Genomic DNA, 71,050 nt, shown 5'->3' on the forward strand with positions numbered 1-71,050 from the left:
CTTATTAGGCTTAAAATGGGCATATTTCCCCTATTGATGGATTTTTTTTTTCTGTTTATCACAATATTGTTTACATTTAAAATTATTTGAAGTGGAACTGTCAGCGAATCTCACATGACCTAATCTACCGTATTTATAAACAAAACACTAAATAGCCGGGACCATGGTGTAGGCATAAGCGTGGTTGCCTCGCACCCAGTCGGCCTGGGTTCGATCCCAGACGGTTCCGGTGGCTTTTTTCGAGACGAGATTTGTCTGATCACGCCTACCGTCGGACGGGGAAGTAAATGTTGGCCCCGGTCTAACCTTGGAGGTTAGATCGTTAGCTCAGTCCAGGCGTAAGAGTGTCCTGTCTCGGTGTAGTCGCTGGTTGGACTCACAGTCCAAAGGTCGTCAGTTCGAATCCCAGCGTGGATGAAAGCTTAAGTGCAAAAGAGGTTTGCAATTGCCTCAACAATCAAGCCTTCGGATACCTAGTTTCGAGCAGGAATCTCGCAATCGACAACACCAAGGCAATGCTGTAGAGCGAACCATTTATTTATTTTACTTTAAAAAATCCTAATTTAAGCAAAGTTTTGAATACATTTTCGCTGTTTTTTTATTTATTTTTTGTATAATACCGTCATCAGGGATGCCATTGGTTCTACAAATTTAACCATTTTTGTATGAACCAATTTCCCTGATGACGGTACTTAAATTTTCATAAAAAACGGTATGAAACGAAGCGAAATTTTGAAGGCTTTTTAAATTTATTTCAGTGTTTTTGTAAAAGACCGAAGTTTCGATTATCCGAAGGTTTGTACGGGACATCGAATAATCGAATCATGAACAAAATAAATCGTTTTATTTCGTTTAGTGCGACATTGTAGTCACTTAATGGAGCACACACGTGCCAGCACTTGGTATGAGCGATTCAGTCTCAGGGTCATGGTTTCCTGCGATTGGCACGTGTGGCAAAACCATCAACCCGCCACATTCGTCCTTCAACGATGAGCTCGATCGGGGCGAAACTCTGGCTGCTGCTAACTCTCGCAACGAGTCCCTTCGGATCTTCGACGAAAGTCTCGAAAACGGTGGACTACGTCGTGTCGATTGTGCTGGAACTGGCCAAAGCAGAGCGCGGAGTTCCACACTGTGTTTTCTATAAAGATACTAATGTATCGTACCACGATCGATTTTTGGGACACGTTTTGAGGGATTCAAGGCTGGAATTTGTGACCAAGACGGTGTACAGGAGATCGAATTCTTCAATTGAGAACGTTACGTTGCTCGCCGAACCAATGGTGATTATCGTTCAGGATAAATTGCGAAGTGAATTTGCTCGCTCCCTGCTGCGGAAGTATAAGCCGAGTACCAAAGTGATTGTGGCGTACTTCTACGAGAAAGAACTGACAAGCAGTATTAAGTTTTTGAATAATCTTTCGTTCTACAATACGGTTTACATTAGTGGCTTCAATCACTCGGTTACTGTTGGGGACATTGTATCAAGTGAGCTCTTAGACTACCGGCCACATCCAAAGGAGCTGTTTAAAACAACACCAAGACGTAACTTGGTTGGACGTCCAATCACTTTTATCACAAAAGACAACTCAGTAGAAAACCTCAATACAATGCTTGAATGGCTTAGGAAAACGGCACTCTTCATGAACACCACAGTTCTGCAATTCTACCATTCTTGTGAAGAGGACAGTGAATATGAGAAAATACTATGCTTTTACCACAATTTTCTGGTTGAAAAAGTGGATATCAATCTATACTCGATACGTGTTTTGCCAATTATTTCCCAAAGATTCAAGTACTTGTACACCAACTTACAACTTGACATAGGACTACTCGTGCCGAGGGTTCCATTAAATTATTTTCAAATGTTCACGATGCCGTTCAGCAGGGAAATTTGGATGCTTTTGCTTGTTCTTTTCACATTGGTTGAAGCGTTGCATTTGACTTGGCCTACAATTTTCCAAAATGAACCAATTTTGATGGTAATCTGTGGGTACGAAAAGTTCGACCTTCACAAAGCTGGACGCTGGGAAAAAATGGTTCTAATTTCCATGATCGTCCTGACATTTTTCGCAATCAACGCCTATGAAACCATACTGATTTCGATGATGACCAGCAAACCTGCCTCGAAGCAGATTGAAACGTTAGCAGATTTTAACAACTCTGGCATCAAAATTAAAACCGATCGTCAGACAAACCTATTCATCAATAACGTCGCCGTTGCAAGATCGCATGACAACGACTCTGAGCAAGGATTGGGCATGGCTTACAAAATGGACCTGAAACATGCCTACATTTATAGGAGAGACTTTGGGTGGAACATTCTGCCGAAGTACTACGATCCAGCTAACCGAATGTTCCGGTACAAGAGTCTGAACCAAGCGCTTGGACGATATCCCCTGATTTTACTAGCCAAGAAACGAACCCCACTGATGGATGCATTCGCTTACACGCTAAACTGCTTTATCGAGAGTGGAATCTACAACTTGTGGGATAACACGCTGGCACAATTTTGGTGGAATCTCAGACATGGAACAGAAGGTATATATCTCGGTGAACTTAACCTGGACGTGCTGCACTTTTCGGATCTTGCCCCAGCTTTGCTGGCGTGGTTGGTAGGAAACGTTGCAGGTGGTGCCATCTTTTTAATTGAAATGTTGCATTATATAATTCTCCCGAAATTGTCCGCACTCAAGCGGAGGTTAGTGAAAGTCATAATCAAAAGAAGACAAATCAAAGCAAGACAAAATACACGGAAAAAATAATTCCTTTTTTGTGTATTTTACAAATAAAACTCTAATAAAGAAAATGCATTCAAAGTTTAACTTCACTCATATCGCAAATTATTAAAATTTGAGTACTTTCGAAAAAATACTGTATTTTGGGGAACATTGTTTTTTACAAAAACACTTTAATAAAATCAAAATGCATACAAAACATATCATCGCTTGATACCAACACTGCAAATTATGAAAATTTAAAAAAAAAACCTGCTTTGAATTACACTTTGAAACATTAATCAATTTAGGAATATATTTAAAAAAAATGAGTTCGTTTTCGTGCATAAGATTATTACCGATAGAATTATCGTCTGTTGTTGTCGTTATCGAACCTCGATAACTTTATTGTTAACAACATTGAATTAAATTTTAATTGTTGTGTCTCATTTAGATATTATTACTTTTTATAGACTGTTTAAAAATTTACCAGAAAATAATAAATTGGAAATTTGTACATAAATATACAAAAATACTGTATGAAAAATGATCATTGATGATTTTAAGTTCCCTTTTTTGACAAATCAACATTTTATTGCTTTACAGATCTTTTTTTATTATTTTAATATAATATGAGAATATTAACTACAGTTATAATAACACAAATTTGTATTTAAAAAATAAATCTGCATTATAAATCATTTGCTGAATAAAAAAAATACAGAACTGTCTCCAGGTTTATCATACCTCCACCAACCCTACTTTCATCAGGCCAAGGTGAGATGTTCGTATGATGAGTGCGTACGTGTACGAGCGTGTGTGTTATGTTTTATGTTAACTTGCTCGCTTTCGCCCAACGTTCTTGTCATATCTGGCTGGACCGCTCGAACCGTTGCGACTCGCTGCGTACCACGACACAGACCATGACGAAAACATCTGAGCCCATCAAATTCAAGCCACCGTTCGTCTTGTGGAGTTATTCTTTCCTCATGTTTCAGCCCAAATAAAGTAGCTCCCGTTCAATGGTCTTCTCTGCCTTCGAAAAAAAGGACACCCACCGGCAAGTAATGAGCACTTTTTGTTTTGCCTACCCAGCGGAATGAATCTTCTTCGCTTTCTTCTTTTTCATGAGGTTGGCCAAAATTCGGGTTGACAGTCACGATGACGTTGATGATTGAAGATAATGGGATCGATTTTCATCTCGTCGTCATCATCTTTCGTCGTCCATGTTGGGTCCCACAGCATATCAACGCATCGAGTTATGCTGCTCACTGAGAGGGAAAGAAGACGCAGTTCGGTCAGTAGGGTACTGGAACATGGTACGGTGGTGGTGGTGTGTGTCAGTCTCAGATGTTCATTTATGTACAAGGTGGCAGATGTTTGATTACTCGGTAATGTGCATGAGCTGGGACTGGGTCGGGATGGGTTTTGGGAGTGTGCTATTTTCGGGCGAAAGTAGGGTATGATATGTTCTATCTACGCGAATCAATCACTATTATTATACAGCAATTCCCCACGAAAACAGCATGGAAAAAAACAAAAGTGCTCAGATCGGGCTCCAAATTTTTCTGGGGGTTCCCTGGCCGAAATAATTAGACCCGTATTTTTTTGTTTGGCCATTAGGGTGACCTACGCCGTGTTAGGGTGGTCTGAAAAATTGCCATTTTCGTCGATTTTCAAAAACCACTTTTTCAAAAATCATATCTCGCGTCATTTCATCCGATTTTAGCTGTCTTAGACGCAAAGAAAGGTGATAAGTTGGTCTTTCAGAAAAAATAAAAAGTTTCAAAATCTAGCCTAACATATGAAAGGGCGTATGAAACATTAAAATGCCGTTTTGACGGTGTCTGGACCAAAGAGCCTATGTCTGGAAATATTTTATCGGATTCCCGACATTTTTACATAACATACTAAAAATGGGAGGAGTTCATTAACAGGATTCGAGATATGATTTTTGAAAATAAAATCCGTGCGACGCGCCGCGCAAAAACCGGAAAATGACGAAATCGGCAAAAAATCAACTTTTTTCATTAAAACTGCGATAACTTTAAAATTTCAGCGATGACCTATAGATGTTATGGTACCAAAAGTTGCGTCTTTAAATAACGAAAATTTTGGTACCCAAACATCTTTAGGTCATCGCTGAAATTTTAAAGTTATCGCAGTTTTAATGAAAAAAGTTGATTTTTTGCCGATTTCGTCATTTTCCGGTTTTTGCGCGCGGCGCGTCGAAAAACACGGATTTTATTTTCAAAAAATCATATCTCGGAATCCTGTTAATGAACTCCTCCCATTTTTTAGTATGTTATGTAAAAATGTCCGGGGAATCCGATAAAAATATTTCCAGACATAGGCTCTTTGGTCCAGACACCGTCAAAACGGCATTTTAATGTTTCATACGCCCTTTTCATATGTTAGGCTAGATTTTTGAAACTTTTTATTATTTTTCTTTGAAAGACCAACTTATCACCTTTCTTTTGCGTCTAAGACAGCTAAAATCGGATGAAATGACGCGGAGATATGATTTTTTGAAAAAAGTGGTTTTTGCGAAAATCGACGAAAATGACCATTTTTCAGACCACCCTAACACGGCGTAGGTCACCCTAATGGCCAAACAAAAAAATACGGGTCTAATTATTTCGGCCAGGGAACGCCCAGAAAAATTTGGAGCCCGATCCGAGCACTTTTGTTTTTTTCCATGCTGTTTTCGTGGGGAATTGCTGTATAGATAAACAGCGACTGATGTTCGATTGAATTTGACAGTTTGAACATAGCTTTGAAGCGAATTATATTCATATCGCATTAGAGGAATAAATAAGAGGGTGCAAGTGAAGAAAAAAGCAGGGAAGTGGCCATTTATCAAATAAAAACATAACATTGATTAAAGTGGCTATTCATTACTGAGAACACATGTTACATCAAATATTCATTGCATTTTTTTCTGGCAATTTTGATTTCATACTCAGTAAAAAAAATCATGGTAATATTACATCTGGAAAGGGGTACATCTTTCATGTAAGAATTTTTTTTTGTAATTTTACCACTTTTCTAGTGTAATAACACTTTTTTAGTTTAAAATGAGGTAAAATTACATCACAAAAAAGGTAATATTCAACCTTTCAAAATCACACCTTCCAAATTTACACCATTTTTTACTGTGTAATTCAATAAATAATATTTCTTTGCAATCAAGCACATAATACCGTAAACCGGGGTTACTTTGATAGTGACATTGAAGATTTTTTTTGAAGGATAAAAGCTACGAATTAAACACGAATGGAATGCAACGGAAACATACTGAACTTGGTAGAGATGTGTTCAAAGGACCGCAATGTAGTTTTCAACTTATGTGGAATAGTTTTGAAAAGAGATTAACTATATTTTTGAAAACATTGTTAAATATTATTTGAATACTCTTAAAACGCCATGTTTTTTTCAATAATATAAATTAGTTTTTTAGTTCCATACATAATAAAAAAAATATGGTAAAATTACATGTGGCTCTAAGTAAACCTTTTATACCAGAAAAAAATGTGTAATTTTCCCTCTGAAAATGTGTAAATTCACCACTTTTCCGTTTTAATACAACATTTTCAAAAGATGTAATATTAACCCTTTCAAGTTTAAATCTTTCTAATCAGTTAAAATATTTGTATGTATTTTTTTCAATTGAAACATTAAAAGTAATCGTACCGTAAACTGGGGTCAATCGGGACACATGGGGCGAATTGGGACAGCAGTTTTAACCATGTTGGAGCACAGTATTTTGATTTTTCTGGTTGGTTTCGGTTAGAACAGACTCAGGCCAACAAACAGAGTAAAAAACAGAGTAATGTCAAAAACAATTTCTGATTTAGAAGGCAGAGCACCCCAGGAGTTTCTGAAATATCGTGATTTAATGACACTGAGAAAAACTCAATTTTCACACAATTAAAATTAAAGTGGGTTTATCTCAATAACCATCTGTCCGATCAAAAATGTAATGAAGACAAAATTATAGGCAATTTTCATAGCTCGTAATATTTTCTGCAGTGTTTTTTTTTTTCTTCGTAAAGTACTTTTAAATAGCAAACAAACGTAATTTAATTTAAAAAAAATATTTTTATCAAAAAATGTACCAAGCGATTTTCGATTGTAATTTGAATTTGCATCTGGAAATGAATTTTCAATAAATTAATATATAAAAATATAATATAATATATTTTTTTCTTGGGCCATATTTTCCATTTTTGTTTCTTCAAGAAAAACAAAAATGAAAAGCAAACTCATATAAAAAAATCGCAAATAAAAAATATATTTTAGGAGTTCAACTTTTAGTAATACAAAAAGCTAAAAAAAATGGTATATTGTTTGACGTGTACCTATTTTTTATGAAAAGTCTCATTCAAAACCTACAACTTTGTTGAAATTTGAAAACAATAAAAAAATGCGAAATTAGAGAATTACTCAGCAAACGAAAATAAGCTACTTTGCCGAACATTGCAAAATTAAAATTAAATTTTCTATTATGTTCATTCTTTAGCTAAAATTATGGCTCTTATGGATTACCAAATAAAATAAAATTTAATTTCAGTTTACTGCAATCAAATTTTGATTAACTACATCACTTGAAATGAGAGTAATTCAAAACTTTAGGTTTAAATTTTGCTTACCGAATGAAGCAATTATAGAAAAATGTGCATTAGTAAAAAAAAACCTAAATGCAAAAATATGTTTCAATTTAGTGATATAAAAATATTTTTCTAAATAAAGATTAAAAAAAGAAATTTTTAAAAACGAATACAAAAGAATGACGACATTTAGTCCATGAATTTACAAAACTAACGAATTTATTGGAAATTTAGCAATTTTTCCTATAATGTCAAAATTATCAATACATTTCTAACCCTGATTTGAACATTTTTTTTTTTGAACTGGTCATGAACTGAGACTTTTATTTCATGGAAAACATATAATCAGCTTAACTTGTAAAAACGAAATTTAATTAACTTAAAGTGCAGTAGAACACAAAAAAATAAAGTAGTGATTATAGTTTCAAATACAGAATACAATTTTGTTCAATTTACCTCACCTTTTCATCCTCATCCGCTACAACTGACCTGAAAGAGATTGTCATCATATTCGTTCGTAAAATCAAAACAACCAAAAGCAGTTTAATTTTTCGAAAAATTATTATTTTTCTCCTCTTATAAAACGCTAATTTTGTCATAAAATAAAGATAATATTTCAAATGCCTATCGTTATTACATACTTTGCGTTCATGCTTGACTTTGTACAACTATACAGTATATATTCACATTTACAAATATTTAAAGTGGGTTTTTGCTTGCCATTTTCTCTTTTCGATCTGCTTTCGCTTGTGTGTGGTGATTAAAATTTGTGATTTTTTTTAATGCAATGATTTTCAATAAAACTTCTCTCTCTTGCTTGCCGCTAAAATCTCCTGTTCGCTTAAAATGAGTGCGCGTTCACTATTCATAACAATTGAACTTTTCTGGTTTGTGTGTGTATGTGTTTTTCTGTGTGCACTTTTAGAAACAATCATCAATGCATTGCCCCTCTTTCGTCTGCGTGAAACCAACTAAACGCTATTCATCAACTTGGTGTGAGTTTGTTCTTTTTTCGTGGTTTGGTTATGATAAGTTTATCCTATTTTTCTATCGATCAAAAAAGGCTTTCTTCTTCTACTTTTTTTTCTTCTTGTGTGTGTGGTTTCCGTGGTTTGTGCTATTGATTTAAATTGCTACAATTTGATTCTAGTTTCGGTTACTTCTTTTCTATGTGGTTGTGAATGTGCCTTCCAGTTTTTTTTGTCTGATACGTTCTTCTCATTTGGCTTTAATAAGTGATAATGACGGTTTTCTTTTTTTAGAACTTTTATTATAGCAACTCGAGGTTGCCTCCTGCGTCGATAGAGTAACTTTTCCGGGAAAGCATACAGCGGGGTCAGATTAAAGTGCGCTCGCCACCACCAATTGAAGTGAAGTGGGGAAAATTTAACTGATTTTTTACGGTCTGGCAGTTAATTCCTGCGTCAGTCGATAAGATGGGCTGGCGCGTGTGAGTTCAATTGGTTTCAAGTGACTTCCGAAAAAGAATGAACCAGTCACTAGCCTTCGTAGTGCTCCGCAATAAAGTGCAATAAGTCGAACGCTGAATGCAGCAGGCTGTGTGTTTTGTTGGTTTAAAGAGCAGTCTCACTGGTTAATCGGTGGCGATAAAATTGTGTTGATTGGTTTTAATTGAGTTTTATAGCGAGCTTCGTTGACGACACGGTTTTTCTCTAAATTGAAATTGACCGCCGAGTTGGCACCCGGCGGTATGTTGAGGAGTTATTGAGCGTGAATAATTTCGTTGAGGTTGAGACTTCTGGGATTTTTATGGAACTCGGGCCTGAATGGATTCAATCAGGAGTGGTTCCAAGAAGTGCAATGAGCGTTTGTTGGTGATCCGATTTGATGTGGTCAATTTGGGGTAAACTTTGTTTGAAATTGTTTTGCTCTGATTTTAAATCAGTAAAACAAGTTTGTTGGACCATAAACATTTTTTTAAATAAGCCGGTTTCGAATAGAGGCCAACTGGCATCACTGCAACTGAAACATCAAAATTTATTCAGTGTTGCCAACTTTGCATTCAAACAATCTGGTTTCACCTTTGTGACCCCCCTGCAATGCACCCGTGCCCAAGTTCAATTCCCGCGGTCAGATGGCTTCCGCTAGATTTGGCTAAACACGAGCCACTAAATTCTAGCCCCAAGTCAATAAACAATGTCCACTCCATTAAACCGCCTCCATCACCCTGCTGCACATCGATGGGGACATTCACGGGGTCACTTCTGCGGAAGCCGCCAACCGTTCGGCACACGCACCACACGGACCCCAAGATATAAAAAAGGTAACAATTTTTACGGGGTTTACGTGACGATGACACTTACCTCCACCCGTTCGAACCCCGATTCTTAAGAGGGTAGTGTAGTGCAAGAAACCCCCGCGCAAAATTTAGTCACGTTGTGGGTGGTGGCGGTCTACGGATGCCCTGGGAAATGTCCATCAAGTCCCCCCCTCACAACGGTTATGTTCGCGTGGCCGCGGCCTGAAACAAAGCGCACACTTTTTTTTCCAACTCCAGGTGATAGCTCTTTGAAGAAGGGAAAAAAAGATTAATGGTTTGATTACCGGCTAAAAGCAGAAATCATTTTGCTGGGGCTTTTTTTCCGTGACGACACCAAGGGGGTGAAGTGTGGCGGGGGTGGAAAAGTAGGACAGTTACGACAGGCACCTGGTAATGGATCTCCGGGGAAAACGGGCACGCGGTCGCTTGAAATTGAAACCCTGGTCCGAGGATTTGTTGAACTTGAAGTTGTGCGGGATTTGCTAATGGATTCGGGGAGCGATTGCTGGAATACTTGATTTTGTGATGAATTGAATCAAATAAGTCTCAGGTCAAAGTCATTTGTGAAAAATTTCATCTCAATTTTATAACTCAAAATTGTTAGATAGAACAACATATTCTTGGCAGTGCTCCCAGTTCATCAAATCTGAAGATCTCAACTACAAATCCAACAAATACCAAAAAAAGAAAGTCGATTGCGAATTTTTTAGACAGGGTTGCCAGATCTTCAATATTTGAACCTCATTTGAAAATAATGATTTTATGCCATCGTTCGCTGATATGATTTTGAGAGCCTTTGGCTCTGCTAATCATAGGAAGTCCGTTGTTCAAAATCAAGGGTCATTTAGTATTTCTAACTATATTTTTACATTAATTCTACTCAAACAAAACTCCACTCAACCAATCAACTCCTGCATTCAAACACATTTTCCGCAGCATTACGCACTCACAAACAACAATTACCAATTCAACCTCAACGTTTTGCCAATTGGCCTCCAGGCCCGGCCGCGGGTCACCCCTCGTTCCGTACCCAACCTTTTGCGGTAATTTTTTCGCGCGGAAACGCACAATTCGCGGGAGGCGTGCAACAGTAATTAATAAAATAAATACTGAATCATCAATCAGCTGCACCGCGCCGCGCCAGAATGCGCAAACACAGGTAGCGACAAGCCCGAAAGGGCCCCCAGGGCTGCCCCCCCCCCCCCCTTCCCCTTCCGAACGGCGTTCTGACGGAGCACATGTGGAGTTCGACTTTGAGGCCGAAAAGAGGTGTGTGAGTAGGGTAGGGGGACCTTTGTTGGACTAAACTAATCTTCTGCTCACTCTCCTGATTTCGACGATTGAATTCTACTCTTTTTGAGCACTCAAAAAAAACTTCGAACATGAGCGCTCTCGAAACCATTTCCAGAGTTGCAAAACCAACGGGATGAGCTCTCTTAACGCTCTTGCTCATGGCGAGCGAACGAGTGCTCGTTGTGATAATCTCCTAACTAAGTTCGCAACTACTCAACACTAGATCCAGAGTTGAAAATTGAGCCAAATGTGGTCATTTTGGATCTTGCTCGTAACGAGCGCCCACGAACGATTTGATACCATGAGAGCTAATAAGAACTCTTAGAGAGCTTAAAAGAGCACCGTCCTGCTCACTCTTCTTAAAACACAAATGAAAATCAATAAGAACTCTCATAGAGCTCAAAAGAGCATCATGCTGCTCTCAAAAGAGCATCAGAGCTCTCTCTCTGTCAGAATAATTTGACAGTTTAAGGGTCTCTAAAGAGCTTATGTTGAGCTTCCCGTTAGCTCACAATCACAACACTGCTTATCAAAACAAAAATGAAAGCTAAACTCTCAGAGAGCTCAAAAGAGCATCATGATGCTGCTCACGTGAGTAAAACGAGAGCTCTCTCAGTCACAACTGTTTGACAGCTCAAAGGTCTCGAAAGAGTTATTTTTAATCCTCTCATGAGCTTTTTGAGATTCACAACACTGCGCTCATCAACTCCAACTGACTCTTTTTGACAAATTGCCACGCAGGTCAAGAGAAAGGTTGAAAAAAAAACGAGAACTCTCTCAGTCACAACTGTTTGACAGCTCAAAGGTCTCGAATGAGTTCTTTTTGAGCTTCTCGTGAGCTCTTTGAGATTCATAACACTGCGCTCATCAACCAACTGACTCTTTTTGACAAATTGTCAACGCAGGTCAAGAGAAAGGTTGAGAAAAAAACAAGAGCTCTGTCAGAATAATTTGACAGTTTAAGGGTCACTAAGCTTCCCGCTAGCTCTTTGCAAATCACAACACTGCTTATCAAAACAAAAATGAAAGCTCAAAAGAACTCTTAGAGAGCTCAAAAGAGCATCATGAGCAAAACGAGAGCTCTCTCAGTCAGATTTGTTTGACAGCTCAAAAGTCTCAAAATGGTTCATTTTGAGCATACCGTGAGCTCTTTGAGATTCACAACACTGCTCAACTACTCCAACTGCCTCTTCTTGGAAAATTGCCACGGAGGTCAAGAGTGACGCCACCTTACCCTGCTCCCTCGGAGCCACTTCCCGGCTTATCGATGGAATCTTTACCCAGTAATGGCGGTGCATATTTCAAGTCAACACCTAGCGAGAAACGCGCCGCCAAGAATGCAACTGCCGTGGGCGCGTCATCCGGAGGCATTCCGACGGCACCGGGATTGCATTGTTCACAGGTCACGCCGTTTAATGGAGCTTAAAATTGCTTTGAAGTTTCGCCGGAAGGCGCGGAAGTAATTTCGCCAAATGTTCCGGAAACCGGCAGTGTACTCCACCGGAGAGTGTCAACTTCAATTAGGCGAAATTTGTGTCACTCTGCGCTATTAAAACGAACTCTTGAGCAATCGCTGCCTCTCTACTTTCAAGCTCCGTATGACAAACGATAAACCCTCTATCACAGCCATTTCATCTAACAGTCGGTATAGCCAACACAAAGGCCTCGTTCCAACAAGCGACGGCGGGACAGAGGAGTTCCATCATTTTTCTTCTCCAAGCTTTCTCCCAACCCGAACCTCCCGGGAACCCGGCCGTCCATTTAAAATAATCAATGACTAATTGTAAAAATAAATAAATCTTAAACGGTTTTAATAAATGAAGCAGCCATTTATATGCCGTCGCGACCACAACAAAAGAAGAGACGAGACTGACTTGCGAGAGTCACGCCAAGTGGCGGAACCATAACCGAGTCGAAGGCTCGTCCCAACAACAACAACACGCAGCATCATCATCATCCGACTTCATCCGCCAGCAGGCATCGAGAAATCGTTCTCTTCCCGCCCGTTTTGTTGTGTGTACTTTGGGTCGATCTTGATCTCTCCGGGCTAACCACTAGATCACCAAGCACGAGCTTGCCGGCAGACAAAGCAGGCCCTTTGTTTGCAAACATTTTTGCGGAATTGGGGCGCGCGCGCACGCCATTATGGCGTAGCTGTCAAACGCGGACGACGCCATTATGGCAAATCGGGAAAATCGCTCAAAATCGGCGTTTCTTGCTTGGGTTAAGCCGGAGTTGGACGGGGTGGCCAAGGGTTAGGGGTCCCACGTGGAAACGGACAGGGAACGGGAAGATAATAGTTTTCGGGCCGTCGCCAACGAAAACAGGGCGAGAATTCCTACACGTTGCGCGGCGTCAAACAGGTTATGGATTCTTAGCCATGCTGGTTGGTGGCCTCATTTCAAGTTTCGAGCCCTGATCATCTCCCTAGACATTGTTGCTTTATGGTACTAAGCCGTGGATTACACTGCGCGATTGGAGGATTCACAGAATTAATTGACGTCACACCGGAAAGTTACCGCTCAATGTTTTGGTCAGTTCTGCAAACCAATCATATTAGCTGCCAAATCGCGCCGGAACAATGGTCAATTCATCAAACGCGTGCGTTACACCATCCAATTACTTGGGCTAGGCTTGTCAATCGCCAATCGGCCCTTATCTACACACATTCCGTCGTTTTAACATGACTCGCTCTTAACGCACCAAGGCCTCGCGACATCAAATTGAATTGATTCCGAGCCCCAATTTCATCTGGCGTGCATCACCGACGACGACAGACATGGCACGCAACATTGTAACCTGTCAAAAAGAAATCGTCGTACGAGCCGGTTGATTACGACGTTAGCGGTTGTCCCACAAATGAGGGGGACGCGCTGTGGACGCAATCTCCCAAGGGACAAGTTTTGATTAGTTTTTCTTGCTTTCGAGGTCGATGACGGAACCGCAAAAATGTGTTCGTCATAGAGTAGGGATAGAGACACAATGTGTTGAAATTGCAGAACAATGGAATTTCATTATGTTTCTTAAGATGAACTCAACTCAATTAGATCACAAGCCAATTGATCAATTTAAGAGTTTTTCTCATTTTTAGGAGATCAAAAATTTAAAGTGCATATTTTTTGACGTTTTCAGTGTTCCGTCCTTATTTTGGGCGAATCTTGCATCATCTTAAATCTCCGTCTATGTCCCAACCCGCGATCCCCAAAACACTGCAAGATAATGTCCGTCATTGTTGTTCCGTCGGATCCCGTCCCCGTCCCTGAAACCACTATCGCGCCGTGTAATTGAAGCGTCAAGAAAAGGGTTCACTGAAGACGTTGCCGCACAACGAACGCCTCACAGACCGAGATGCGGTCACTTTCAATTAAAACAAATCAACAAACCGTTTCATTATAATTTAGTGTGGTCTAGCGGAGGGACCACAACAGTGCTGCTGCTTTATCACACATGGGCTAGTTGGCGCTCTTGAAGATGTTGAAATGGTGTGGTTTGTCCACGGAAAAAAATAATCAATTTTCTTAAAACGCGAAATTTAGTTTGATTATGGCACATTCGTTTGAAGAACCTCATTTCTCGATCATTTTCGGTTACAAATCAATTGAAATGTTTTTCTCAATTTCTTATCAGTAAAATTAGACTAACAGCTTCATTGGGATGTAACCGAAGATGTCACCATCTTAAAAATACTTTTACACAACTTAGTGCGGAACGAACTTTCAAACGAATGCGCCAACGATACGCACCAAACGAAGCCATAGCTCAGCTGCGCGCGAGAGAGAGTGATTAAGTTTCTAATCAAATAAGTCTTTTCTCGTTTTCTGTTTGACCCTAACCTACCTAGTACAAGTGAAGGAGTAATAAACAATTTTATACACATTTCGGCTCTTTACACAACTTTTCTTGAAATTTGCAAAATCGCGCGCGCTCCCTATTTAAAAAGCGAGTATACGATTGAACGATAAAGTGAGGATGAAAAGTGGCGTATTCCTGGATGACTTTACTCTAAAGTTATGAGTGCTGTTTTATGAGTCAGACAGTCAGACACGGCGAGAGAGAGAGCGAGCGATAATGAAAGAAGTGTAATAGATTTGAAAAACGGCCCTAAAAAGTAGAGTAAATATTACACAAAGTACGGTCGATTGCTATCGCCGGCGCCTCCACCGCCGCCGCCGCCCCTCAGGGAGTGATGCGTGTTGTACTGCGACTCCGGGATGGTCGAGTACACGTGGCCCAGCGTGTTGGCAGCACTGCCACCGTTGGACTTGCCGGACCGGTAGTAACCCTGCTGTTGCTGCTGGTGGTGGTGTGGGTGGTGCTGGGGTTGAGCCATGTGGTGGGGGAAGGTGTGCTGCAGGTGTGGCGAATGGTTGACCTGCTGTCCATGGTGGAACTGCTGCTGCTGCTGCTGTTGCTGCAGTGGAATGTGGTTCTGGTGATGGTAGGGAGGACCCATTGCGTGATGAAGCGACGGGGCCTCGTACTGCGGTGAGGACGCGGTTGAAAGTTCGTCCTCGGTGTTGTAAGTACTGTGGTTGGGCGAGTGGGGTGGGGCCTGCGGGTACTGGACGCACACCTCCGAGTTGAGCCGCTTGGGCCAGGTGGCGGTGGGGGGAGGCGGCGCGGAGGGGTTGGTCGGGGCCGGGGTGTACCGGATGTTGATGGCTTTGCGATGGGGCGCCTTATTTACAGGGGAGTTTTTGCCGATGTCCGGCATGGCGAAGCGGAGCTTGTCCCAGAAGCGCCGATCGTCCCACGCGATTACGGTGCAGGTTCGCGTGAGGATGTCCATGATGGGGTCCATCGAGAGCATCGACTGGGGCACGGAGGTGATCAGGATGAGCTTTTGCCTCCGCCGGGACGGTCGGATTAGCTCCAGCACGCTTTGCAGCCCCGCCCGGAATTCCGCCTGAGACCACTCAAACTGCAAGAACTTGACGCTGATGAAGAGGATTAGCTTGCGGGAAGCGTCCGCCGCCCCCTGCAGCGAATCGGCCAAAAAGGCCGCCGAGTGGATGTCTCGGTAGTGCAGACACATCGCGTACCCACTGTGCTCCAGATCCTGGGCAATTTGACTAGTTACCATATCGGCGTCGGCCGAGCTGTAGATAAGATAGCCGTCGTACAGTTTCTCGTTGTCCTCGCAGCGTTCCATCGCGCTCAGCGGGTCCTTGCAGATTCGTACGCCGTACCGCGAGTGAGCCCACAGGCAAAAATCGTTCCGGAAGATGAACACCAACGTCACCAGCAGAATCGTTAGCACTAGCCCGGCCAGCACGGCAATCAACAGTGGCAAATAGTCTATAAAATCATTATCGATAATCGTCCGCTGCACGGTCGGGGTCGCTATCGGGGCACTCTTGTGACTCTCACATTCCTTAATCGCGTCCTTCACTAATTTATTGTTCGTACACTGAAATTCACTTAGCCCATTCGTTTCGTTAAACTGCCGCTCGGCCCAGTCCACCAGCTTCCCAATCGATTCACAGCCACAGCTCAGTTTATTGCCACTTAGCGAGATTAGCCGGAACGTACCGCCCGGTGGCATCAGCTCCCAAGGCTTCAGCTCGGCCAGCCGATTGTCTGCCATCGTAAGCACCTCCAGCGACTTTTGATAGTAAAACGACTTGTTTCCGATGGCCTCGATGGCGTTGTGGTCCAGGTACAGCTCCTTCAGCTCCCTCAGCTGCTCAAACTCCGCCCCGCTGATCCGTTCCAGCCCGTTGCCCTCCAGATGCAGCACCGTGAGGGCCGGAATTCCGCCAAACGTTTTATTATTCAACTCGTCAATGTGGCTATTATTCAGATACAGTGATTTGAGCTTTTTCTTCCCGATGAAGACGTGACTTTCCAGCTGACCGAAATTATTCCCGTCCAAATAGATATCCGTGGCATCCATCGGGATTTTGCTCGGAATCGTGGTCAACCCGGCGCTGCCACAGTCCACAATGTTCGACTCCCAGGCCGTATCGTGATAGCAACTGCACCGGTCCGGGCACGTCATCTTGCAGTCACAAGCGTCAAAATCACAGCAGTGGCACGTCGCGAAACAATGGCTCTCGTATTTGCATAGAAACTCACTTGCCTTCATCTCCGTCAGGGGCCGCACCAGTTCGCCCCGTTCGTGCTCCATCGTGCACATGACCGAGTCCAGGTCCTTCACTTGCGGGTACTGCCGCAGATAGCTCAGCTCGTTAATCCGCTGTAGCCATTCCATGCTGCAGTCGCAGTGAATTAAATTATCACCAATGTAAAACTCCGGCATGGTTCGGGTGTCCGGGACGAGCGTGAGAGCCAGCGAGGGCATTTCCAGCCGGCGCAAGTGGTTGCCGTAAAGCACCACCTTCACCAGGTTCTCCTTGCCGGCGAAGGTCTCCGGGGCAATCTCCTCAATCTGGTTGTTGTTCAGCAGCAGTGTTTCGATATTTTTCGGAAACGAGCTCGTGTTGATGTGCTTGATTCGGTTGTGGGACACGTCCAGCATTTTGAGCTGGAACCAATTTCCCACGTCGTAACGATTGCCCAGCTCGGAAATGTTGTTCTTGTGGATGTCCAACCACTCCAGCGACTGCGGATAGTGCGAGTAGTCGAACCAGCCAATGTTGTTGTCCGAGATATTCAAATACACCAGCGACGAGAGCGACGTAAACACCCCGGCCACATCTTCCAGCTCGTTATTATCGAGCCGAATCGCCCGCAGCGTCGGATTAGAGCTGAACGCCGACTGGTCCACGTGCCGGATCCGGTTGCTGGCCAGGTTCAGCACGTGTATGGTCGACAGCGCGAAGAACGTATCTCTGGAAATCTCCGTTATCTGATTGTCCACCAGCCGCAGTCCCATCAGCTCTTCCAGCCCCTCGAACGAGGAATTATTTATTTCCGTTATCTGATTTTTGCCCAGGTCCAGTGATTGCAAAAACTTCAAACTCTTCATCCCACTCGGAATTTCCTCCAGCCGGTTGTCGTTCAAGCTCAAATCGTGCAAGTGCGTTAAATTCTCAAAGGCACGCTCGTGGATGTACACAATCTGATTGGATTCCAAAATGAGCTGGTTCAGAACGTACAGCTCACTGAAGTGGTACGGCTCAATCTGCCGTAGCCGGTTGTGCGACAGAAACAGGGCATGCAAATTCTTCAAATCACTAAACGCACCATCAGCCACCAACTCAATCGCGTTGTGCTCCAAGTTGAGAATCTGTAAACTGTACAGCCCCTTGAACACATGCTGGTCCACCTTCGAGAGGTGATTGTAGCCGAGATTGAGCACTACCAGTCGCACCTGGCCGGCGAACGTGTCCCGTTTAATCCACGTCGAGGTCAGCTGATTCCGGGAAAGGTCCAACGTTTCCAGCCGATCCAGACCTTCGAAAACGCCCGGCGCCAGCACCGAGAGGGAGTTATTCTGAAGGTAAACCTGACGAATCTTGCGGGACGATTGAAACAGTTCGGGGGTGAGCGCGGTAAGCTTGTTGTTGGAGAGGTTTAGAATTTCAAGCGTTCCGAGACCGACAAACGCCCGGTCGGCGATTTCCTTCACGAGGTTGTTCTGGAGATAGAGCGCGTTTAGCGACCTTAGCGCCGAGAGGCCATTATCGGGCATTAGGGTGACGTCGTTTCCCGACAGATCCAACACTTCGAGCCCGGTGTTGCACGCCTTGCCGGGTGCTATCGGGCCCTTGCCCCAGTCGGACAGCCCCAGCTGGGACATGTCACTCAGTCGATTTCCGGTCAGGTTCAACACTTTCAGTGTGTACAGCGGACAGAACACTTCATTCGGTAGACTCCAGATGTTGTTGTCCGCCAGGTGCATCTCTTTAAGCTCGGTTAGCCCCCGGAAGCTATCCGGATGCAGCTCCAAATTCATCACAGACCAGTCAATGTTGTGCGTGCTCAGGGTGAGGCTCTTTAGCACCTTCATGTTGGAAAAGGCCATCGCCGGGATGTACTTAATCTTGCAGTACTCGATCGACAGCCGCAGCAAGCTGTTCAGATTGCCGAGAAAGTTGCCCGGCGTCGTCGTCGATTCTAAGGAACTTTCGAAGAACATAATGTCGTTGCATTCTAGCTTCAGCGACTTTATCCTATCAATTTGATAACTACTTATATTAGCTAGCAGACTCTCGGTCTTGGTTATGGTTTTGATTTTGCACTGCAGCTCGTCCGATCTTTTCTCCTGCGAAACTTCCAGTACGGCACCGGTCCAGGTGCAGCCCTTCGGCAGGGCGTCATCGTGGCGCAGGAAGTTGTTGCGGGCTGCGGTCGCTAGCGTACAGCTGACAACCAGCAGCAGCAGTAGCGTGTAGATTGCACCGCTTCCCCGTGCCGGAGCCAGGTTGCCGAGAGTTTTTGTCTTCGTCCACCCGCCAAGTGCGCGCGAATTTGAATCGCAAATCAACACCCGGTGTCTACTTCAAACAAAAATTTGCACACACTTCGTCGCCGCAGTGCCAAATTGACATTTTTCTCTCGCTCTGCGGACAATCTTCGCGGACACCTTGACTGTCGTCGTTCTAGTTTCAAGCTTCGGTCACTTGTCACAAAAAATCACTGCGTTTCTTCTTTTAACAATCACGGGGATCCCGCTGGGAGTCCGGAGAAATCTTCACCGAGCCGTACAAAACTGTGCTGTTCGAATTCTTCGCTGGGTATTTTTTTTCTCCTCCTTTACGGCTTTCCACGGATCAACCAAGACTCAATCTTCTTCTCCTGGGGCCTCGGATCACAGCCGCCTTTCCCCCCTCTCGTGATATCCGTTTATAAATAAGCGAGCGCACACACCGCATCAACAAAAACACAAACGCGAAGAGCTGGGCTAAGCCGATGGAGAACACATTAACACACAAGATTGTTTTATATAGCTATTTTTTTCCTTTATTTCATGCTCTCTTCCCCGCGTCAGGATGGTCTCTTCTGCGTGGACCGCCCTGCCTGCAGCGCTCTTCTCTTCACTTCTTTTCTTCAGACTAATTTTATAATGCTTTTATTCTTCGCCTTCTATCTATCTTCAATCGTGTGCTTCACCAACACTGCACACAACAACACAACTCGCGCGGCGGCCGTTAATTCTGACTTCGATCTATCACACGAAACTTGGAAGCTTCGACACAGAGCACAGGAAATGAGCGTCCTCTCACGACCGCGGTTCGGCAGCGACTGACTGGTTTTGTTGCGAAACGCAACCCTCAACGAACGAGTCTGCTGTGCATGAATGAACGTGAGCCGAAGTTTGTGTTCATTTGGAGAGCATGACGGAGAGAGCGGATCGCGCTCTCTGTTTATGTTTGCCGAAGTGGAGCCCACGGGCTGGATTAGACTTATTTGACGCGTTGTTTCTTGGAGAGATCACTCGTTATCCATGATGAACGTTAAATTTCCCCAACTTCATTCGCTCGTGCTCCCCAGTGAGTTCATCCGATTCTCTCGGAATTTCTCGCGCGTGCAGTCGGCGAGCTTTTATCTCGATGAACTCACGCTCTCCTGAGTGAACTCTCCTTGTTGATTCACGCGTTTTTGCATGTTTCTTCCTCGTCCAGCTGCTTCACCGTCGCGACTAGACCTAAATTATGCCGTTGCGAAGTTGATTCTCATAAGTACACTTCCGGAACGGGCCCGGCTTCTCGACTGCCGTGCTTCCTCCTCCGTCTGTTCCACCGGCTTGTGTGGAGGCCACAAGTGCCGGATTCGCGGCTATCGTGTTACCCCCCAGTTCTGCTCTTCTTCCAGAGGTTTAGGAGAAACAGAAGGGTACGTATTATTCCATTATGGCGCACTCGAAAAAATTGCCCCAGCATATCAAGTTTGGGGAATCAAGATCGTTTTAAAGCAATTAGCAATACCGGTATTGTGTTTTTTTCGGATGAGGATGGTTGTGGTGTGGTAGTTATGCATACATCTACCGACACTGTCTTTGCTTGGCCGATGTTGATGGTTCAGCAGCTCATTGGCAACGTTTTCCGTGGGATGATGCGGGGCTTCCTAGACAGCTTCGATGCCCAGCTTGAACCGTTTCGGCCAATCTTTCTTGAGGGTGTTCTTTCCTGTGCCGTCCACCGACTAGCGCTTGTTTGCCTACAGAAGGGAAGTTTTCCCCCTTCTTCATTTCGGAAGTGCTTCATTCTCAAAGGTGTAATTTTTCAGCAGGTTATTAGATGCTGGTGTTGTTGTTGCTGCTTGATGAGTTTGTTGCTTTTTTCTGTTGTTTTGAAACAATTCGCGGATTAAGTTTTTGATTAAGATGGGGAATGTGTGTGTGTGTTGTGGGCCATGGGAACGGAGAACGGAGATCTGGTAGGTATGTGACTCAGACCCATGCATGCAACGTTGATTGCTTTTCGTGGGGCTCACTCTTCGCTCAGCTGATTGTGTGACAACGGTTTTTGCGGCGCGGTGTCGTGTGGAGAAAGAATGTGACTTTGTCGGATATTGTGATTTAGTGTGGATAGTGTTTATATCTTGATTAAAGATGGAAACGGTTGTCGTAATTAGTCTTGCTGCCGCTAACGTTTTGTCTTGGGGTACAAGAAATTGAGTACACAGTAAACAATAATGTAAATTCGGAAGTTGTAATTTTGGAAGGTTGAATATTACACCCAAAATTCAGAGTCGAGATAATCGTTCTCTCAAAATTTATTGAGGGCTCAGTGCCAAAATCGATAGAATAATGGTACCAACTCACATCATCATAACAATTGAGTTCATTCGTTAGTTTAATCAATAAATCTCCAACAAGTGTCATACATCGACTTCTGACTTCTCCTTGGTCATCAAACTGTGGTGGCCGAGGCAGCTAAGTCATTGGATTGGTTTGTCAAAGGTCTCTGGTTCGATTCCCGTTGTCGACACTTTTGGTTTTTTGTTTGACGGATGAATTTTTTTTGCAAATGAACCTCGAGAGAATAGTTCTATCGCCCATCTCGAGCTGTGTTCTCTGCGTCCGTGAATGGTACCACTATTCTCTCGACTCGAGACCATCATTCTCTCGGACTAGCGCTGCCAGTTTTGGGTGTACCACTTTTATTATGTAATTTTACCTCAATTTAGACTGAAAAAGTGACATTACACCAGAAAAGTGGTAAAAATACACATTTCCATAAGTAAAATTACACCTTTTTTCTGACATAAAAGATGTACCCCTTCCCAGATGTACACCCAAAACTGGAAGCGCTAGTCCGAGAGAATGATGGTCTCGAGTCGAGAGAATAGTGGTACCATTCACGGACGCAGAGAACACAGCTCGAGATGGGCGATAGAACTATTCTCTCGAGGTTCATTTGCAAAAAAAGTTCATCCGTCAAACAAAAAACCAAAAGTGTCGACAACGGGAATCGAACCAGAGACCTTTGACAAACCAATCCAATGACTTAGCTGCCTCGGCCACCACAGCTTGATGACCAAGGAGAAGTCAGAAGTCGATGTATGACACTTGTTGGAGATTTATTGATTCAACTAACGAATGACTCAATTCAGTAACAACATTTCAAAAGGGCGAAACCTGCGATCCTGCCATTTCGGGAAAATCAACATTCAAAATTTTGCAATTCCGATCAATTCCTATTTCCACAAAAAAGCATGAAAACCGTCAAATTTGTCAAAACGTAATAGAAAATAGCAATAATTTCATCATAGAGAGCAAATTGAAATTAATTAAGTTGTTTTTGCTATTAAAAATTGAGAAAAACAAATTACGCCTTTTTGAAGAGCGTGCCTCCATTTTCGCCCCACCGTATTCGCCACCCACTCAATCAAAACAACGGTTTAGCCCGTCAGGTTACGCCGCAAAGCAAAAGTAAACAACAGATTCGCCCTTTTGTTTTTTGTTCATTTTTCGGGTTTTTAAAGAAAAAAGTGGTGAAACAACTATTTTATCATTGTGAAACGTTACAGTCATTGATAATACAGTGATATTTGCAACCTCAGTGATAAAAAAATTGGTCTAGAAAGCCTTCAGAAGGAGTCCGATTCAGGCCAAGAATCGTTGAGCCAGGATACACCGTAAGTAGCAAGTTGGTTTGACGATGTGGTCTATATTGAAGTGACGTTCCTTGGGGTGTCCCCGCCGGAAGTGGGATACTCGGCACCTGACGACTAGGCCACCCCGCGACACCATCCTGCCTTCTCTATCTTTGCATAGCTTCAATGGTTACGGAGGCGATGATTTTGTACGGCATTCCTCCTAAACCTCCCTACACTAACTTTTTGTCCTGCAACTGCTAGACCCAGAATCCCCGGATGTTCCAAGAACCGGTAAATTATGGACCTTCATATCTAGATTGTGAATCCAGACCAGATCCGATACTACAATAATTGAAATTAAAAAGTTATGTATTTAGGATCATACAAATCTGTGTTTGTTGTGGAATTGTGGTCAGAGACATCAGAAACATACATTTTGATCCATTTTGAGGATTGTCAGGTTAAAATTCACTAAATTATAACGAAAATTTGGTGTTTCTAAATATACGTCGGAACTTGCAGAAAACACTACATTCGCCCCTCGTGATTGGATGAAAACACAAGGGCGGAAACTCAATTTGGTTTGTTTTGATTGATGTTGTTGATTAGCCCTTTTGTTTTTTGCTTGTAAAACTACGTATTTTCGGAATTTTGTGATGATGGAGGGTGTTTTAGGATCAGTTTTGTTCGCTTTATATGATTCTGACAAAAACTCAGTTTGTTTACATCTGAGGGTTTCGCCCTATTGAAAAGTTGTTACTGAATTGTTATGATGGTGTGAGTTGGTACCATTATTCTATCGATTTTGGCACTGAGCCCTCAATAAATTTTGAGAGAACGATTATCTCGACTCTGAATTTTGGGTGTAATATTACCATGATTTTTTTTCTGTGTAGCATCTCTATTATTATTATTTTATTTGAAAATCTCACCAAAATATTTATGAATTATTGAATTTGAAAATTCAAAAGAAGATTTCGAAAAAAATTGAACCTTTTCCTTTACCTTTTTTCTAAATTTATTTTATTTCTTGAATAATTGTATGCTCCTCCAACAATGCCTCAAATTCGGGTTAAGTTATTTTTCGCAACATTATTACATTTTACAGTGCTTGATTTTTTTGAAAATAAGAAAATCAAAAGATAGTATTTTTTCAAATTCAAGCCTCATTTTGTAGATTAAGATGCACAAAGCATCAGAGATTTATGTCCTTCGACTCTAGCCGAGGCCATTTAACTTTAAAAATCGAGTCAATAGTTTCCAAGATATTGTCGAATGGAAATTGAGTCGTACTTAGATAAACTCAATGTTTCGTAAATTCAACTTTTTGAAGAAGTTGAAGCAACCAAAGCTTTGGTGCAAAGATGCAAAGTTTGGATCAACAATGTCCAAAAAAGAAAATTGTTGAAAACATTCTCATTTTTTCAAATATTAGTGTTTTTTTTTCAGGGATGGAAGAGAATGGGAAAGGATAGATACTAATTAAAAAAATATATATTTAGAAAATTTCATAATAAAAATGGCTTTAATTCAAAAACAAGGCATTTTATCAAAATTTAACATAAGGACTTTTTGATTACAAATTCAATTTTACATCTAAAACTTTTTTGGAAGCTAAATGTTTGATACATAACAAAAATCACTGTTTCTTTTAAATCATAAATGCTTAACGAAAAACAAAACGTACGTTGAATCGGTTACTTTAGGCTAAAGTTGTTTCATCGAATGAAAATTTCAATGGTGTTGATGGATGGAAAAAAACGATAAAACGAGAAAAAATCTTATGCTTCAGAAAAACACATTATAAATAAAAATATAAGATCATTTATTATCTTGAGCTTTAACTCTCTTTCAAACATGAGCAGCTCTTTTTTTTTTTTTGTATTTATTTAGGACCTTTTAACTATGAGTCTTTCGGGTCCTGTGAGCAGCTCTTTGAATCATTTATGAAGATTTTTTTTATTCTTTTCTGTGAGTTTTTGCCTTTCTGTGACCGTAGCAATTCTTTTAAAATGAATTGGTTCACAAAATATATTTCTCTTTTTTTAATTCTTTTTAACATTAACAGTTGAGGAGGTTTTTAACGTTTTTCATATGTTTTTGCATTCTTTTGAGCAATATAAGTTCCTCAAAAAAAAAAAGAGTAGAACTTTATTTTTTCCGAGTTTTTGTATGTTACATGAGCATTTTAAGAAATAAATAATTCAACAAATGTTGTTCTACCATTTTTTAACCTGGCAGTTTTTTCGTGGATGGATATTTTTCGTTCATTTAAAAAAAATCAAACGTGAGCAGTTCTTGAAATAAAAATCAAAAAGTTTTTAGAGAAAAAAAGATTTTTGTAATTTGCTAAAACATTGGCAGTTTTGATAAATAACTGGAATCTCATAATTAAACTGCTGAGTTTTTGCGTCCTTTCCTACAATAAAAGTTGTATGAATTATTTTGATGTTTAAAAGACCAAATTAGCATTAATTTTTAAAGTAACATCAGAATCAGGAAAAAATGCTTTCTGAAAAAAGGTTTTTGGTTTTTGGCTTACTTTTAAAGGTCAAACATTTATTTTTACTTTCAGGGAAAAAGTTGATGAAAATCTCGTAAAATAGTAGTTTATGCAAAAAGTTGCAAAAAGAGGATTTTTTCAGCACGAGTCGTACATTTATCCAACGAGGTTCACCGAGTTGGATAAATACGAAGATTGCTGAAAAAATCAAGTTTTGCAACGAGTTCCATACAACATTTTTTGCAATTTTGAAAAACACCCATTGAGTGAAATTTTAAGTCAAATTGTTATGTATTGTCAATATATCGTTTAAATCAAAAAATTTTGAAAAGTGTTGCTTTTCGAAACAAGTGCTGAAAAGTAGAACTTTTTAGCATTTATTTTGAAAAGTGTTGCTATTCGATTCTGTTATTTTTGGTACATAATAGTAGGCTATTTCGTCGTTCAATAATGACAGGAAAAGTAAGTATTTTCACGTGCTGAAAAAAATCATCTTTTTGCAACTTGTTGCATAAATTACTATTTTGACATGGTTCTGGTAAACATATACGTTGAAGATGGACCATAACGTTGTTCCATTCCATATTTGAAAACAAAAAAAAAATGCTTCTTGAAACATCCAAAAGTGAGGTTTTATCAAGTTTTTACAGTTTTCCTAAGACATAATGTGGTAAAATTTAATGAAATTTCTTGCAATAAATTTGAGTATCCAAAAAGAATATTTATTTTATAAAATAAACAGGAATGAAAAGAAAAACACTTTTTGACATTTTCAAATAATTCTGTATTGAATCTGAAACTAACCCGCATCGGAAACGTAGCTCGAGACGGGCTGTCGAAGGTCAAAGCCCACCTTCCCACTATCCAATTGTAGCGGATTTTTTTCCTACCCAACCAGACGATTCAAATAACTACCCTCGGTTTCTATTCCCGTTTGATTTACGCGCCTTGACCCCACGATAGATTACGGTTCCCGATGTTACCCTCATGCCGCAGACAATTCCAGCGATGACCACCATGGCCACTCCACCTAACGAGAATCACTTTCCAATAACAAAAGCCATTTCTTATTACCAACCGGCCCAGCAGCAGAAGCAGCACTTCTTCGGGGGAAGTGAACTTGAAGTTGGACAACATCATTGCGCGTTGGTGCTGCTAGCTCAGTCAATGTTTATGCAAAAATCGCTGGCTGCGGGAAACAATGATGTTGTGTGTCCGGCGATTAAGTTGCGACGGGGGAAGAAGTCAAGTTCAACGGATAGTGAAATTCGACCCCTTACATTGTTGCGGAGTTCGGCGGTGCTGGTAGTTGCATTGTGGGTGTAATGTTCTAAAAAATTTGATTAAAATTAACATTTTAAACTTTGACAAAATTAGGTACTTTAGAGTTTAAATTTAGAGAGTTGGATCCATGGATTTACAATTTATGTAAAAAAGTGGCCAAATAATCCGCATTGCTTCCCATGTGCAACGTTGATGTTATTTTTACTGTTGGTACACCATAATTGCTGAGCAACCCTCATTTAGCCCTAACCAAACAAACCTGTGTACTAAAAATAACCAACAATTCCATCGCAAGTTTAATGAACGTTAAACTTTAGCACCACCAACTCCATTGTTTTTGGCCCTGGTCGCGGTTTGTTTCTTCTCTTGGTTCCACCGTCGACCTCTAACTTTTTTCGGCAATTCCGTTGGGGCTTCTAATCTTCTTCTAAGGGACATGATGGCCATCATGAGCGCTCCAACGTCATTCCTTTCCCAGAGATTTTTGCCGATGTTGGATAATAATATTGTTTTCTTTAGTGCGGCTTTTCCCCCAAGGAACCCCCCTTCCTCCACACGTGTGTACTCTTGAGTTGATCCCGTGGGACCTGCTGGTGTGCTGGTGCCGGGGTTTGTTGTTTTTTCTCAACTCACTCGACGAGCGCGCACAAAAATAAATATGATGAAGTGATCTTCTCGTTTTTGAACAGCACAGTTTGCGCGCGCGTCCAACCGGCCGCAGGTCTCCGCGAGAGACGCTCCATCCATCCGTCCGTCCGGCATTGGTACACACCTTTGGTGGTCCGCTTCCTGTGTAGTCTTGTAGTTGGTAGTGGTTCTTGAAAAATGTGACCAGTGTTGCCGGGTGGAATGGCAAATAAGTTATTAAAAACGGGTGTTCAAATAAGTATGACGGAATCTACAAATTAATGCATTAAAACAAAATGTTAGCAACATGAATTTTAAATTGTTCAAAATATTCTAGATACAAAACCAATGTAGGTCCATGCTAATTTTTTCTTTCCGAATACAGTCCAGACTTGATTATCCGAAGGCCTCGGGAAAATTTCACTTCGGATAATGATAATCGAAACTTCGGATCACGATTTTTTTTTCTTGGCCTAAATTTTGATTGTATAAGTGATTTAAACAACGTAAATCCAAGATGGCGGCCAATATGGCGGTGACGAAATAATGAAAAAATGCATCATATCATTTAATAGGCTATCAACTATTCAAATTTGAAAAGTCTTAAAGATACAGCGGTAATCAACAAATAAAGAATATAGGTTGAAACATGTTACAACATATTTGAAATCACTATTGCTAAAAAAACTTACTTTTCCTGTTATATCATTATATCACTCATCCCGAACAGGTAAAAATAACTGGAAAATAATAACAAAGATTTGTTTAAAAAAAACTCATTCTGCTATAACAATAAAATATTTGAGGAGAATTCGATAACAGAGAAAAAAAATGTTCCCGATAGCTCAATTTATATATATTGTTAAGATATGTCTTTTGCACTAGTAAAAAACAGATTTTGAAATGGATTCCCTATTATTAGGTTTACATTACATGAATATTAATTAAAATTATTACTTTATTTTTACATTTTTGCTAATCATAAAATTTTAATATAATTGCTTAGTTCCAATCAAATATTACATATTTTCAAATGCTGAATAAAATCAGTAAACATTGCCTGACGGCTTAAAAATATTGTTCGACATTTGAAAAAAAAATGTAAAATTAAACAGAAACCTGGTAAAATATCCAATTGAGCAAATAACGAAAAAGTTTAAAAATTCTAGCGATAAAAAAAATTCGTTATGCACAAAATTTTCGACCGAACTGTTGGATTTTATTAAATATTGATATACCAATAATTAGAAGAATATTCCAATATCAATAATTTAAAGAATCAACTTTGAAATGTTTCACTTTATAAAAAAGTTTTGATACAAAGACCACATTTTATGGCCTTGACCAAATTGGTCAAAATTTTCGCATTGTTCCGGCCATATTTACCCAAATCAAAATTAATACCAAAATGCAGACCGGCCCGTGGCTTAATGGCTACGGCTCCCGCCTCATACGCGGAAGGTTCAGGGTTCGATTCCCGACCGGTCTCCTTGAAATTTTTCGACTGTAAATGAACTTTGAATATGAACAAAAAAACTCATAGAATCAGGTGAGATTCGAACTCACATCTTTGGATTGGAAGTCGGAAGCTCTAGCCATTCGGCCACCTAAGGATTATTTCTCCTTGAGTGAATTAATCCGTAGTGGTGAAATAATGTCACAAGGTCATTTACTATATACAGTCGACTCTCTGGTTGTCAATATCCAAGGGACCGTCGAGGAAGAGAAGCATCAGTTTACAGAACGATGCAAAATGATGACTCGATTGAAATTAATTTTTTCTTGATAACCAGCTATGGAAGAGAATCATGGCAACGTCCAGCAAACAAAAACAAACAAATGTCAAACACCCTTCAAAGCTTCGTTTCTCTACGAAAAATGTCTATGCATGCCATGAGAAAGTGAAATTATTGACAACCGAAATGGTTTTCTAAAGCAAAAAGAATCCAAAGGACCGTCGAGGAAGAGATCCTTCAAGCAAGAGAAAATATTGAGGAATGAAGAGAATCAAAGTATGCAGTTTGAAGGGACTGAAGAATTCATCGGTACATGGAGCAATATTGATATCGAGAAGATCGACAGCCAGAGAGTCGACAATCAACAATCCCTTCCCCAACGATTCCCCTACACACCACACACCATTATAATCTATAAATAACTCGAACCGGTTGGTACGGTATGTACCCGGCTTCTTCTTCTTCCCCTGATGGTTCTATGAAATGTGGGATCCGTTCATAGAATCGGTCTCATGCGCTTAATGCAACGCAGTAGGCCGGGCCGCTTTAAAGAGTGTAATACACTTCGGGGGGTTCTCGAAAGTACTGCAATCATTAATAATGACAAGAAGGAACTTGAGGCGTAATCTAACCATAAGTTCTTCCCGGATGCTATCTTCGGACTGGCTGCGCTTGTGTTCGATTAGATTAGATTAGAGATAAAAATTAATACCAAAATGCGTAATGGTCACTTTAAAGTCAATAATTTAAAAAATCCACCTTAATGATTTTTTTTTTATTTTAAAAAATAGATTTGGTATTTCATGTCCAAAATAATGTCCTTGGCTAAATTGATCAAAATTTTCCCAAAGTTTGCGGCCATAAAAAATAATTTTCCGATAGTTAAAATGAAATTCAAAAGAGTTAAAATTTGTCGTATTTGTAAATTAATGTACGACTCGAGCTGAAAAAAACATCATTCTGCAACTTGTTGTATAAACTTCTATTTTAAACAACAACAATAGTTTTCATTCAAATCTCAAATTCTTCAGGATGATTATTCAAAATGGAAATATAAATATTTGAAATCTATATCTAGAGAAATAAAAAACATTAATTCACAACCCATGAAATTTCGGCAACTATTTGTCTCAAATTAATTGTCAAGAAATGTTTATTTTTATTTTCCAATTGTTTCTATATTTTTAAAATGAATTTATTTTGTACAAAAATCTAGTCTTGCATTAAAAAAGTTCAAGTGATTGTGTTCAACCCTCTTCCACTGCAAAATTGAAAAAAAATGTTTTTATAATATCTTAAAGTTAACAACACTCCAAATCTGAATTAATAATTAATATGTTAGATCCATTCCAAAGGTCAAAATAAACCATTTTGCGTCAATGGTTACTCCATACAAGTTTCAATACTAATTTGAAGGCTGTCCATAGGATAATGCTATGGAAATATTTGAAAGTCTTTATCTTCACAGCAAAAAATCCGATGGTAAAATCGCATGCAAAAGCATGCACATCACCTTCGTCAAAATAAACAATTAATATTACACACTGCATCTACAATTTTTGCAAACACAAAAAAAAGTTGCAACCGATGGGATTCAAACCCAGCACCAACAGTAAGGACTGGCGCCTTAGCCCACTCGGCCATTAGACCGATGAAGAATGGAAAGGATAAACACATATATGCGCTTGACATTTCGGTCAAGTAGGTTTCACAGACTGATGGGCTACATATTTCAGAGTGTAAAATCACATAAAATTGCATAAAATAATGCAATTTTTATTTTATACCCAGGCCTTTTACACGCAGCTGGATTAGGTACTACTTTATTTGCTGTGTTGAGAAGGGATTTTCTGACAGATTTGATGTCTCATAATTCATTGTCAGTAGAAGGCTTTGTATAATGAATCTGCTCTGCTCACTGATTTATATTTAAATAGTGATTTTTTTAACAGTATCGAAAAAAAACCCTGAAAAACATCCAAACGTTTCATTTTTGAATGTAAAATTGAATATGGAATCACCATTTTTTTTTCGATAATGCATTGTTTTTTAGTTAAAGCCATTTATGGGCTTAATTTTTCTGCAATATTCTCTTTTTTCAAATGCTGTTCATTCTCGTTCATCTCTAAAACATATATTTAAAGAGCTTAGAAAATTCTCTTCTTTTTTTGGCATTATTGTTCCTACCGTTTGTTGCTGATATATGAATAGTCCTAATAATAAAAAATACAAAATTCAAAATATTTCTAAACGTGTTTAAAATGCTAAATATGATCATCGCAGGAATATGCATTTGAATTTTCAGTTGATTAGACTTTTATTTCCATTAACATATTAGAGTTTTTTTAATCAAAAGTTTATTGACTTCTGGTTTTTCGGCTTGATTTGAAAACTGACCTTTGAAAAATATTTACAACGGCCTAATAATTAAAAACAAACAAAAATTCTATGAATAATCAATAAGAAACTTCTCTCAAATCTGCCACCACTACCACTAATCGTCCGGCGGCGGCGGCGTGTGGGGCGGTTTCTAATGAGCAAGTGCATGTTTTCGGGCCAAAAAGCTCGTCGGTGAAAAATACCTCGTTGACCACATTGCTGCCAGCTCTACTAACTGGTAGGTATTCCACCGTCTGCCCTCTTGTTCGCGGTTGTTATGGCAGCTGGAACTGGCAAAGACACACACACACACACACCTCGCCTTGACTCTGCGAATTTCGCGAATTTATGCTGGCAAGAACCTGAACAGCAACAACAGCAGGACTAAGCATAATGGGGATGCCCCGGCGACCGCTGAGAGTTGCATTAGGGGAGGTCTTAACAAGAGCTTGATGTGGAGTTCGCGCGTTGGAGGAGGACTGCAGCAAAGTTGCATGATCTTGAGTTTTTTGTGCTATGGCAACAAAGGCGAATGATGGATGCTGAAAATTACAAATTCGATAGAAATTGATGGTAATCATATCTCATGTGAAACTACACCAGGTAAAAAGCCCAAGAAGTTCGAATTGCGGGTGGTAAAGAGTACAAAGAATGTTCAAGTAAAGAGAACTGTGAAAAAAGTATTTTAATCTATTTCATAAGAAACAAGTTGATTTATTAAACAAATAATCAGTTTAAAAACAACATGTAAATAAAAAAATACACGAAAACCACGTAACTTTCTCACAGTGCACGCTTCAACCAAAGTGGTAGGTTGATGCTCTCCGATGTTCCTTGCACTGCCGGAATGTTTGTTCAACAATTGAGATAGACAACGGAAAGATCTTGACCTGTTGTGCTCGCGCGAATACGATGCTGTAGGCATACCAAATGATTTGAACTCAAACTGGCGTTCGTTGTTTGCATAGCAGATTGCTTACAATCTGGGGCATCCCTCCATCATCATCTTCAGCATTATTATTGCAGTTTTGTTTGAATGTGCAAAAATCGTGAGAACTGAACGAGTGCGATCCCATTGCAGCTTCTCGTTATCTGTGAAAGACTCGCGATGATGCATTTTTAGACCGGATGTGATTGTTATGAGAAGAAGCTGATCAGCGGCTTCTAGGAAGGTACGGCCTGGGAGAGTGATGATGAATGGTAACATTATGAAGAATTCATTTGATGTGATTTTTTGTTTTCATCTTAGAATGGAAAACAAAATTACTTTAAAAGTTCATGACAGCAATTCGCCCCAATTTCTGGAAATTGGCTTTATTTGAATATTTAAACTGTTTTTTACAATTTATTAAAAGTCAAATACGATAGCTTGAGTTCAATGAATATCTTCAAATAGTTTTAACAATATCACGAATTTGCTGATTTAAATTGTTCTATTAATGCGTCAGTTTTTTTTTATTTACTAGCCAGCATTGTAGTACTGTTGTATGCAACAACATTTCTGCTAACCGATGGAATCTCGGCACGCCTGCCCGGCCGGGCCCTCCAAAACGGTCCAAAATTTAACAAAGTTGCCGACATTGCATTTGCCGGGTTGATTGCTCATTCCAGTGGCAATAACAAACACCGTTAATGAATAAATATAGAAGCGCGCGTGGCCCATCATTCCAAATACCTTCTCTAGTTGACTGTGTCTAACATTGGTCGTAATTCGGTCGTCCCTCTTCTTTTCCTCTGTACACCGTGTTTTAGTAGCTCGTGTAGCAAATCATTGACCTTTAGCGACGACGGCAGCAGCTGACACGGTTGTAACTTACGATCAGCGTTTCGGCGGCGGCTTCCAAAAACATCCGCCTCTAATTTTGAAACATCAATCAGTGGTTGACTGTCGCGCACTCCTCAGTCGGTCTGTCAGTTAGAAGGGCGGCCTTTTTGGACGTGTGTGTGATATGGAAAATTGGAGACAGCGTGCAGGTATGGTGTTTGCGCCAGCCAAATCACCGACTAACTTCACGGGTAACTTCTTGTTCCCGGAATGCGTTGGCTCTTCTGAATGCAGCCCAGCCCACCTCATTCCACAGCAAATTAAAAAATAAACGCTCTCGATGGTTGCATTTTCAAGTTGATTTGACCCGAGCGAGGGAAAGTAACTTTCATTCAAATGAAGTCTTACTCTTTTTAGATAAATTGAAATTTCGAAAATAAAACGTTTTTAGCTATTTATTTTCAGTTATTTTAATACTAACAGCGGCACAGAATGAAAATTTGCTAAACGTTGCCTGAAAGTAATCTCCACGAAAACCGGTATTTGAAAATACTTGCAGTTTTATAATTCGAAGAAATTTGTTGAAGGGCTTCGCTACGACCAAAGAAGGCATACATACTATTTTGGCAGATGTCCATTCAGAAATGGTATATAAATATTAGAAAATCTGAAACTCGGAAAGCGTTTATTTGACAGAATTTTTTTTATCGGTTTTGTGTTATCAACAAAATTGTATGTTATGTTGACAATTCACACGGAGAAAAAAGAGTTCCCAAAATCGTGAACAAGCGTTCATGAAAATGGGAACCACGAACAAAGTGTTCAAATTTCATGGTACGTTTTTCAAAATCGTACCATGGAATTTGAACACTTTGTTCGAGGTTCCCATTTTCATGAACGCTCGTTCACGATTTTGGGAACTCTTTTTTCTCCGTGCAGATAATAAACTATATTCTATAAAATACTAATTATTCAAGCTAAATTGAATTTAAATGTTTTTTCAACCAAAAGTAAATGTTCCAAAAACCTTTTTTCCCAAAAAGTAAAATATATATAATAAAATGCTCAGTAAAAAAAAATAAGTTCGCATTCGAAAAGAAACCTATTTTTTCGATAAAATATAGCGTTAAAAGTTGAAATCCATGCAGATTTTTTGTTAATTTAAAGGTTTATGAAAATATTTTTTTCGAACAGCTTAAAAAGTTCTTTGCCGTTTTTCCTTCCTCACTGAGGTAAGGCTATAATCCTGCTCGAAAATTGAACTTTTGAAAAACAGCTCGTAGACCTATATTCATGTATACCTATCGACTCAGAATCGAAAACTGAACAAATGTATGTGTGTGTGTATGTGTGTGTGTGTGTATGTATGTATGTGTTAAAAATTCTTGTTTTCTCAGCACTGGCTGGACCGATTTTGATCAAACAGGTTGCATTCGACTTGGTTAAGGGTCCCATACATCGCTATTGAATTGTTTGAAGTTTCGATAAGTAGTTCAAAAGTTATATACACGGAGAGACCGGCCAGGGCAAATCTAAGAAATTCTTGGTTAATTTAACTAAAAGTATGGGTTAATTTTTTACACAGCTTTTTTTCAACAATCGATTGTTGATTTTGTTAACTCGAAATTGCTGACCACCAGTAGGTAAAAGTAACTAAAAAATAGTTAGAATTGCCATTTTTGTTGGTTAAATGACCGAAAAAAAATTCTAGCAGTCGACTGCTAGAATATTTTTTTTCAGAAAATTAACTATTTTTTTTTTGTTTTCAGCTGAAATATTGTTAAATATTCTATAAAAAACAGGCTGGACAATATTTTTCAACTATTTTTTAACTTTTTTTTCGTTGTATCAACTGAAATATGTTTGCATGCAGCAAATTATTAGTGGTTTGTAACAAAACATTTCTTATTGAAACATAATTTATGTCAGTGTCTATATATATTTTCTTTAATTATTTAACGATACAGGCTGGGCCGAATTTCTAGCTATATTTTTAACAAATGTCTTACTTGAATACAGAAAAATATTCGTACATGTAGTCAGTAATTAGCTGTTGTTAGCAATATTTTTATTGAATTTGCAGTTAATTTTGTAATAATGCCTCACAAATTAATTTGTTGTACTTGTATTATTTGTATTTTTTTAATTGTTATTATAAAACATGTTAAGTTTGATTAATGTTTAAAAAATATATAATAAAAAAAAGTATTTTACAATTTTTGTTAAAAATGTTCAAAAAAGATGTTTAATTTCTCGCAAATTCCTTAAAAGTAGAAACCGAGTAAAATTTTCACCAAGTTTTAAGCTTATTTTTTTTATTATGTTGTATACAATTAAGTGTTGTATTCACTTACCATCACTGTGAAATCATCCGATAAGTCGTCATCATCTACAACGGTCTCATGTTTAGTTATTTTTCTTGTGGTTGGACACACAATTTACACCAAGGCGAACCTTTTACTGCAAATAGACATATGAAATTTATTATTAATCTAATAAAAAAAAAATTTGGCTCTAAACTGATAAAAGGAACGTAAATAAATGTTATTATTAACAAGAAATATCAATAATGCTACTTACCAAGTTTGCACTAATTAAACAACTTCTTTTGGCAACACACTTTCATTGCATTTGATTCAATTTATTCAACGTACTCCGATTCCTGAGAACAATACTTTGAGTTTTACTCACCAGTTTATTGAGCAGTCTTTTTCAACAGCATTTTTAAAATATTAATATCTTCTTTTGAATATCTTTTATAAATTTTATTTTTTTTAGACATTTCCCACCATCGAATTTTTATTTTGATATAATGTGTACGCATTTCCATGTATGTTATGGTTGATGATTCTGAAAAAATAATGGTTCATTTAAATTGTATCCATCGTAAGCACGAAGGTTCCTGATGATCCAGTTTTCTAATTAAAATCACAATAGATGAATTGTTGTGTAAAATTAAACCCATACTTACTTAGATTAACCAACATTTTGTTAAATTTGCCCGTGCAAGTATTGTCGTGCAAGAGTTGGTCCGCCTCTTCCTTCCACTGCCCCTCTCTTTCCTCCAAACATTATCATAAAGTCCCCTCGCATTAGAGGTCCTCATGGCGAAGGTCGCCCTTATGCTTTTCATAGTTTATCACCTGCAAAGAAATCATCAACAAATCTACTCACCAATTCCACCTCCCCAGTTGCAACACTTTGATTTGCCACTTCAACATTAATCAAATAGTGTAATTTTCACCTTTCACATCCTCTCACTTCATAATTAACAACACAAACTCAACAAATCGACTGCTCTCGTTCGAATCCTGACTTCAAATGACAGACGTAAACAAACCTAAGTTCATCTTTTAAATATTCAACCAATTGTTAATTATATTCAACCAACAAAATTTTTGATTTTCCTAAAACCAAAGCTAACAGTCGAGCACGTTCATTCGAGTTCGGGAAATCTGTTAGCTTTTTGCCTCTAGCATTTTCAACAAACAGGTTATTAAATTATTACTGAATTTTAGTTATTTTAACGGAATATTGGCAGTAACAAGTACGTTTTTGTTAAAATTTACGAAAGTAAAATCAACAATTTTAATTGTTAAAATTTCTGGGCACAGTCTCTCCGTGTATAAAAATGTGTTTTCACATTTATCCGGATCTCACTTATATGCATGAAAACTATGTCCGGATCCATCATCCAACCCATCGTTGGTTAGGTAATCAAAAGACCTTTCCAACGAGTTCAAAACATTGAAGATCTGGCAACCCTGTCTCGAGATATAGCCACTTAAGTAATATTTATGTAGTTTTTGGAAGCCGGATCCCACTTAAATGTATGTAAACTATGTCCGGATCCACCATCCGACCCATCGTTGGTTAGGTTATCAAAAAACCTTTCCAACGAGTCCAAAACATTGAAGATCTGGCAACCCTGTCTCGAGATATGGCCACATAAGTGATATTGATGCACTTTTTTGAAGCCGGATCCCACTTAAATGTATGTAAACTATGTCCGGATCCACCATCCAACCCATCGTTGATTAGGTATCAAAAAACCTTTCCAACGAGTCTAAAACATTGAAGATCTGACAACCCTGTCTCGAGATATGGCCACATAAGTGATATTGATGCACTTTTTTGAAGCCGGATCCCACTTAAATGTATGTAAACTATGTCCGGATCCACCATCCGACCCATCGTTGGTTAGGTTATCAAAAAACCTTTCCAACGAGTCCAAAACATTGAAGATCTGGCAACCCTGTCTCGAGATATGGCCTTTTAAGTAATATTTATTTACTTTTTGGAAGCCGGATCTCACTTAAATGTATGTAAACTATGTCCGGATCAACCATTCAACCCATCGTTGGTTAGGTAATCGAAAACGCTTTCCAACGAGTCCAAAACATTGAATATCTGGCAACCCTGTCTCGAGATATGGCCACATAAGTAATATTTATGTACTTTTTGGAAGCCGGATCTCACTTAAATGTATGTAAACTATGTCCGGATCCACCATCCGACCCATCGTTGGTTAGGTTATCAAAAAACCTTTCCAACGAGTCCAAAACATTGAAGATCTGGCAACCCTGTCTCGAGATATGGCCACATAAGTGATATTGATGCACTTTTTTGAAGCCGGATCCCACTTAAATGTATGTAAACTATGTCCGGATCAACCATTCAACCCATCGTTGGTTAGGTAATCGAAAACGCTTTCCAACGAGTCCAAAACATTGAATATCTGGCAACCCTGTCTCGAGATATGGCCACATAAGTAATATTTATGTACTTTTTTGTAGCCGGATCTCACTTAAATGTATGTAAACTATGTCCGGATCCATCATCCAACCCATCGTTGGTTAGGTTATCAAAAAACCTTTCTAACGAGCTCACAACATTGTTGATCTGGCAACCTTGTCTCGAGTTATGATTACTGAAGTTATATGTGTGTACATATTTTTCTGGATCTAAAAAAAAAATAGCTGAATAATGTGTCCAAACCACTCATATTACCCATTGTTGGTAAAAAGTGAGGCAGGCATCAACCACGTAGGTGGATTAAGTTAGTTTTTCTTTAAGGCACTGAATATCAAATAAAAAGCTGCTGGAAAGACAAAGAAAATCGGCAAAGAATTCGGTTCGGTTTAGAATTGAAATTATTGTTAAATTTATCAAACTTCAAAATAATAAATCTTTATTCCAAACTTTTAAAATCAAGCCAAAAAATTATAAAATAAATAAAAGTTATCTTTTAAAACTTCAGTTAAAAAATGAATTTGTTGAGAAAGTTTTAAATTTTTAGAATAAAAATATATTCACAATTTTAAAGTTTTATAATCAAGCCCTATTTTACAAAATTGCAAAAAAATATCTTTTACAATTTTAAGTAAATTTTTTTTTTCATAAGATATTGCAATTGTATAAAAGTGTAATAATTTCAGTTCCAGATTTTTATTCATAATGTTCATTATCTTAAATGTACAGAAAATTAATAATTATGTAATGGCTTAAATTGATTCAAAATTATTTGTCAAACTGCAGTTTTTTATCACTTTAGGAAAACAATATTTACTCATTTGAACGAAAACTAGCTAAATTTTGATGTCTTAATAAAAGAAAACATTTCATTCAGGCTAAAAGAAAATCACAAATTTACTGTAACATTTTATTTCAAAACATTAAAACTTTAACAATGGTTAAATATAATATCCCTATTAACGATTCCGAAGTCAGTTTTTTAAATGTTGCGACGGTAGGCCCACTTTTCAGGTTTTTTTCAGTTTCCTAATTTTCTTAAAAATCCAAAGCTAATGATTTTGTAAAAAAACAAAAAAAAATCATGGTACAACTGATCGTAAATTGAAGTATTACCCGAACATAAATTTAATCATTTCAATTTTGGCAATAATAAACGCAATTTTATAAAATAAAGAGCAAATTTCTCCAAAATCCTAGATTTAAGTGTGAGTACCATTTAATTATTCAAACGTTTAGTTTTGAGTAAAAATCTTGAAAAAAGACCAGAAATTTGGTTGGTTCTCATGCGCATTTTCTAGTTTTTAGTTTTTTTTTTTTTTCAAATTATTTGAACAAATCCCATAATGAAAAAAAACTTAAAAATCACATCATTCTTGAAAATAGCCTATTTAACAAAATTTTGAAAAAGAGTGAAAGAGCCGATCTTTTTTTATAAACCTCTAATTTCGTGTGAACCAGAAATTTTTGGAATGTACAAAATGAAATTGTAATTATTTTCAAAATGTGAATTAAATACTGATTCTTTAAATTTAATAAATATGTGATTGAAAATAATAAAATAAAATTGTTAAATTCTTTCGACAACATTTCGTTGATTGAATGTTAGAAATGGTTGGAGTTTTGAAGGGAGAGAAAGAATCTGTTTGTATTCTTTGGCAGAGTAGCTCTCTCGAACACAAACTATGAGCTCGTAAGTTTTTGGCAAAGTCCATAAATCGTTAAGGTACATAAAAAAGCATAATAGCTGGATCAGATTTTACAGGGTTTAAATCCTATTTAAACTTCAAAGATGGATCGCCAGGTCCAGGTTAAGTTCAGAAAAGTAGCATCAAACAAAAACATAAAATGCTTTATAGCATTGATTTCAGCTCTGGTACATAGTTTATTTATTTTAAATAACAGAAATTATTTCTACTTTTACTCAAATTGTACAATCCCCACTAGCTCAGGAGCTGCACGGTAGCCAACATTTCAAGCGCAAAGCATACATCGAGGTTTCCGTATGGCAGCCAGCCGAAAATAAAACCGGTAAGTGGCAGCTGAAAAAACGCATTTGTACGTGCTCCAGATGTCCCGGTAAATTCTTGCGCGTCCCTCTCTACTCAACGCGCCCCGTCCACACCCAGACGTAGCGTAGCGCTCTGGAGTTGAAAAGACTTTGCCAGCTCATTGCCGCGATACCTGCGAGTCGTTTGTGATTATGCATCATGTGGAAAGGTATCGCACTCCTCGTCGAGCTGGTCGCGATGCTGCCTGGTACAAAAGTTCTGCGTACGGCGCGGCGGTTTGAAGAGCCACTTGAAAAATTACGATCCGTGCGTCCATAAAGTGTTGAAATGCGGTCTCTCGCGCGCGCGGGATTGCTCAAATCCCGGAGTACTGGCCAGGCGCTGAGGGTCCGGTAAGCACACCTGCCCGGTGGACGAGGGCTTAGTTGCGGGTTCGCTGGTCGAGCTCAAAAGGGGGTTCTTTTAAGTATCGTCAATTAAAACTCACTCGAAGCGCCTCGGTTGGTTGGAGTGTTGGCTTTCGCGGGTTGGCAACACAGGGTTGAAGCATTGTTTGCAATCTGCTCTTATGATGAGCCGCTTATGACAATCAGCTGTAACTACAAACCTGTCCTAATTTTAGTACCATGGTGGGCATTTGTCTGAATCTTGTATAATTTCGTGTCACTCAGCGGTCAACCTTACTAAACGCTTGGCTAGACTTCGAAAAACATAAACCGCGACCACATCATTGTCGTCGTCCAGCATTTTGAGGGCCCTCTTCCATGAATCAGCCACAATTAATAGTGATAAAAAATAACGTGCTGTTTAAGGTTTAACGCTAGAATGACGACGATCACGGTGTGTAAGCGATGCCGCGCTAGTGATCGCCAGTGGAAGCGATCCAATGTTTGGCTTCGTTTTATTTTCTACTAAAAATCAAATTTGTAATTTAATCATTTTATTTTAATTATTTCGCAATTATGTTTATTATGTTTTGTTCAATAAAAAATATGTATTTTTTGCGTGGGGACCATCCATAAACAACGTGGACACCTTAGGGGGAGGGGCAGGGGGTTGTGGTTGGGTGATTGTCCACGCTCCATACAAAAACTTTTTTTTGTATGGACAATTGTCCACGAAGGGGGGGGGGGGTGTTATGGTTCTCCTTTTTTTCTTACACGAGAATTAAGTAAATGAAATCTATCTATATATATATCTATATATATAAAAAAAATTCGACGGTTTTGTTCGAACGCGAATCAGTTCAATACGGAGCGTCGGATCGAGGTGTTCTTTGTTGCGTTGGGTTCGTATAAGCCCAAGGAAGGATCTTACGCTAACTAATTGACACTTTGGCCACTCTGGAACCGATTCCGGAGCATTGACAAATTGTATGGAGAAAGTTACGTAAAATCATATTTTGATCACAGGAGGCTGAATAAGCAAAAAAAATCAAAAAAGTCAACAAACGAAAAAAGGCAAAACTAAGTTTGTCGGGTAAGGCTTGTATAATATAAAAATGATAAATTTTCTTTAAACAAATAACCAATAAATAAATAACCAATTTTCAAAATTTTAACTACATAGAGCAATTCCAGCTCAAATCAGGAATTTTTCTGGTACTTTTGTACCCGACCCTCTCCGATTTCAATGAAACTTTTTGGACATGTTATCCTAGGCCTATATAAGCCATTTTTGTGTATATGGAGCCAGTTGCACTCGATAATGACATTTGAGAAGGGCGTAAGTTATTTAAATATTTTCGTATTTCGTAATTTAAAAATTGCTGTATCTCGAAGCCGTTGCATCGTATCAAAAAGTGGTCAAAAACAAACTTGTAGGAAATTTGACGGGCTTTCCGAAAAAAATACAATGGAAGAAAAATACACGCCATTTCTATGAGATTTTTCTATTTTTAAGTTTAAAAGTGAAATTTTAAGGTGATGTCACGATTTTTTTTCGTTCAAAATTTTGAGGAGCCTCACGAAAAATGCAGGATGGTATGTCTCTCCTGAAAAAAAATAATTATTTGCTAAACCTGTTTTTTTAAGTGGTCTAAACGTCAAAATTTTCAAAAACCGATAGTAGGAATTGATTCCCCAGACAAAGTTTGGCTTTGAACACTTTTTGATACGTTGCAACGGCTTCGAGATTCGAGATATACACAAAAATGGCTTATATAGGCCTAGGATAACATGTCTACAAAGTTTTATTTAAATCGGAGAGGGTCGGGTACAAAAGTACCAGAAAAATTCACGATTTGAGTTGGAATTGCTCCATATAAAGATGTCCATCATGTTGCTAAAATTAGGAAAGGTTTGTAGTTTGCCCAACGTTTCTTTTAATCACCTTGAGATTTTCTTGGCCGTAAAGAATAAATAAATTGGTTGATAAGATGCACCGTTTACGTTTTCGATGTCTATTAAATGGATTATTCAAGTAGAATAAAGTTTATTTTTTGATTAGTTTTATAGATTTTAGAACATTTTAGAACAGAACACAAGAATTTTACAAATGAAATTGAGAAAAAATATTATTTTTAGGTGTTTTACCATTAGATCGCAGTTCTCAATTGACGACATTTTTGCAAGTATCGGTACAATGTAAAATAAATAATCTATTTTAAAAACAAATCACAAATTTAAAAATCAACTCTAACATTTGAAAACGTCTTTTTACATAATACATAGTCATTTTCAGAAGCTAATAACTTTTCAGAAAAAATCCTAAAAATATGGTGTCTTCGGGAAAGTTGTTCTATATTTAATGAAGGTCCTACATCTAAGAATAGATCTCGGATTAGTTTTCAAAAAGCCGTAAGAGCCAATGGTAAACATAGCCTTTTTGCCTCGGTATTCGACCTACTTACGAAAACCCAATTTCAAAAATGCTTAAGATTGTTCATCTACACGTCTTTCAAGTGCCCCAAACTAAAAATAAAAGATTAAGTGAAATTTTGTAACAATTTAGAGGAAAACGAATATTAGTGTCGGAGGTCACGGTGGTTCTTACGGCTTTTTGAAAACTCACCCGAGAGATAAAGTTTGGACGACTATTGCGCCCTTCACAGGTAAAAAACTATTTTTCCCATACAAACTTCAACGACTTAGAGGGAGGGGGAATTTAGCCTAGTGATGGATCAATCTTTGATTTCAAGGTGTAACCCCGAAAAAGCCCGGATTTGGACCACCCTAGTATACACTCAAACCCCGATGGTTTGATACACGGAGTGCACACACACTACCAAACGTTTGTTTTGATAGTGTGCGTGAGCGCCGTGTAAAAAGTGGCAGATCGTCACTTTTTAGTTTGACTTTGACCAACCAACGGGTACAAACTAAAAAAGTGTCAAACGAAAAAGTGACCAACCACCGGGGGTTGAGTGTATCATAGTCACTTCCCTGCTGAGATTCACAATCAATTTGGCTGAAAAGTATGTAGTTTGCTTTAATTAATTTTTATTTAACTACTTGCACATTTTTACATCCAATGAAATTCATTTTTTTTTTTAAATAATTGTTAACTAGGTCCATGTTCGGGCCAAACACTCCAACTCAACACAGTCTAAACCTCCACAAAAACTAGGGAACCGCAGAGGACGGCGACAGAGGGCAACCGAATGGAAATAATTTCGGTACAAATTGTTATTTGTGTTTAATTTTTTGTACCCACTTTCGGGCGTTTTGTTTTGTTGTGCTCGCTGGAAAATGTTGTTGAAACCCATACCGTACACACATCGCCGCCGTAGAAGCCACTCGACCGGTGAGGACCGGAGTTCTTTGCTACAATTTCGGCTCGCTCACGGTCCGCAATGGGCTGACAGCTATGACGAGATATGCGCTTTTGGCTGAACTCAATGCGTTTGGACGTAACGAACACGATCAACGAGGGGAGAAAGTCGGGAATGCAGTGGATGACAAGACAAGCTCACACAAAAACGAGGGGACACAGAGGAAAAGAAAGAAAATAACTAATTATTATAATATTAGGGTGCATTACCGGACCGCTTGAGCATAGTTAAGGGATAAGTATCGCAGACGGCTTTCTTCGGGGAGAGAGGTGATCGACTCATAACAACTTTGGAACTTTTACGTGCGTGCGTTTTGTGTCCCTATGGATGATGATGGTCCCTAATGATGAACAACCGGGAAGTAAGCTGAAGTGGCCACAATCGGGCGCGCGCATCGTTTATCGTCATTAGAGGTCAGAACTGGTATTTTGGAAGTACGCTTTGAAATATTGTGGTTTTGATACTTTAACGACTCGGCGGTTGTAGCTACTTTTGTTGTTGGGCAGAAATTGAGGGTAAATTTGAGAAAATTAAGCTTTATGATGACTTGGCTGGTGGTAATTTTTCCGGTCTAATTGAAGGTATGGAACCAAGAAGTTATGAGAAAATTGATCCTGCAATCTAAAACTGAAATGGATTTCACCACAAACAATTTATCAATTTTAAAACCTCTGCTTCGGCTCGCAACGCTGACAACAACGTCAAAATCCAGAGCTTTTAAAAATTTGTCTGTCATAACGTTTTTTATACTTCTATCGAAGCAAAAAAAACAAAAAACCAACTCAATGAGTTAAATGGCTTTCATCTAAAGAAATCTGACGTTAATTCCATATCCAACAATTTCTTATTTATTTTGCCAATTGTTTTGATTTACAGTTTCAGTTTCAAACATGAATTCCTTTGATTGTGTTTTGACATTTTAATACCAGAGTTTCACCGAGCAGCAGGGAACGCGGAGTATGGGTATGCATTCCGAAATCTAATTGTATTATACTGGAATGTAGGAAAATTCCACTGATTTTCGATTCCATCTTGCAGAAAATCTTGTCAAATTGTTTCAGCCCGCCACCGCTAGAGGCAGCACCGCACGATTCTTCCTTTTTTAGGGGACTACAAAAAGCAGAATTCGAGATGAAAGGATTTTTGAACAAAAAATAGATTTTCATATGAATCTAACATATTTTGAAATATTTTTTTTAAATAATTGTTAAATGTCAAAACTAATTTTTAATCGAACAATGTTTGAAGATAACTTTTTGAAGAAATGTTCAATTTTTGCAAATTATAAATACTGTATGAGGAAAAAGCATTCCTACAAAAATGATTATCGAAAAGCTTAGCAAACTTTCAACAATTTTGTCTTTTTGACTTTGCTGATCTGGTTGTTGAGAAATAGCCTCTTAAAGTTTATATTCTGTGGAAAATAAGTTTTTCTTAGCGTCAATTAATTAACCCTAATATTTCAACTCTTGACACCACATTTTATTCTCTGTTTAGGCCGATGCAAATATGTTTCAAATTTTATAATACAAAATGATCTGTTCTTGCAAAAGGAATATACACAATTCTCCACGAAAACAGCATGATTCGAAAAAAAAGTTCTCCGATCTGGCTTAAAATTTTTCTGGGGGTTCCTTGGCTAAAATAATTCGACCCGTATTTTTTTGATTGGCCATTAGGGTGATCTACGCCGTGTTAGGGTGGTCCGAAAAATGACAATTTTCGTCGATTTTTGCAAAAACCACATTTTTCCAAAAATCATGACTCCGCACCATTTCAACCGATTTTAACTGTCTTGAGCGCAAACGAAAGGGTATTAGATAGACTATTAAGGAAAAATAGTCAAAAATTTCAAATATCTAGCCTAACATTTGAAAAGGTCAAATGAAAACTTATTTTTATAAGATTCGTCGGAATTTTACATAACATATCAAAAAAATGGTGAAGTTATGTTTTCAATATTCCTTGAAACGATTTTTTGAAAATAAAAACAGAGGTTTTCAACGAGCCGCGCGCAAAAACTGGAAAATGTCGAAAACGGCAAAAAATCTTTTTTCACTGAAACTGCGATAACTTAAATTTTTCAGCAATGACCGATACATGTTAGGGTACCAAAGGTTGCGTATTTCAATTACCCTAACATGTATAGGCCATCGCTAAAATTTTTAAGTTATCGCAATTTATGTGAAAATGTTGATTTTTTGCCATTTTTGACATTTTCCAGTTTTTGCGTGCGTTGCGTCGAAAAATCCAGTTTTTATTTTCAAAAAAACGTATCTCGGAATATAAAAAAAAAAAATGAATCGTGCTGTTTTCGTGGGGAATTGCTGTATATCTAGAGTTTTTTTTTGAAAAGGTCCTGTAAGCTATTGTCTTTCATATGTTTATAGGACCTATTAAAACAAACTCTAGATGTAGTCTAAAAATGCAAAGAATAGTCAAAACGTACAAAAAAAATCAGTCGATAACCTCGATATTTTGAAAACTCATGATTGGAAAGCAACAAGGCGCGTGTAAAATGCATTTTAAAACACTTTTTTCATCCAAATGTTGAAACCTAGGCTTGTAATTTTAATTTTAATATTTTTATATTTTTGCCCCTGTGTATATACGAATTTATGATGCAATATGGGCATAGAAAAAAGTACACACCAAGTTTATTGCGAATCCAAAAATACAAAAAATAAATTTCCCAAAAAAATGCTTCTTGTGTAAATTGCTTACTGGTCTAAGTAACATAAAAAAAATAATCATTTAATTTCTGTATCAAATCTCACCAAAATTCTTAAAAATCTTGGTTTTGTTATAAATTGAAAAAAAAAAATATTCAAGCCATAACTAAAGTGTCCAATTTTCAAGGGCAACTCTGCTGAAACGACCATCCCTCCCTAAACGCGAAAAAGACCACCATCCTTGCTTCCGCGGAAAGTGTCCAAACATGCACTTTCTTGCAGCATTCTTGTGTCGAGGCGCGCGCGCTGAAGACTGGCTGAAACGCTTCGCTGGAGGAAATAATTGCCAGGCGCGAGCATTACAAACGAACAGAGAGTTCTGAACCGTTTTGATCTCACATTGCATAGCACCAGGGGGGAAATCAAGAGCAAAAGAATTTTTAGTTCAGAAGGGGGCGATAAATATATATTTAGCAGTTCATGCCATTTTTTGTTGAGGCGCAGGCAGGGAAATGAAGACGAATTGCACCGTGTTCGGGCTAACTGTTTTTAATCGGGAAGAGAGGGGAGAAAGGGCCCCGAGACTTGATGGAAATGATTTGTTTTGTCAGAAGAAACGGGATATGCTCGTCTGGGAGGTTTGGAGGAGGAAAGTGTTTTGCGTTTGAAGGTGCCCTTTTTTTTACTCTCGATCTAATCAGATGCATCATGCCCAGACAGTTAGTGTGGGGTGAAATTGGATACGATTAAAAAGGGATCATTTTTTGTGTTGAACACTTTTCGCATAATCTTTGGATTGAATCTCTAAGTATGATTATGGGCACGTGTTGAGGTTGTACATTTTATGATAAATTGTAGATTGTAGAGAGCAATTAAATTTATTGCAAATTTGTTGTACATCAATATCGATAAAGAGGAAAAATATCGCGACGAAGGGGCTGTACGACCCCTTTCATTTGTGAACCTTCGAAAAAGACGTGTTTTTCAATAATTTGCAGTCTTTAGTTATGATGACGCATTTCATCGATTCAAACAAAAATATCTTGTAAAAAAAACGTAACCGGCTAAAACTTATTCAAACACAAATAATAAACAAATATTATATTTTATTCCTAAGCCATTTATATTCAAGGACTAAATATAAATTGATCACCATCCTTTCCGAGCACAATTTCTTCAATCCATGCCACGTGGGGAGCTACTCGCGTTCCAACCAAGACCTTGTCACATCCCTTATTGAGTGAGGATACTACACCGTGCAGAAACACCAAATCCATATCAAAGTTGTGCTGAACAAGCCTTGAAATAGGTCCACCGTAATCCACCTGGAAATTTCAAATTGTGTAACATAATTTTTGAAAAAATATGATTGTTCAACCTTGCAAATCGATGGAATAAATTTCAATGGATTGTTTCCACAAAAGAGGTTCCTCTCTTGTAAGAATTGCTGTGAACATTTCCCATCATGTTTAACAGCTGTGCTAAGAATAAATCCTCTAGAAATAGCTTCAAAATTGCTGTGTACCGAAAAACTCAAATCTTCGAAGGTATCGTTCTCATTCTCATTCCTCCATAAACAAGCTGGTAGCAGATAACTGTCACTTTTTAAATATTTCGTCAGTTCCAGTAGCGCTAAATCATTCTCCGGCTTGTCCAAAGCATACATGGGATGGATGTGCATTTTTACGATTGGAATGATCTCTTTAGTACAGTCATCCCTCATATTCGGAACAGTTTACAGAACGGCCAATGTTCAAAAAATCATAGAAAATCGATAATTGAACTTAATGATTCGCTTTTACCTTCATTTGAAAGCTTTTCTTGCGATCTTTCGAATGCTGTATCGAAAAACTGCAAATTTTTACTTTTATATCAAGTTTTTGAAGAAAAACTTTGACCCTTGAAATCCACAAATTCGGAACACTTTTTTCTTACGGATGTAAACAAACTTTGATTCTCTCCAGGAGTACATATTTTCTACAAAATAATGACTTCACACACTGGAACCAATGAAACTCATGCTTAGTGATGTTTTATCCATGGTCTGATAACTTTTTTTGTGAAAATATCTGTTAAATTCAGGTGTTCCACAATTGTGGGAGGCACAATAACATCCCACAATCATGAAACAGGCAATTTGGAGGCAGTGTTTTGCAGCTCTGAACAAAACAGTCTCGAAATGCAGTTTTTTAATCAAAAATAACTCCTTTTGCTAGTGAAATAGCAAGAGAATGTCCAAATAAAGGTCCCAAAAATAGTAGGGTCGCCAGAAAAGGTTCATTTGGCATGCTATTGACAAATTATCACAAAAGTGTTCCGAATTTGTGGGTGTTCCGAATATGTGGGATGACTGTACTCTCCGATATGATGAATTTAGGAAATCCTTGACTTGAGCTCACACAGAACGCTGAAGTTAATGCGAATTTGTAATCTACTAGTGTTGCTCCGCAACGGTAGTAGTTTGAGTCGGTGGCATTCCAAAGTAATCCAACTCGGTTGATTGGGAAAAATGGTGGACTTTCAATATTACTTTGGACACGCTTTCTGCTTGAGCATTCCGATGATCTTGCACAGGCTTGAAAAACGTATGCAATTTAGCTAAGCTCAGATTATTTCAAAAACACTTACTTGAATAGTCAAACAACCGCCCAGTCTCGTGCTCAATCCACTCCTTGTAGGAAGCAACTCTTGTATAGACTCCAGTAGATCCATTTGTACAAGGAGTCCCAAACGACACCACTCCGACAATCAACGGAATCACCATCTTGGTAACATCTACCCGCTCGACTTGCAGTGGACCTCCGGAATCGCCCTCACAGGCGTCCTGATGGTCACTTGCCGCACAAAGCTGCTCCTCAACGAGTCCATCCCGGAGTGAACGCAAATTCTTAGGCAATCGCTTCAAACACTCATCCTTGCTTATCTCAGATAGCTTTGCCTTCAGCAAATTTGGACTAAGATCTTCACCGTAGCCGGTTGTTCCGAATCCAATGGCTTCCATCGGTTCCAACGGGGCGTGCTTCTCCAACCACAAACAGGCAGAACAAACGGCCCCGTTGAAGTGGACCTCCCGTTCAAGCTCAACCAACGCAATATCAAAGTACTTTCTACTGAATCGATGCTGTGGGTGCTTCTTGAATGATTTGATTTTGATTTGCTGACCAAACTGTGATAATTCGGCCAAGCTTATGTCGATGTCTCCAAGCCGAACTGTGTCTGGTGAAATTCTTTAAAAAATAAAACATTGAAGTAATTTTCTCAACTTAAATTTTGCTGTTTCATACCCCTCTCCATTAGCAGAACAGTGCGCTGCTGTCAGTACGTAATTAGCGCTTATCAACGAACCTCCACATAAATACCTGATGCCTTCGGAAGTTGTCCAGCCGATTGCAGCCTTAAATTTTGATGTTTTGAAATGCTGGTGTCTTTTTCAAATCAAGAGCAACAAACCATGTGTGGGAATTCGCCTCTTCTAGCTCGTACACCGCCATGGATACTCGGTAGGTTGTATTTGTTTGGATCCGTGTAGAATCGTTTTGGGCAATCTTGTTAGAAGCAAAGTATTGAGTAATCGACATAATTAAGCCTGATTACAATCTTTACCTGCTAAATTGTTACGCAGATAATAATGCGCTGGAGGATTGTCAGTGAAATACTCCAGCTTTCCAAACACAATATTAGCACAAGAATAAATAAGCAAGAGAAAATAAATCCTACTTTTCATTTTTAAGTCGATAATTGCAACACTGCATGGACTGTACTGTTCACGGGTTCGTTTTAAACTAATCAAGCTAATTTTTGTGGAAGTATATAGCTAAAGTACAGTGTTCCCAGATAAAGTAAAGTTTTGCCAAAAAACAGTTTAAATATCTAAAACCATAAAATTATCATGAATTTGATCAAAATTCAAAGATCAAATCTATATTAATTTGCAGTCTTTATTTTAAAATTGCTTCACGCTCGACAAAAATAGTTTTTTAACATAACTAATAAAGTGTATGATCCGTAAAAATCTGTAAAAATCAACTCTATTTTTTATTTTTATTTTTATTTCATAGCCAAATGGTTTACATACGATTCCATATTTAACATTCATGTTCCATAGCTCATCACAATTTTTTAAATGACCAGCAACTATGCAAATGATTCTCACAGAAGAGATGAGCTCTCAGAGAGCAGCTCGTCTCAAAAACCTGTATTTTCATCTCCAACGTTGACCACATTATCAATTCGCTCTTTTCAGTTTTGACGCCCAACTTTAAACTTCTACTCAGCAAAGAGTAATCTACAACTCCCGGCGACCTCCGCCAGTCAAAACAAGTTCTACAAACAACATCATTCGGATCGCTCATTCTCTCCAGTCAGCTCAGCAAATCGCGTAGATTCGCTCAGCAGTTCGCGGCTAGTAGTCACTCGGCAATGCAGTTCCACGTAATCTTGCTTGTGGCGGCCGTCGTTCTGGGGAATTCCGCTGTAGGGGAGCAGCAAAGTTTAGGTACGTTAGAGTGATCCGAGATGAGTCTACGTTTACAACGCATCTAATAAGACTGTACAAATCGTTTTATATCGTTCTTGACAACTTTCAGCACAGATTCTTGTGCCATTCGGGTGAAGCGATCAGTTCAGCACGAATTCCAACATGTGGTATGTAAAACAATCATAACCATTTTCAAAGCTCATCAATCGATCGCTTCAAGGTTGCCATCGGGTGGAACACCTCCAAGGGAATCGAGTACGGCTGCGGTGGATCGTTGATAACGTCAAAGTTCGTGCTGACCGTGGCTCACTGTGCCGCGGACGGAGATGCGTAAGTTACTCTGCCGAGAATCGCCTTGAGCTACTCCCCATTGAACTCCCAACTTCATTGTAGGAAAGTTCCAACTGTGGTTAAACTTGGCCTGAAAGAGCAGGGAAGGGCGGATGATTCTTCGTTGAGTCAAATAATCAACATAAAAGAGTTTCGAACGCATCCCCAGTTTCGCTTCAGCAAAAAGTACTACGATATCGCGTTAATTGAGTTGGAGAGGGAGGTCGAGCTCAACGATGCGATCTGCACGGCCTGTCTGTGGTTGGAGGACACCACGCCGGAGGAAGCTATGAGTGCGATTGGCTTTGTGTCACCTGGATTTAGTCCCAACTTTGATCCAATCTTGCGGAACGTCACTCTGAAGGAAATCAGCGGGAAGGAGTGCGGTGAAATTCTGCCGCTGTCGGGTCGGACACTGCCGGACGGACTGGTTAAGGAACAGTTTTGCGCCGGAAGTGACGATCAAGACACGTGTGAGGTAAGGGAGAATGTTGGAAAGTGTAACATTTGGAGTAATGCTGTGGATTGCAGGGCGATTCAGGAAGTCCACTTCAGGTGGAACGTGCTGAGATCAACGGTGATATGATCCCATTAATCGTGGGACTTGTATCGTTCGGAACACCTTGTATCGAGGGATCAGTCGGAGTGTATACCAGGGTGTCTCCTTATAAGGATTGGATCGAAGAGGTTACTGGCCAATCGTTTGATTACGGAGGTAATGTTTTATCAAATTATGTTTGCAATAACACTAAAAAAAATCGACTTTCAGCTTGTTCTAGAGCTTCACAGTGCAAACAGAGAAAACGGACCGAAACTAAAATTGAATCTCCACCAAACATACCAACACATCGAGTCGGACTTCTTTGGAATGAATCCAACCCTAACCCGTATCAATGTGGTGCAACCATACTATTACCAAACCAAGGCACACAATACGCCATCACATCGGCATACTGTGCCAAAACTAAGCAAGGTCCGCCCAAATTTGTAATAACCGGACCACATCGAACGATCGTAGCGATCGAAGCTGTTCACGTCCATCCCGAGTACAAACCTGGTGAGCCGGAAAACGACATTGCAGTACTTAGATTGCCACGAAGCTTACACGAAAGTGATGGTATGCTACCAGCCAAATTGTGCCGCAGAGATGGCTTTTTGTTAGACGAAACGGATTACTCTGCGTATCGAAGTCCGAGTCATTCTACTGAATCCATTCAAGATATGATATTTGAACGATACGTAATTAGAATCAACAATGTTGACGTCGGAGAATGTACATCCCCAGAATACCGAGAATCAGATCTGCTGTGTGGAAAGAGCAAAGCACTTTTGATTCCAAAGATTTGTGAGGTAAGTCGTATTTTATGTTGATAAACACCTTTATTATGAGTTATTTGTATCATATAGGTAGATTATGGTGGACCGGTTAATCACGTCGGAGACTTCATGAACATACCATACCTGTACGGAGTTGTATCCACGTTGAGCAAAGGCTGCACAGATGAACTTGTCGCAACCAGGATATATCGCCATATCGATTGGATTATAAGTATAACCCATTAAATCATCCAAATAAAACAACAACAAAATCAATATTCAATTCATAGTGGTGAAAGAAATCCTAGCTGAATTAAACTTATATTGACTTGAAAATTTGAAAATATTTTTTTGGCATGAATTAGCATTAAGTAAGTTTATTTTATTGCAAGTTTTACCAACTCTACGAAACAAATATCAGCTGATCGTTGTTGTGATTCAAAATGGTATCCTCGATCCACTGCAGATGAGGTGCGATTCTCGTTCCAACCAGTTCGTTTTCGCAGCTCTCACTTAGTGTCGAAACCACTCCGTAAACGTACGGAGTCCACTGGAAATTGGCTTTGTTCGACACTGGACCTCCGTAGTCAATCTGAAAGTGAGATCTTTATAAATTATGTTACAATGAAAAGTTTGGTTTGTACCTTGCACACCGTTGGAATGACCTTGACATTGTTCTGTCCACAGAGAAGATTCTTGCTTCTGAACCTTGTATTCGTACACTTTCCGTTTTCTTCAATTTTCGTTCCAATGACATACCGATTATAGACATCTTCATGAAAGTATTTCAGAGAATCAAATCTACTACTATACGTGGAATAGTGCATTTGTCCGTATTCATCCTTAACTTCGTCTTCTCGCCACAAGCAAGCTGGCAGCATGTCTCCCCGAGGGTTCAAATATTTCGTCAATTTGAGCAGTGCCAAATCGTTTTCCGGTTTGTCCGGCGTGTACATGGGATGGATGTGAACACTTTCGATCGAAACGATTTGCTTGGAATCACCCACTACGATCAGCTTTGGGAAACCTTGCTTGAAACGTGCACAGTGTGCCGACGTGAGGACGAATTTGTAGTCCACTAAGGTACCGCCACACTGGAACTCATTCAAGTCGGTATGGTTCCACAGCAGTCCAACTCGATGAAACGGTGCAGAAGGTGGACTATCGATATTACTTCGGACATGTTTTCTTGTGTGACATCCCGAGGTTCTGGCGCATGCTGGGGAGGGAAAGTGAGTTATGCTTAATGTTTCAATTGTGTTGAGTTGTAAAAATACTTGAATAACTAAAAGATCGTCCAGTTTCCTTCTCAATCCAATCTCTGTAAGCAGCAACCCGTGTGTACACCCCGGTTGATCCCTCGGTACATGGAGTTCCAAAGGACACTACTCCAGCTATTAAAGGAACCATGACATTGTTCACATCAAGCCGTTCGATCTGCAACGGACCTCCTGAATCACCCTAAAATTAAGATCTGTTATGCAAGATTTTCTAATGGTTTCCAATTAAATCTTACCTCACAAGTATCTTGATGATCGCTTGCCGCGCAGAACTGCGATTGCACCAATCCTTCAGGAAGGGTACGACTGTTCTTGGGTAATCTCCTCAGACAATCGTCCTTGTCTAGTTCCGAAAGGTTCACCTTCTGCAGTGTCGGACTAAGTTCTTCCCCAAAGCCGGTAACACCAAATCCAACGGCATTCATCTGCTCCGTTGGAGCGTTCTCCTCCAACCATAAACAAGCCGGACATATTGCCTCGTTGAACTTGACCTCCTCTTCCAGCTCGACCAACGCAATGTCGTAATACTTTCTGCTGAAGCGATACTGTGGATGCCTTTTGAGAGCCTTGATTCGCACCTGCTGACTGAACTGCGCATCTTCTGTTGAATTAAGGTTTGTGTCACCAAGCCGAACAGTTGCGGGAGGTTTCCTGGAACAAGTGCGATATTTACTTCATAGCCTCGAGCAAACACACATGTAACTTACCCTTCTCCATCGGCAACGCAATGGGCTGCAGTCAGAACGAATCTTGACGTAATCAGTGACCCTCCACACAAATACTTGATGCTGCCAGAGTTGTTCCAACCAATAGCGGCCTGCAAATAGTGCATGATGACTTCATGACTTGTCTCATCAACACTAGTTTTAAGCAGCTTACCATGTGCTGGAACTCGCCCCGAACTGCTCGCACTCCACCAAACGCGTAATGCACGTTGAACTTGTCCATGTCCCAATAAAACCGAATTGGGCAATCTGCCACACACAAAAAAAAAATCATTAACGAATTAAACTAAAGTTACGAATACCAACCATCTAGAGATTTTCGCTTGAAGTAATCATCCGGAGGATCATCCGTAAAGTACTCGAATTGTCCCTCAACTAAACTGTTAAAAACAGTAATTACAAGCCACACAATTAACCGAATCTTCATTTCTACCACAGCAATGCTAAGAAAAGTTTAACTCAATTGTGAACTGCTTGGCGATCTGTCGGCAAATGATTACCTCGCCAATCTCAACCGGTCTTTGTTGATGGCTCGAGGTTGTTTCGATTGGACTTCTCCAACGTATCGTGGACACGCGATAGCTTCCAAGCTCAAAGTGCTGGGTTCAAGTATGAGTAAAAATATTGAAGTTAAAATAACTAAACATTCTTGCAACTAGAATCATTCGTGAAATTTTATACAATCCTGACAAAACCCTAATTATTGCCATGCAAGAAACCGGTTTTCTTGAGATCAGTCATTAATCGGCACGTGACAACCAAACCTGTGACCTTATGATTTATTTACGAATGAACTGTTGAAAGAAGCAACCTTTTCCGTTGATGAGGGAGTTGCATAAAAAGTGCGTTTTTTTTTGCATAAAATTAAAAAGAAAACAACTCAGTTTATATTCGTGCCCATCTTTATAAAAGGATGTTAGAAATGCGTGTGGTTCCCATTTTTCAAAGGGGATTCCCTGCTGCATTGTCATAACTCAACTTACCTTCGCAGAATTATCACTAAATACACTGTAATAAATATTTACATTTTCATTAAAATTAAAATTTCAAATAGTATACTACACCAAGTTCGGAGCATATAGCGTTATTGTAAGAATGTAAGAAATATTAAAATTGAAAATAAAAGGCAATTATTTAGTGCTTTGAAAATATTAAATTTTTCAACATTGCGTTTTTTAAAGAAATCTAAAAATGCGTCATAATTTGAAACAATTTAAAATATATACACTGAAAACCCGATGGTTTGACACCAATTGTTTTCAAACGAACAGGGTCACTTTTTAGTTTGACACCCTCACAGAGCTCACACCTACAAACGTTTGGTTTGATAGTAAGTGTGAGTCCCGTGTAAAAAGTGGCAGTTCGTCAAATTCAAATCAAGATTTTTCTACAAAATTAGAACAAAAATTTGGTAACATTAATTCAATGGAATGAAAAATATTCATTTTGAAAGATTTAGTTATCCTAGAATTCAAGTTAACTCAAATAAGAACTCCCCAACCCGTTTTGCCAGTGTAACCTGTTATGACGTAGTGCGAAACTCTCTTCCCAGCGAAGGTAATCGATCATCATATTCTAATCATGCACGCGAACTTGTTGCGGGACTTCACCTTAAAATCGTTTGCTGAACACAACCTTCAGTTGAACGCCTCACTATGAACAGAAAGGAGGTATTCGTGTGGTTGATTTCAATCAGCTCGGTTTTGTGTAGTAATTTTGGTCGAACACCAGCTGAAGGATATTATCAAAGAAAAACTATTTCAGGTTGGTAACATATTTGGTTTTTTGGAGAAGTTGTAATTCTCTCGTTGTAAATTTAGACTGTGTTCAACGATTCTACCGAGCTGAATGGGAAAATGAGAATCGTGATGTTCCTGATTTTTCAATGAAAAATGTGCCGGCCGTCGCCGGAGGAATTCGAGCATTCAATGGCGAGTACCCTCATATGGTATGTAATCAAAATGTGACGAACGAAACTGGTTATGACAACTTCAACTTTGTAGGCTGCCATCGGCTGGACCGTTGGTGAAAAGGTTCAGTTCATGTGCGGAGGTACGTTGATACATCCCAAGTATGTCCTGACTGCGGCTCACTGTGCGGTTTCCGTTGGAGGATCCTTACCGTCCACGGTTCGATTAGGGGACACGGATTTGAACAGTGCTCATGATGATCATTTTGCACAGCAAATCAATATACGAAAAATTATAAGACACCCGCTGCATCGGTTTGCCAGAAGCTACCATGACATTGCGTTGATAGAACTCGAAACGGAAGCAACGCTGAGTGCCGCAGTGTTCCCAGCTTGCCTATGGCGAGACGATATTGTTCCTAATGAACCTCTGCGAATAACTGGTTTTGGCGAGTTGGAAGAGGCTGGTGGACACAGTCCGACTCTACAGCAGGGTCAAGTTCAGTTGATGGATGAGGAGTTGTGTCGGACCAAAATACGAGTTAACCGTAAAATTCCAGATGGTTTGCTGGATAGTCAGTTCTGTGCATCACATGAGACGATGGATACTTGCCAGGTGCGTTAGTTTGATATTATAAACCTCCCGGATTATTCACAAACTGTCTTTTTAGGGAGATTCAGGTGGACCGATTGAATTGCGCCGAGTTGATTTATACGACCAGGAACATCCCGTTGTAGTTGGTGTTACATCTTTTGGAACTCCGTGTACTAACGGTTCAACTGGAGTCTATACTAAAATCTCATCCTACATTGACTGGATTGAGGAAGAAACGAAGGAAAACTTTTCCTACCAGAATTGTATCAACAAACCTGGTGATCGAAATGTTGCAAATAACCTTTTAGACCCAGTTTACATCCCAGCGTATGGCCATTTACTCCAAAATAGTTCTCTGGGCAGTGAATACAGTTGCGCGGGAACGTTAATTGATGATCGATACGTACTTACATCAGCATACTGTGTAACATATCCAAATGAAGCTCCAAAATTTGTTTATTTCAACGCTAATAATGAAGCAGTTCAGGTTGATGAAGCCATCGTTCATCCCAGATATGAACTAGGCAATCCAACTAACGATATTGCACTGCTTAAACTCAGCATGTACCTTAAGCCCAATTCAACACTAAAACCAATTTGTTTAGAAGACACAGATACCAGCCAATACCCAACATACTCGTTCGTTTTTCGTAGTAAATTGCAGAGCAATTTAGGAAATCTAAGGTACAGCTACCATACGAAAGGAGTCAGACGTTGGTTCGAAAGTTGTGATGATAGCGTTGAGGAAAGTCAAATTTGTGCAAATAACTCGCTGCCAATTTTACCTGGAATCTGCCAGATCGACACAGGAGGGCCCATTTTGAGTAAACGGATTCCACAGAGTACGATTCCATATTTGGAAGGGATATCTGGATTTCAAAGTGAAGGATGTGGTGGTAAATTGCTCGGAACTAAAATTGAACCACACATAAAGTGGATCGAAAGCGTTATTCTGAAAATGCAACTTGAAGATGTGCTCATTTTTACAAATTAGTTTCAATTATTTCATGAAACAAATATAATTATACTAGAAAACTGCTTCATTGTTTCATTACTGCTTTTTTTAAGTTCATGAACCAATTTTAAAATGTAAAACTGCAGTTTTTAAAGTTACAATGTCTCACTCGGTGCAAGGCCCCAAACTGTTATTGCACTATCCTTTCACAAATGGATTTGCAAAGATATACTCGCTAGAACAGTGACACAGTCCCAGGTCTATCAATATTTGAATATTTACAAATCGTTAACGAACCATGAGTGAAACCTGAGCCTCGTCGTCGTAAAACCAAGCTCGCACACTAATAGTATCATAAATTATTGAAACTAGAGTGTGAAAACAAAACATGACACCTCGAGGTAGGTGATGGTACAGAATACTGTTGCCGAGCTGAAAAAGTTAGCTCTAGAGAAAGACATCACCGAGGCGAATAATTTTGCTTCGCCCAGTGCAGCTCTATCCTCCCATATCCCACGTGGTGGTTTGAGGGGGGGCATAGAACCATACCAAACAGAATCATGCATTTTTCATACATTTCCCGCCCGTTTCCGCCTCCGCTTGCATAATTTTCCGCCGTTGAGCAACAAGTTTTTCCTCGGTGCTTTTGTTGTGTTGATTTTTTTTTTCTCGTTCTTTTCTTCCTCCTCGCTCATTCAACATCATAACACACGTGGGCAAGGATTGCAGGGCAGGTGTGCAACCCGGGTCCCATTTCCGTTTTGTCACGCGTCACGTGTCGTAACTTGGGCCAACCTCCGGAGTGTGAGTTATTGCAGCCCGGGCGATCTTCTTCAAGTTATGGCCGGAGGCAATGGACTTCTTGGCCTAGCAACAAACGTATGGTGAGGGGTGAGGGAGACGTTTATCTATTCATAACTCGACGACCTGAGTTCACCCGGCAGCTCCACAAACAGAACTAGCTTCTTCTCACTTCGACGTTGTCGTGTGCTGTCTTGTCGTACGTGTATTTTTGGTCAAATTTAGTTAAGAATGCCGTTTTGTGCAGCTCTCAATGCCTCACCTTTTGACCTTTACAGATCTCCAAAAATCGATTGTAATCCTGAGCTGAGATATTCAATGAAAATTGAAAAAAAAACTCCGTGCATTGTTGTCACCCTGAAAAGTGCTGTAAGTGCGACAACTGGCCAAAGGGATTTCAGTTCAGAACGCGTTTGACACACGTACATGCCCGACTTCTGTAAACACTTTTACTTATAACTCGGGACTCCGACAATCAAATTTAACCAAACCTCAGGACAACGCACAACATGATCAGCCAAACAAAACTTGTTTGTTATTGTTTACATTGCGTGCTCTAGTTTTTTTTTCGGAACGTCAAATAACGACACGCGACAGGATAGCACGACAACGTCGACTTGAGGTTTTCAAGCAAAACGATTTTTTAAATTATTATTTTATGCCATTTGCATTTAAAAAAAAGATAAAGTTGAAAATCTTGAAGTTCAATGAACTTTTTAGTCATCAAATAAGCTTTAATTCTGATTTTGTTTATATAAAAGGGTTATCAAGATTAAAATCCAATGAGAATCACTGCAACAGCTCAGCCTTACAAGAGATGCGATTTTCATTGCACTGCTGTAAATTGTTTCCTGGACGTAACTGCTGGAGGCCCCATCCCAGTGGACACCATGACTTCCACACGTGCATTCAACTTTCTTCAATCCAGGTAGCATCGTTCAGGAATTCCGGTCATTTCCTTGGCCACGCCAGATCCCACCCACCGTGTTGGTTCGTGCTACAAGCTGTTTTCAGCTTCAAGATTTTTTTTCATATTTTTATTACGAATAAGTAAACATTCCTGCCCGACTACTGGCTACCTTTTTCCATTTCCAACGGATTTTTGGGTGCGCATTCGTATGATGTGTATCATCATAAATATTTTAAAGCTGCATCGGATTTCGTTCCATTTTTTAGAGAGAAAATAAAACAGAAAAAAACTTGACTATACTTCCGGCAAGTGAAAACTCTTCTCCTTCGACATAAATAGCTCGGAAAAGTCTCACCCACTATGAAGTGGGAGGGAGGGGGGAGAAATTTTTCCTTTCTCACACGGAGAGACTGTGCCCAAAATTTTTAACAAATAAAATTGTTGAATTTACTTTCGTAAATTTTGACAAAAACGTACTTGTCACTGCCAATTTTCAGTTAAATCAACCAAAATTCAGTATTAATTTAATAACCTGTTTGTTGAAAATGCTAAAGGCAAAAAGCTAACAGATTTTCCGAACTCGAATGAACGTGCTCGACTGTTAGCTTTGGTTTTAAAAAAATCAAGAATTATTTTGGTTGAATATAATTAACAATTGGTTGAATATTTAAAAGATGAACTTGGGTTTGTTTACGTCTGTCATTTGAAGTCAGGATCCGAACGAGAGCGGTCGATTTGTTGAGTTTGTGTTGTTAATTATGAAGTGAGAGGATGTGAAATGTGAAAACTACACTATTTAGCTATTGTTGAAGTGGCAAATCAAAGTGTTGCAACTGGGGAGGTGGAATTGGTGAGTAGGTTTGTTGATGATTTCTTTGCAGGTGATAAACTATGAAGAGCAAGAGGACGACCTTCGCCATGAGGACCTCTAATGCGAGTGAGTTGAACACGTTAAAAGAATGTTTGATGGAAAGAGAGGGCATTAGAAGGAAGATGCGGGCCAACTCTTAACGGATAGAGCAGCCCGGGCAAATTCAACAAAATGTTGGTTAATTCAAGTAAGTATGGGTTTATTTTTACACAACAATTTATCTATTGTAATTTTAATTAGAAAACTGAATCATTTGAAAGCTTCATGCTTACGACGGATAAAATCTTAATGAACCATTATTTTTTTTCAGAATCATCAATTATAAAATACATAGAAATGCGTACACATGACAACATAAAAAAATAGAGATGAAGTAAAATATCAAAAAAATAAAAATATATAAATGAAGATAATTATTATCTTGAAAGTTTCGTTGCAATACGACTGCTCAATAAACTGGTAAGTTAAACTCAAAATATTTTTTTCAGGAATCGGAGTACGTTGTATAAATTGAATCAAATGCAGTGAATTGGTTGCCAAAAGTAATTGTTAAATTAATGCAAACTTGGTAAGTAGCATTATTGATATTTCTTCTTTCCTCATTATAATTACATTTATTTACGTTCATCTTTTCAGTTTATAGCCGAAATTAAGAATTTTGTATTAAATTACTAATAAATTCCAAATGTCTATTTGCAGCAAAAGGTTCACTTTGGTGAAAATTCTGTGTCCTGAGACCGTTGTAGATGATGATGACTTATCGGATGATTTCACAGTGATGGTAAGTGAATACAACACTTAATTTTATACAACATAATAAAAATATAAGCTTAAAACTTGGTGAAAATTTTGCTCGGTTTCTATTTTAAGGAATTTACGAGAAATTTGTAATATGCTTTTTTATTATTATTTTAGATTAATGCAACGTAATTTTTTAAAACATTAGTCAAACTTTACATGTTTTATAACAACAGATAACAAAATTTGTTTTGATGCTTTTTAATAGTAATTTTACAACTTAATGCAAAAAAAAAATAGTACAAAACGTTAAATTTTTAGGCAGAATAAATGCAAAATTAAAAAAAACTCATCATTAATTTTGAGGCATTATTATAAAATTTACTGCAAATTCAATAAAAATATTGCTAACAACAGCTAATTATTGACTACATGTACGAATATTTTTTTGTATTCAAGTAAGAATTTAGTTAAAATATAGCTAGAAATTCAGCCCAGCCTATATCGTTAGATAATTAAAAAAAATATATATCAACACTTACATAAATTATGTCTAATTAAGAAATGTTTTGTTATAAATCACAAATAATTTGCAGCATGCAAAAATATTTCGGTTGATATAACGAAAAAAATTGTTGAAAAATAGTTGAAAAATATGTTCCAGCCAGTTTTTAACAGAATATTCCACAATATTTCAGCTGAAAACAAGAAATTTTTAGTTAATTTTCTGAAAAAAATATTCTAGCGGTCGATTGCTAGAATTTTTTTCGGCAATTTAACCGACAAAAATTGCAATTCCAACTATTTTTTTAGTTAATTTTAGTTACTGGTGGTCAGCAATCTTGGGTTAACAAAATCAACAATCCATTGTTGAAAAAAAGCTGTGTAAAAAATTAACCCATACTTTTAGTTAAATTAACCTAGATTTTCTTAGATTTGCCCCGGCCGGTCTCTCCGTGCAATTTCCACCGGCGTTTTTCCCAGAGTATTGTTTACCGGATGATGTTTACCTACCGCAGCATCGGCAGGAAAAACGCTGTCCTACCGGATGGCCGGTATTTTTTCAGATTGTGCTCGCCGTTGAAAAGAGTCAACAGAAACGCTTGCTTTTGCGTCAAGATTTAATGAATACCTGTTTCTATAGTTTTTCCGAGAGGTAGCCAGATGTGGAAGTTGAACTTTTTTTGACGATGATTGCAAACAGAACAAACCAGATTAATGTCGTGGCGATTACTTGGAGGAAACTTGTTAAGGTTCATTCAAACAAGTTAAACAAAATATCTCGAAACACCCTTGAAAAACATTATTTTTCTTTCAATTTTGAAATCCAAACCAAAAATGATCGTTTGTTGCAAACCTTCCGTCAGCAAGTACTCCATAAATCAATAACCCATAAACCGTAGACGCACATAAATTTCACCCGAGGTGGATTGCCGGGTAAACCACACCGTTGTTATGATTTTACAATTCTCCGGGACCGGGTGACGAGCGCCTTGTATAACGAAGAACGGAACCAGCTCATAAATTTCAAAACCCCTCGACGGTCCCAGTTTGGAAATGTGATTCCGTATACGCACCAGGCAGCAGGTTGGGAATTAATATGTCCGGTTATCAAAAATGTATTACAAGTGCATAAATCAAAGTCACATGTCACCGTTTGTTGGTTTTTTTCGTTCTGATTCATACTCTTAGTTTACGGTTGCATCTTCCAGTACGCAATGTACTAATGGTGGGATCTCGCAACGGCAACTGATGGTTCCTTGAGCTGTAGTGACACTTTCCAATGTGTCACCAATGCTGAGCGAAAGATTTCCATATTGGCATTTATGGATATTGCTCTCATCTTTACATGCTGTTTGGGATATTTTGTCATATGGAGATGCTGAAAAAAATACAAATGATTTAGAAATTTGCACAAGACTAACTTCAAAAATCACTTACGCAGTCTCCAATCTACCGGGCAACATCGATCTTTCTTGTAAACTGGAGCAGCTCCTTGTAGCAATCGGTCACTATCGGTGAACTCAAAGGTACACTTTTGCTCAAAACAATTCTCCACCACACCTCCCTCCGAAATCACCGTACAAATGCAAGCCTTGCAGGGATCCCCCTCAACGTCATACCGCTGGCCTTCGTAGTAAGTCTTGTTGCCAACTTGGCAAGTTTTCAACTTGTCCCGATCGTCTCCGCAAACAAAGCTTGAGGAGCAACACTGGTCACTTTGAAACTGACGGATGCAATTTTTAGGACGAGGAAAGAACAGTTCCGGGCACTCGATGTATGCAATTGAGAACGTTGCCACTTCGTCGAATCTTGAAAACTCGTCATTGATTACACTGTGCAATAGGTTTTTGAAATGTTTCGGGCTCCTAGCAGTTTTTGAGAAAGCGTAAACTTCAAGCCTTCATGAAAGCTTAAAGTTTAAATTTTGCTCAAAATGATTGCTTAAACGTTATCTAATTTTAACTAATTCACGCTCACCCACTACACAGCAGCGCAACACAACTTCCGGTTGTTTCCTCGGTAGGAACTTGCTCTCCAATAGCGTACACTTGTCCGTACAGGTAACACTTTTCCGGTTGGCGATCCGTTAAGCTTGGACAGTCAAAGTACGCTGGACACCCACTTGCAGTGCAATTTTCACTAGCAGTGCACCCCATGGTTGTGTAGTGCTTTATTGGATGGTTGCATGCTAATGCGATTGACACTAAAATAGAAGTTTAAAGTTTTAAACCAGAATTAATCTTAAATTACAGCTATCTTACCAAAAATGCTCAGAACCACAAGTCCGTATGCACTCTTCATGTTAACTATTCTAACTGACTCAAATATTCGTCTGGACTCAAGACTTATGAACAAAAGACATAGTTTGTGTCGTTAACATCGAGCTAGTATCTGGTCCACCATAGGAAGCTGGATGGTTTCACAACACGTATTCTTCGATAATTGTTGTTGAAAGAAGCAAATGCCTGGTGACTGCCGGCATTCAAAGAACATTTCTGGGCTTTTATATGAGCACCATTGAATCAAATGTAAGCATTCAGTGGATCCTGAATCCAGTCTTCGATCTAAAAATTGACCAAAATCCATTCTTCAATCGAATTTAACAAATAAGATCTTAAAAAAGCATTGGAAAAAAGAACTTTTAAAATTAAAAAATTGGGTTGGAAATGTGACTTTTATGTGACTTCGCAAATGTTAAAAAAAAGGTCAATTGTGGGTGTATTTTTCACTAACAGCCAGGGTTACCAGGTAAAAATTGAAAAAAATCTGGCAATGTACCGAAAAAAAACTGGAAAAATCTGACAGACGTGAATCTTATAATCAAAGATATGAAAAGATTGGGAGAATATGAATTAGATCAAAATTTGATTCAATTCAAATGTTTTGATTGATTTTTCGGCCTTAAAAAGTTTGATTTTTTATTTTTAATAAAACAAATATGATCTATTTTTTTTCTTTTTTTGATTTAAATAATTCATTTTAATCCAAAAAACCAAAAAAAAATTAAAAAGTTGTTCGAAATCGGCAGAAAATGAAAAATCTGGCAAATCCGTCAAAATCTGACACATATAAATCTTTAATCTGGCTGTCACTTGAAAAATCTGGCACTCCCACATTTTTCTAGCAACCTGGCAACCCTGCTAACAGCTCCTATATATTGTATGATATAAAGTATGCAGTATTTTTTGTAAAGCCTCTGCGATTTTTTTCTACAATCTTTATGGTAATGATTTCAATCTTATGTAAAAAAATGTGAAAAAAGCAAAAAAAATAACATGATAAAACTATAATGTAAAAAGTTATAACAAGAATTAAATGCAATGCAAATTAAATTACTTAAAATTAAACAAGACAAAAAAATTAAAAAAAAATGTTAAGTTTGTCATGGAACAAAAGTTACTCAAAATTATCTACTGAACAAGGGAAAAATAAAAATTTACATGAAAAAACAAATGGTCATTCAAATGGTCATTAGAGTGTCAAGAAAAATAACCTAAATAACAGTAGTTATTTGTGTTGCAGACGAGTTCAATTTCAGAAAAGAATTTTGGGAACTTCGATCCTACCAAACTCTTTGTTCCATTTTTGAGCTTGACAGATTGATTGCTTTTGTGCTATCTTTCGTCGGCAACATAAATAAATGTTATTATTTACGCTGTTTCCCCTTATTAGTAATAGCATAAAAAGAATTGTTTGTCCTTAAGAACGTATTTAACAATTGAAAAAAAAATTATCGATATTTCTAAATTACGCTTCAACTAAAAGAACTCCAAATATCTCAAACTTTGCAAAATACCAAAAATCTATCAGAAAATTCAGTTCTTTAAATACAAGATGACGAATATTTATAGTCCGAATTTGTATGAAATTGATTATGACGAAATAATAGTGCAAAATAGATTCTATGGTCATACGATTAACTCCACATAATCAGGCCAAACCATACCTTAAGAGTAAGCGTCAACCGTTGTTGTATTTTTTCCAATTTGTTGCATTTAAAAACCAAAATAATAGGATTGTAAAAAAAATCATGCATTAAAGCATCAAGAATTCCATAGACAAATCTCCCGGGGAATTAGCAAATTTTGAGCCTCTCGATCTCGGGATATTTGGTCGAGACTCCCGAGAATTTTGAATCTTTTAACTATTGAGGCAAAACAATGAAAATCCAATCAGCGGCAAAATTGACTTAGGGGGAGAGGGGGTAATATGCACCCCCGGGGCAAAATGCACCAACAGCATTTCTCGATATTAAGAAGAATTTTCCAGAGAAAAAATCATAGAAATTGGAAGCTTAACATTGTAACATTATGCTGGAAAAGTTTGAGCATGGTAAGATAAAAACAGCCAAAGTTATTTGCAAAACTTTAAAATGTTGTGTTTTGATCTAATTTTTATTGAACTTCCAATATGATTTTTGGACAATATAAAAAGCATTTATTGGTATTGTAAGTGTTTGTTTATATAGTTTTTACCACAATCTTCATTATTCTATAGATAGATGAGTCCAAAAACATTAAAAAATGTATTTTTAATTGAATTTTATGTAATAAGCGTGGTCGGGGCAAAATGCACCGCTGTGATGCTCCTTTGTAAAAACAGTGGTGTCATCTAGTGGTGACTAGTGAAAACTGCTTTTACCCGGTGCATTTTGCCCCATTGTTGTGGTGCATTTTGCCCCGTTGTTGTAGTGCATTTTGCCTCAATGTTGTGGTGCATATTGCCCCGCATGATTGTTTAGAATGAATCAAAAATATATTTAGGAATATGCATTTTTAAACAATTTTGAGGGTTTTACAAGACAGTCTTAGATCAGAAATGAAAATCTTTATATATTTTTTTTTTTTTCAATTTGTTGTCAATTCGAGAATCGTTACACATTACTTTGGAGTTTTTTGGCTGTTTTTTTTTTTGTATTTCAAATACCAGTTTTTTAGATATAGCCAAAAACCCACCAAAATTAATCATTTTTTTTTAACTGTAAATACTAAGTAGCTTAAAATTAACATCGCTTTAATAAAAAAAACCGAGTGATGTGAAACTTATGTTTATTTTTCAAAACGACTTTTGTATTGTAATTATTGGTAAAACTTCATGTATCTTCATGTATTCTGTTTTATCAATTTTTATTCGTATTATCCAGCTCACAATGAACCATCGGTGGAATCTCGCAACGACAGCTGATCGTACCTTGAGCTGAAATTTCACTATCCAAAACATCTCCAATGTTGAGCGTAAGATTACCGTAATGACACTTATGGTTATGACTTTCCACGCTGCAGTTTGTACTCACAATCTTGTCATTTTCAGAAGCTAAAAAACTCCGAAAGTTACAATCTAAAATCAAAAAATAGTTTTTCACAACTCACGCAATCGCCAATCTACCGGGCAGCACCACCCTTTCTCGAAAACAGGCGCAGCCCCTGCCAGCAGTTTGTCCGCGTCGGTGAACTCGAAGGCACACCGTTGCTCGAAGCAGTTCTCCACCGGGAATCCACCAGAATCCACCGTGCAAACGCAGATCTTGCAGGGATCTCCCATAACGGCATACCGCTGGCCCTCGTAGAGCGTTTCGTTTCCCACGGTGCAGATTCGGAGATTGTTCCGGCTGTTCCCACACACCGACCCGTACGAGCAGCACTGACCTCGCCGGTACTGACGCACGCAGTCGATTCCGGACGGGGCGAAGAACTCCACACAGTCGATGATGGCAATGCTGAAGTGGGCCGTGTCGTTGAAGCTTGAAAATCATGTTTTTGATTATTGTTGAGTTTTCCACAAATAGCTAGCAGTTTTACCCGGAACAAAACAAGATTGTACAACTTCCAGCAGTTTCTTCACTGGGAACTTGTTCACCAATGTCGTACACTTTTCCGTGGATATAACACTTGTCCGACTTACGATCGGTTAGATTTGGACAGTCAAAGTGCGCGGGACATCCGTTTGAACTTTTTTGATTACTTGCAATACATCCCATCGACTTGTAGTGCCTTATAGGATAGTTGCATGCAAATACGATAGGTGCTGTAACGAAGAATTTACATTGAAATGTTTTATCACTATTTTTCTTGTATAGCTACCAAAGCTTGCCAGGACTAACAAGACGTACGCTGCACTCATGTTGAAGATATTGACTGAATCCATTTTAAACAGATTGTAAGGTTATTAAATAAAAAAAAAGTTCATTGTTTTATAGTACACCTAGAACAAAGCATCTGCTCGTTGTTTAACACGTTTCACGTGATAAGACTTGTTGTAGTTATACGCGTAACGAATGAGTAAGAAGATTATAATTTACTAGTTTTATCTTTTAAAAATAATATTTTATTTCATTCTATATTCACTTCTTATTAACAGTATCTTTCTCAAGAATGCAATGCACCAATGGCGGAATGGCACAGCTACACTTGTATATTCCTGGTACGTGATCAGCGAAATCAAAGAGTCTCCTTGGGTTAACGTTAGATTCCCGTATACACACTGCGGATATGAGCAATCTCCGTGATAAGGCCCCGGAACAATAACATCATTGTCATGAGCTACAAATCGAAGAAGATTCGATTACACCGTACAACAAACAGGTTCGAGTACCAACTTACGCAATCTCCAATCATACGGACAGTAGCTTTCTCTGTACACGGGAGCCCTCCGTTGAGCAATCGATAGCTATCAAACACCTCAAAGTTGCACTTTTGCTCGACACAGCTCACCACTCCTTCCTGGTAGCCGTCGTAGTATCGGGAGCACACACAGGACTTTCCGGAATCGAATCCCAGATAGACCTGCTCTCCCTCGTAATAACTCCAACCAGAAACGTTACACCTGGCCAGACTATCCCGGTCATCCCCGCAGACTGTTCCCACTGGACAGCACTGATCCAGCGAATACTGCGTTACACAATCCGGGGCGTATGGGTAGATACAATTCTCGTAATTTGAACTCAACCACGGTTTGTCGTCATAACCACTATGAGTAAAATGAATATTAGGAACCAAGCTCAAATCAAACCACTCAGCTATTGTTACATTTCACAGCTCAGCGTGGCACAGTTGGAAATCGTTTGATCCGGAGGTAGCTGCTGGCCAAGGTCGTACACCTGCCCAAACAGGTAGCACTTGTCCGGTGCGCGTTCGCTCAGATTCGGACAGTAGTAACTCCGGGGGCAACCCGTGCCATCGATTACTTTGCTGGGGATGCATCCCATGGTGGTGTAGTGCTGCGTGGGGTGGATGCATGCCAGCGTTGAGGATGCTAAGGAAGTAAAGTTTTATTAAAATTTGTTGTTTGGAGAGATTTATTGATGTTTGCATACCAACGGAAAGAACAATCAGGAGGAGATATGATACAGCCATATTTGTAGAAGCGAAACTGCAATCTTGTCGTTCGAGTAGTGGGAGTATTTATACTGAAGATAAAGTCCATTGAAGTGCAATCAAACATCTTTTTTTATGAGGAATCATCATCTGTAAGAATGACCTTTGTTCAGTAAACACGTACGAGTGATATAAGCTTCCTGTTTCTTCTTTTATACATGCTTCGAGAACTATTTCCTTTGTAATATCAAGTTGCCATTCTAAGTACATATTGAACAATTCTATTTATTTTGTGAGAGCAAATTTGTATAAACATCATTTGGTCATGAAAAAGTCTCAATAGAGTGTCGATATCTTATGACAGTGTGTCCATCAAAAAAAAATTGTCAAATCAAAATCAAAATCAAAATCAAAATCAAAATCAAAATCAAAATCAAAATCAAAATCAAAATCAAAATCAAAATCAAAATCAAAATCAAAATCAAAATCAAAATCAAAATCAAAATCAAAATCAAAATCAAAATCAAAATCAAAATCAAAATCAAAATCAAAATCAAAATCAAAATCAAAATCAAAATCAAAATCAAAATCAAAATCAAAATCAAAATCAAAATCAAAATCAAAATCAAAATCAAAATCAAAATCAAAATCAAAATCAAAATCAAAATCAAAATCAAAATCAAAATCAAAATCAAAATCAAAATCAAAATCAAAATCAAAATCAAAATCAAAATCAAAATGAAAATCAAAATCAAAATCAAAATCAAAATCAAAATCAAAATCAAAATCAAAATCAAAATCAAAATCAAAATCAAAATCAAAATCAAAATCAAAATCAAAATCAAAATCAAAATCAAAATCAAAATCAAAATCAAAATCAAAATCAAAATCAAAATCAAAATCAAAATCAAAATCAAAATCAAAATCAAAATCAAAATCAAAATCAAAATCAAAATCAAAATCAAAATCAAAATCAAAATCAAAATCAAAATCAAAATCAAAATCAAAATCAAAATCAAAATCAAAATCAAAATCAAAATCAAAATCAAAATCAAAATCAAAATCAAAATCAAAATCAAAATCAAAATCAAAATCAAAATCAAAATCAAAATCAAAATCAAAATCAAAATCAAAATCAAAATCAAAATCAAAATCAAAATCAAAATCAAAATCAAAATCAAAATCAAAATCAAAATCAAAATCAAAATCAAAATCAAAATCAAAATCAAAATCAAAATCAAAATCAAAATCAAAATCAAAATCAAAATCAAAATCAAAATCAAAATCAAAATCAAAATCAAAATCAAAATCAAAATCAAAATCAAAATCAAAATCAAAATCAAAATCAAAATCAAAATCAAAATCAAAATCAAAATCAAAATCAAAATCAAAATCAAAATCAAAATCAAAATCAAAATCAAAATCAAAATCAAAATCAAAATCAAAATCAAAATCAAAATCAAAATCAAAATCAAAATCAAAATCAAAATCAAAATCCGACTGTGTTTTCGTTACTAAAATGTAATTTTTCTTTGAACTTGTCGTTTTAAGCGAAACTTAATGTAGTCTTCGATTTTTTTAGATTGCAGGGTTTTAAAACCTTTTTGTTTTTTTCGATATAAAAACGTTTTTCACGACAAACAAGTCTTTTTCGCATGTTAAAAAATGAATGGGGTTGTACCGCCCCTATGTCACGTTATATCGAAAAATGGACCTCGGATTCATGATCAGGGACAAACGTTACCCCTTGAACAGTTGGAATGAGGATGATGAGTTTTTTGAATATCGGAAAATCATAGTTCAATCAAATTATTCGCTCTACAGCATTGCCTTGGCGTTCTCGATTGCGAGATTCCTACTCGAAACTAGGTGTTCGAAGGCTTGATTGTTGAGGCAATTGCAAACCTCTTTTTACACCTTAGCTTCCATCCACCCCGGGATTCGAACTGACGACCTTTGGATTGTTAGTCCAA

The 71,050-nt window shown here is 38.4% G+C and overlaps 5 protein-coding genes and 2 long non-coding RNA genes across 8 annotated transcripts; 1 reads left to right on the top strand and 6 right to left on the bottom strand.

The window, feature by feature from the left end:
* Positions 1 to 11,088: 11,088 nt before the first annotated feature.
* LOC6052157 (toll-like receptor 6) lies at positions 11,089 to 19,305 on the bottom strand. Its single transcript, XM_038252798.1, has one exon. The coding sequence runs from the start codon at positions 18,943 to 18,945 to the stop codon at positions 15,022 to 15,024; it is 3,924 nt and encodes a 1,307-aa protein (XP_038108726.1). The 5' UTR covers positions 18,946 to 19,305; the 3' UTR covers positions 11,089 to 15,021.
* Positions 19,306 to 35,912: 16,607 nt separating this feature from the next.
* LOC119768062 lies at positions 35,913 to 36,237 on the bottom strand. The gene is made up of 2 exons (XR_005277885.1): positions 36,116 to 36,237; positions 35,913 to 35,994 (listed from the first exon to the last, which is right to left on the bottom strand). It is a non-coding gene; the product is annotated as an uncharacterized LOC119768062 (long non-coding RNA).
* A 12,549-nt stretch (positions 36,238 to 48,786) lies between these two features.
* Positions 48,787 to 49,574, bottom strand: LOC6052156 (clotting factor B). Its single transcript, XM_038250363.1, has 2 exons — positions 48,981 to 49,574; positions 48,787 to 48,917 (listed from the first exon to the last, which is right to left on the bottom strand). The coding sequence occupies exons 1-2, from the start codon at positions 49,351 to 49,353 to the stop codon at positions 48,787 to 48,789; spliced, it is 504 nt and encodes a 167-aa protein (XP_038106291.1). The 5' UTR covers positions 49,354 to 49,574.
* A 68-nt stretch (positions 49,575 to 49,642) lies between these two features.
* LOC119767834 lies at positions 49,643 to 50,054 on the bottom strand. The gene is made up of 3 exons (XR_005277741.1): positions 49,956 to 50,054; positions 49,803 to 49,897; positions 49,643 to 49,746 (listed from the first exon to the last, which is right to left on the bottom strand). It is a non-coding gene; the product is annotated as an uncharacterized LOC119767834 (long non-coding RNA).
* A 705-nt stretch (positions 50,055 to 50,759) lies between these two features.
* On the top strand, positions 50,760 to 52,724 carry LOC6046982 (serine protease 27). Of its 2 annotated transcripts, none has more exons than XM_038258326.1 (7): positions 50,760 to 50,847; positions 50,899 to 50,996; positions 51,050 to 51,159; positions 51,223 to 51,637; positions 51,691 to 51,874; positions 51,929 to 52,509; positions 52,567 to 52,724. In XM_038258326.1, the coding sequence occupies exons 1-7, from the start codon at positions 50,772 to 50,774 to the stop codon at positions 52,720 to 52,722; spliced, it is 1,620 nt and encodes a 539-aa protein (XP_038114254.1). In that variant the 5' UTR covers positions 50,760 to 50,771; the 3' UTR covers positions 52,723 to 52,724. The 2 variants fall into 2 exon arrangements, with proteins under 2 accessions (XP_038114254.1, XP_038114255.1); XM_038258327.1 differs by having other exon boundaries at positions 50,944 to 50,996.
* Positions 52,725 to 52,867: 143 nt separating this feature from the next.
* Positions 52,868 to 54,959, bottom strand: LOC6052153 (serine protease 53). Its single transcript, XM_038258183.1, has 7 exons — positions 54,788 to 54,959; positions 54,636 to 54,730; positions 54,464 to 54,573; positions 53,993 to 54,407; positions 53,754 to 53,937; positions 53,121 to 53,695; positions 52,868 to 53,068 (listed from the first exon to the last, which is right to left on the bottom strand). Exons 1-7 carry the CDS (start codon positions 54,906 to 54,908, stop codon positions 52,880 to 52,882), a joined length of 1,689 nt encoding a protein of 562 aa, XP_038114111.1. The 5' UTR covers positions 54,909 to 54,959; the 3' UTR covers positions 52,868 to 52,879.
* Positions 54,960 to 68,112: 13,153 nt separating this feature from the next.
* LOC6046990 lies at positions 68,113 to 69,220 on the bottom strand. Its single transcript, XM_001864068.2, has 4 exons — positions 69,077 to 69,220; positions 68,790 to 69,015; positions 68,364 to 68,730; positions 68,113 to 68,303 (listed from the first exon to the last, which is right to left on the bottom strand). The coding sequence occupies exons 1-4, from the start codon at positions 69,114 to 69,116 to the stop codon at positions 68,226 to 68,228; spliced, it is 711 nt and encodes a 236-aa protein (XP_001864103.2). The 5' UTR covers positions 69,117 to 69,220; the 3' UTR covers positions 68,113 to 68,225.
* Between the last annotated feature and the right edge of the window lie 1,830 nt (positions 69,221 to 71,050).

This window comes from Culex quinquefasciatus, chromosome 2 (genome assembly GCF_015732765.1).
Source record: "Culex quinquefasciatus strain JHB chromosome 2, VPISU_Cqui_1.0_pri_paternal, whole genome shotgun sequence".
Taxonomy (NCBI): domain Eukaryota; kingdom Metazoa; phylum Arthropoda; class Insecta; order Diptera; family Culicidae; genus Culex; species Culex quinquefasciatus.

Coding starts and splice junctions, on each gene's coding strand:
- LOC6052157 (XM_038252798.1), bottom strand. CDS start 18,945: ATGTTCTTCGAAAGTTCCTTAGAATCGACGACGACGCCGGGCAACTTT.
- LOC6052153 (XM_038258183.1), bottom strand. CDS start 54,908: ATGAAGATTCGGTTAATTGTGTGGCTTGTAATTACTGTTTTTAACAGT. Junction 54,574..54,635: donor GGGGCGAGTTCCAGCACATG/GTAAGCTGCTTA, acceptor CACTATTTGCAG/GCCGCTATTGGTTGGAACAA. Junction 54,408..54,463: donor TGCGTTGCCGATGGAGAAGG/GTAAGTTACATG, acceptor CACTTGTTCCAG/GAAACCTCCCGCAACTGTTC.
- LOC6052156 (XM_038250363.1), bottom strand. CDS start 49,353: ATGGAAGCCATTGGATTCGGAACAACCGGCTACGGTGAAGATCTTAGT. Junction 48,918..48,980: donor GCGGTTGTTTGACTATTCAA/GTAAGTGTTTTT, acceptor AGCCTGTGCAAG/ATCATCGGAATGCTCAAGCA.
- LOC6046990 (XM_001864068.2), bottom strand. CDS start 69,116: ATGGCTGTATCATATCTCCTCCTGATTGTTCTTTCCGTTG. Junction 68,731..68,789: donor GCCACGCTGAGCTGTGAAAT/GTAACAATAGCT, acceptor TTTTACTCATAG/TGGTTATGACGACAAACCGT. Junction 68,304..68,363: donor TCCGTATGATTGGAGATTGC/GTAAGTTGGTAC, acceptor TTCGATTTGTAG/CTCATGACAATGATGTTATT.
- LOC6046982 (XM_038258326.1), top strand. CDS start 50,772: ATGCAGTTCCACGTAATCTTGCTTGTGGCGGCCGTCGTTCTGGGGAAT. Junction 50,848..50,898: donor AGGGGAGCAGCAAAGTTTAG/GTACGTTAGAGT, acceptor GCATCTAATAAG/ACTGTACAAATCGTTTTATA. Junction 51,875..51,928: donor CCAATCGTTTGATTACGGAG/GTAATGTTTTAT, acceptor ATCGACTTTCAG/CTTGTTCTAGAGCTTCACAG.